At 37.6% G+C, this 72089-nt stretch overlaps 1 protein-coding gene across 2 annotated transcripts; it reads left to right on the forward strand.

Annotated features, from left to right (window-relative positions):
- Positions 1-5230: 5230 nt before the first annotated feature.
- On the forward strand, positions 5231-34324 carry rab28 (RAB28, member RAS oncogene family). 2 transcript variants are annotated; one of them, XM_056383610.1, is made up of 7 exons: positions 5231-5679; positions 11525-11621; positions 14717-14805; positions 16844-16973; positions 29275-29378; positions 29470-29547; positions 32754-34324. In XM_056383610.1, exons 1-7 carry the CDS (start codon positions 5605-5607, stop codon positions 32844-32846), a joined length of 666 nt encoding a protein of 221 aa, XP_056239585.1. In that variant the 5' UTR covers positions 5231-5604; the 3' UTR covers positions 32847-34324. The 2 variants fall into 2 exon arrangements, with proteins under 2 accessions (XP_056239585.1, XP_056239586.1); XM_056383611.1 differs by lacking the exon at positions 32754-34324 and adding an exon at positions 31821-31931.
- Positions 34325-72089: the final 37765 nt, after the last annotated feature.

Consider the following 72089-nt stretch of genomic DNA (forward strand, 5'->3'; position numbering starts at 1 on the left):
GCAGCCTGAGTGTTAAGTCGGGGTCATTAGGGAGCTGCCGCAAGTCAGCCATCCATCTCTGGCCTTATAGGCAAAAAACACCTACATCCCTCACAGACACTCACACAATCTGTGTGATACTGTACATCAGGGATAAAATGGTGTGTAGTTGAGTCTCTAACAGTTATTAGACTGACAGATCAGCGTGAAGATCAGGCCAATAAATCTCGATTTCGTGATTTATTAGTCACAGTTGCAGATGATTACAGATGATTACAGATGCTGACACGTGGACACTGAAAGATGAGTGACAGTGTCATTTATTGATTTATTTATTGGGACACAAATGGGAAAATCTGTGCATTCCGAGCTGACCGCTCTGCGTGTTGCCACTGTGCTTTTACGCACTGACGGTTTTACGCTGACGGTTTTGGTTGATCAGTGTCCCATCTTCTTTAACCCTATATGGTAAAAACAGTCACGGCGCCTGTATGTCCTAAAATCTGATCTCTTTGATGCAGGCATATTCGCCACCCGAGTCCATCTCCAGCGGCAATGATGCTCCTCATTGGCTGCTCTGGAGCTTAAAGGACAGAGAGGGATACTGAGGAGAGGACCGTCCCACATGGCTTCCTTTCATACCTGCATGTGAAGATATCTGATATAGAGGGACATATCGCGGCTGTGTTTCCTTTCAACCTGCGATCGTTGAAATGCAAACACCCCCATCGGTGTACATTAAGCCCCTTCCAGTGTCTCCCCATTATTTTTTCATAGTTTTACGTTTATTGCGTGGGAAACGTTGGGTACTTATGTTATTCCTTAATTAGGATTTTTAGGTTCTTCACAGGAAAAAATGAATGGGGAGACTTCCCCATCATAGTATGTATTTTTATTACCATATTAACCAAATTACGCACATACAAGTTTGCGCACGAGTGGGCTAACCAATTTTCTCATATCATTCAAAAAATGTGGAAATATTTTTTTCAGTCTCAGTTAGAAAGATGTAATTTGGGAGTTTTTAAGAAACCTGTTGTACGGGGAAAAGAGAACCTGGAATTTTAGGCTAATAATAATAATGACGATGATAGCCGGACTGACTTTACTCAACAAAAATCCAAACAAGCCATTTTAGTTCATATTATTTCTTTGCTATTTGTTTTTTGTTGTTGTAAATATTATGATTTTTTTTTTTTAGTAAAGGAGGTCTGGCCTAAACTGATCTTCACCGCCTCGCGAGTCAGGGACATTTCAGTCGTTTGCTCTTTACTTTTGTACCGAGCTGTAATTCTTTCATTTGCAGAGACTCTACAGCTGTTGCTTTAGACAAATTGTTTTAAATACATTTAATAGACATTATTTGAAACATTAACCAATAATGTGAAATGCGCTTCATTTGGCACGATTTAAATGAACTGAAGACTATTCAGAATTAAAGGTCTGAATATGAAGGAGCAGCCGAGCTCCTTTTTTTTTTATTATCACATAATAGTTTGGATTTGCGTCTTTTTTGTGGTAGAGAAACCACAAAAAGACGCAACTGCAGGAAAGTGAATGAAGTCATAAAATGCCCTTATGTCACAATACTGTAGGAGTTAACGGTTTACCACCAAATTACACTGCAAATAAAACATCCACTTAACAAATCGTGAAATCCCTTTCCCTCCAGGATACAGTTGGTTTTAACAGACTACAAATCAACTTCTGAATCAGGCTGTTCTTTGTTGTTGTTTTTTCTCTTATTGAGAAAATCTCCCCAGGAAACAAGTGTAACTGTAAACACATGCCACGATCACTCTTCAAGGGCTTTTTGTTTGTGATCCTCGAAAGAAAGTCATATTCTAATCGTCAGCAACAGACTCATTAACTTCAAGACCATTTTTTAAAGTATCCTAAACCAAGAAGAGAATATTTCAGATCCTATAACCTTACGTTTTATCAAGCTGGCTGTGTGTAATAATCCAACAAATCAAACAAGATAAATTATATACGTGTCTGTCCATAGGTCGGTTTATGTCTATTTTGTACATCTTACGCATATTTACATGTTGAATAATGCTGTATTTTTAGTTACCTTTTTATGTAATGCATGAATGTTCTTCATCTATATTTCAAGGACTAAAGCTCTGAAAACTGAAAAAGGCCTTACAGGTCAAATGAGTCTCAGATCAACTGAGTTTTTTAATGGCACTGTCTCAAACATAAATTATACTTGAAGCAATCACGGAAATCACAAATTATACATGGATTTTTTATTTTTTCAGGTGCATTTTTGTGGAGCGATTCAGAATACAGTTTTTCATCACTGGGTAAAATAGTCCAATTACACCCTCCATTCAGGCGATGAGGCTGCAGGATAAATTTACACTGACTTCACTGATCACAGCTTCAGAATAAAGCAGACAACCAACAGAGTCCTCGCCTCTCTCCTTCACCGTCCAGGTCGTCCCCACAACAACCTTTTAAAAACAATTAGGCTTCCGGTTGGGAAGCTGTCAATCACACCCTCATAAGCATTTTGCAGTAGCTATACGGACCTGACACTCGCTGCCACCTGCTTCAAAGTGGCCCAGGTGCAAATTCCTCTTCATCCCCCATGTTACAGCGACATCCTTCCCCTGCAGTGAAAAGCAAGTGTGAAAGACGAGCACCTTGATTCAACCTCTGGTTTGTAAAACACCACAGGTCATTTTGTGTGGAAATATGACAAAACATAGAACATGAAGACGTAAATTAGTGGCAAAGACCTAATACCAAACGTTATCCCATGACACAGTGAACTTGAAAACAGAAGAAAACTTTTTAGTATATTTTTTTGTGCACACAGCAAGTACATCTCAGTGGACATATTACATTGTGTTTATAAATTGCTCAACATCACACTTCAGTTACACCTCACACAGCTGAGAAAAAAAGTTGTGTATAGTGAGATATTTTTCTTGGAAATGCCTTTGTATCCAGTTCCACAGTTTGTAGCTTTAAATGGTAAATTATTGTAATGTGTCCTGTTTGACAGATTCATGTTTAATAAGACTGTAACCTATTGACACAAAGGTTTATACTTGTGATTACTTATTTTATTTTACTTAACTGAATACTTTCGACGTATACTTTGGTGCAATGTATGTTTAGTGTTATGAACTCCAAACTGAAAACCACCTAAAAACTTGCACAATAATTAAAAAAGTTCAGAATCAAGTTCATTTTGTCCCAGAGGTGCAACATTTTGCTTACGGGTAAATTACCCCCAACTTATTGGGGGAAATTTAAAAATACATTGGAGAGGAATGTCACAAAATAATAGTATCAAAATGTTCTATTTTGTCACTTTATCCAAGGCTGGAGTTAAATTAGCCAATAATAGTCATACTTCATTTGGTAAATACATCAGTGTGTCATCCAGAGCAATCAAATTACACAGCTGGTAAGGTATTTCTCTAAACTGTGGCAGACTGAGAGACTGTTGCTGTGAACTAAGTAGTGGAAAAAATTAAATAAGTCTATCTATGAACAGTATGCCTCGGGAATAGCGTTAACATTCGAATAGTTCTCTATAATGGTTTATAGTGGTTTAATGACAAAAAAAAAAAAACGTAAAGGTGGCTGTAAGTGTTTGTTGGCTATCTTCAGACTTTTACAACAGCTGAGATCTGTGTTTTCATTCAGGTGAACCAAAATCATAGTCATTATATTCTGCCTACTTAAAAATAGCCTTTATGTGTCCTATAGTGCCCGTGTTTATGCAGGTGCATGTATATGTGCATGTGTGTGAGTTGAAAGAAAGACGGCCCATAAGATGACAACATCAGGACAAGTGAAGCATATGCTGTTGGCAGTATTTTATAAATAGTTTTAATATAGGCTAGATATTGAACTGTCAAAATTAGTTTTCAAAAAATAACCAGTATTTGATATGCTTGATAGTAGACAAAAGTACAATAATAGCATATCATTTTATTAATATCATATTAAATACATTTATGTCTACTAATCTATTTATGGATACTCAGTCAAAGGTAATTCCAGACAATGCAGAGTGCACACACATATACTAAATGTATATTTAGGTTCAAATGAAAGGATGTGCTGTGTGTGTTTGTGTGTGTGTGTGTGTGTGTGTGAGAGTGTGAGAGAGAGAAAGAGAGAGAGAGAGAGATATCGAAAACAGACAGAGAGAGGGATAATAGTTTAATAAGTATAGAAATGTTCCCCATGTTCACTCCATATCATCTCTGTCTACATAATTTGATTAAATGCAAATTTGTTTGAAGTTTGCACCACTGAAGAACCAATATTAACTTTAACAGGTCCCCCATGGTTATCTTCTATCCTTGTCTTGAAGAGGGACTCTGTAACAATTTCTCTGTAATTAACACACAGAAAACCTTGGGCAAGGTAGTGTTATAAGATCATAGATCAATTTTGGTCAAAAACCTAAAAAACCTTGAGTTTTCTATCATATAAAACCAAGGAAATAGCAAATATTTACATTTTAGAAGATGGTGCTGGAGAACTTTTTGCATTTATGCTTTAAAAATTACTATGACTATTAATTATTAACGGTCTTTAATCATTAATTGCTGCAATTTTCTTTTGTTTCAGTTGACTAGGCTAATTGATTTATCAACTAATAATTTTTGCTATAGAGTATACTGGGTGCTTTCTGGGTATCTGGTGAAATAATCAAACTGTCATACATAGTGGTGGGACAATAGGGACCCAACAAAACATTTCTTGACCTGGGGCCTCTTAGGAGGTTCATCCAGCCATGCAATTAGCAAAATGTGTATTTAATAAGTATCAAAAGTAAAACAACTTCTTATGTAGAATAGCACCTCATGCAGAATATAATTTTATTGGGTTGTAGTTAATGCTACATTAACAAGCAAGCAGCATTCTGAAGTAGCTGGTTGATGTGGAGCTACTGTATTACTGCATCGCAATGCTTCATATTTTATAAGCTGATAATATGTTTTGTGTGCAAACTCTAAACCTGCAAAGTAACTATATCTGTTAAATAGTCAAAAGTACAATATTTCCCACTGGAACACAGTGGGACAGTAAGTATTAATTGTACCTGAAGTAAATAGTAACTTTAAACTGTATCCTTTCAAGTTTTGTTACCTTCTTCTGGGCCTATTTAAAATGTATTTCATTTTTCATTTTTATTTTGCTGTGGTTCTTATGCTTTTATGGACTCAAACTTTGACCTCCGTTACCTTGGCAACTACAGCGCGTCACACACGGGACGCAACCACACCAGTGATGACTGGGTTTCCGGTTCTGCTGTTCACGGGAAACAGCAGAACTGTTATCGTGGCGATAATGAAAACATTTGCAAACTGAAATGGTAAACCGTGACCTACGGCTCGTGTTTCGCTCGCTATTAACCCTCGTTTTAACCAAAAGAAATTGTTGTACGTCGCGCTAACAGCGTCTGAGTGGATCACGCCGAGTGGAGCAGCAGCTTGTGTTAGTAGAGTCAAAATGGCGTCCGTTTGCCCACCCAACGCCCGTTTAATCCATCTGTGATTATCCTGATAACTAGATTCAGCAACCGGTGACTAGTTTTCTGGTGTTTCGGTTTTACACACTGATACGGTCGGGGCACATTTTAGCATCATGTCGGACTCGGAGGAGGACAGCCAAGACAGGCAGCTTAAAATTGTAGTGATTGGAGACGGTGCGTGTGGGAAGGTGAGACTATCACATACACACAACTTACACAAACACAACGCAATTGAAGAAGATAGACCTTTTAATCTAAATTCTCCACGTAGATGAATTTAGTGTGTTATTGTCTGTTTTACTTAGTATCCTGCTCTGTATGGTGGTCGTCCTGACGCTTACGCCGTCGCCCCAGTCACCATGGCGACAGACGCTGATAAAGCTAAGTCGGCTATGTGCTAACAACACAGCAAGACTGGTGGAAGAAGTAGTCAGACCCTTCACTTCAGCAAATGTACCAGTACATCTGTGTTTAAATACGCCATTACAAGTAAAGGTCCTGCATTCAAAACCCCACTACTTAACTGTGTACATTTGACGTATAAAAAGTAAACGTACTCGTCCTGCAGTACACTGTGCTCTATGACTGATATATTTTTCGTATTATATGGGTCCATATTTTGTCGATTTTTGAGTGAAAAGAAGCAAGAACAGCCTCTGCAGCTAACAGCAAAAAAACGTGCCTGTCTTCCCATGTTACTGCTCTGTTGATTTTTTTTATTTCATGAACTTCAAAAAATATTAAACAGTAATTGTGGCACCCTACTGATTCTGCACTTAGTAACCTCCCACCCCACCCCAGTAGCTATCAAATGCTTTCTATTCATCATTTAGGATTTAAAGGTTCAAGCTTTTATTGTTGTCATTTGAACATATTTACACTAATTTGGCAGTTTATTAGGTACACCTAGCTATAACCAATGCAGCCTAATACTGCAGTCCTGCAATAAATCCACCCTCCGTAAGGTTATAATGTTCAGCTTGTGTTGAAACGTTAAATTGGTGTTGATTCAACTGTATGATAATTTTGGTGGCTATAGTTTGTGTTTTTGTTGACTTGCATTACGTTGTACAGACCAGTATTTCTATTATTTTCTCCACCCCGTTTAACTCAGTGATTGTAAGCTAAATAACAGAAACACCTCTCTGTGTAATGCAACACAGCACCACAACACCTCTTTTAAAAAGTTTCAATAAAAACAGAGCGTTATAACCCTCATGAAGGGAGGATTTATTAGACTGCATTAGTTTTAGGGAGGTGTGCCTAATTAACTGCCAACTTGACGGTCTGGCATACATACATATGCATAAATGAAATATTGTTTCTATCTAATTGCTGTTGAGGATCAAATCGTCCAAATGGTCACCCACTCTTCCTGCAGATCAATTCAAGTTCTGAGATATTTTTAGATTTCCTTGCACGCACAGCATGTTTAAGATCTACCTGCAGATTTCAGTCAAAGTTTTAGACGGGACTGTGAAAAGCTTCAGCTTGTGTTTCTTGAAGTAGTTAAAAGTGGATTTTGAAGTATGCTTTGGATCATTCTGATGTTGTAGTTGTTATTGTTCTTTTTTTGACTGACTGCATGACAATTGCATTTGATGAATTTGAATTTGCTGATATTTAGAGGAATCAATTCTTCTTCTTTATTTTTCAACTGAACACCTGCGCTTCACTCATTCTGCCTCAGCAATTTACTCCTGCCAAAAATTACTTATTGGAAACCTTATGTGGATTAGTATGACGGTTGTTAATGTCACGGGCGATAAGCAAGGAGAGGTTCTTTTTTTAAATGAATTACCTTATTGTAAAAAAAAGGAGTAATAATAGATCTTCGCTTTTGTCATAATGGTCATACTGATCATTACAGTCATTATAAGTGTGCTAGTTATACATTAAACTTTTCTTTGGTAAGGCTTCCTGTGGTGTTGACCTTACTGTAATTCAACACTCTTTAGGTTGTAACCTACAAAAAGGAAGACACCCAGGCTCAAGAAATGAGATTGTGAGGAAAAGTCCATATGATGGATGGAGGTTGACAAGATTTCACTTGGGAACTTGCAGCTCTCTTGACGTCAGTAGATGTTTACAATGGGAGACCTGTAAGATGAATGATGCTAAAAGACTGCATCAAAATTTGTATTGTATTTTGTAGGAAAAAGTTATAACCTTAAAAAAATGCATTTTCTCACTTTCAAGTCAGTCCTCTAAATCCAGTGGACTGTTTTACAAAGTTGATGGACATCCGTAGTTTTGATTCTTTCACAAAGATAGCATAATGGATTTAAATCTGGCACAAATCCGTTGTTCTAAACCTATTAAGTTTACCCAGCCGTTAATCCATGTTGCATGTGCTATTGAATGTAGTTGTAAGCTATGTGCCTGTGGTGCTGTGTTTTAAAGTAGCTAAACCCACAGGGTTTACATTGTGAAGAAATTATATGTTGTTATGTTTTTGCTTTTATCTGCCGGTCTAATTTTGGTTACTCATCAAAAGGTGCCTGTTTAAATTATTGGTTTTGGAGCCTATTTATGTGTACAGCTAATGCTTATTATACTGTTTTTCAATATTTTGCCCTATCCCAACCTCTATCAGCCATCTAAATTCAGGCTTCTGTGACAAAACTACACAGTCAATAAGTAACACATTTGAGGAAAACACATAACATCAACCTAAAATGTCCCTTTTAGAATAACTTGTTTAAATGAAAGACATTTTGATGTTTTGAATAGGAAGCATAGCTGAATGATGAATTTTACAGTCCTTAAATTGGTGTTACACTTCAGGACTGCTACTACTGCTCAATGAACTTGGGGTGAAACACTGCACTGTACAGTATTACACAGAGTATGCTAATTGATGAAGGAAGACAGTTTGCTCAGCCAGGCTCTTGCAGCTGGTGGCTTTGTTTTCTGTCAGTATCTTCTCCTGGCCAAGGATCCCTGTTTTGGCTCCAGAGTGAAGTGAAGCTACATTTAAGAAAATTGTGCCTGGACAACCCTTTTGAGAGATTTTGCTATTTTAAAGTATAGAGTAAAATAACACTGTGAAGAGAGTTATGTGCGAAGACATTGTTACTGTACTGACTTTGTACTGCGCTGAACTGTAAGTAAATATACATTTCCTTAGTGCATTGTGTGTGTCTTTGTAAAATCTACTCAATGCCCTAGGGTGGTTTCATGGACTGGTGTTAGTCACAGTTCCCTTTGAAAACCACTGGACTGAATCCTTCAGTATATTCATTAAAATAATTTAAAAGATGTAGATTAAAAAAGTCTAACTCACATCCACAACAGTGGAATTTTTTCCTAGTCACACCAAGCAATTATTTGCAGCAAAGCAAGGAGGTTGTCATGACAATTCAGCCACGTTTCTTCTTCACTGCATTTCAAATCCCCAAGTGAATGAGTTTGAATGTAAGGGAGAGACGTCAAGTGCTTTTCAGCTACACATCCCCTTTCGTAACTAATCTCTCCTTCCTCTGGGAGAAAGAAAATGAATGTAGCAGTAATGGTGAGACCCACTGAGAAAAATGAATGTTCTCATTCTGGAAAGTCGACATTTTCTTTTTGGGGCAGGGGGGTGTAGAGAACACACACAACTCAGTTCCCAGTAGATACGCTACATTAATAACCCTCCTCACACTGCTGCCAGGTGTCAGCTCGTCACTGTCTGAATGACTTACCTGCTTGTCTGTTTTGGGCAGAAAACAGGAGCCCTGCCCCCCATTTTGAGTAGGCACCACTGACTGACATCTTGAATGCCGTTTCCCCCCTTATTAATGTCAATTTGCTCAGCAAATTGCAATGGGATCAGTTTTTCTTGGACAGCATTTTCAGTGGTATTTTTGCTTGTGGTTGGTTGTCCATTCAGAAATATAGGGAGATGTGGGAAGGCTTGTCCACCTGAGCGAGATGTTTTTAAAATATGGAGGCTCACATTTAGCCAGGCTCTTAAGGCTCTGGGCCTAACTTACACACAGGTCTATTTTTCAAACTGAGTTATAAGTCACTCAGTTTCTGAGTATTTGCTGTTCTCTGACCCATAGCATAAAAAATAGCTTTAGGTACAGGTCCTATACATTAATGGATACTGTATCCCAGAAGTTTTCTTTACAGTCAAACTACTCAACAGAATAACAACAATATCTGTCTTGACTGTTTAGGGAGAGTAAAGAGCCGGTTTTGATACCATGCTGCAAAAATGCACTGCCTCTCTCATATGAGTTGCATCACATGGACATAGTCAGCTTGCCATATTTTTTCCCTCTCTCTCAGTTTCTTGTTTCAGTAGAACTTCCCCCATTTCCCGGCACTGGTATCATTGGTGACCCTGTGCTGTTCTCTGTTGGAGTGTCAGGATTACGCCAGCTTTTACATTCGCTGGTTAGTTCCAGTTGTACGGTGGAAAAAAAAGGTCTACGTTGAGGGAAGAGAGCCAAGCTACTGGAATGCCAAGACAAATGGCCGACTAGGCCAACACGAGCATGTGGAATAAATTTTTGCTGTCCGAGCTTGTTATTCCTGTGTTGTCAGTGATTGTTTGGGCTACTTAAATGGCCGATTTTCTCCTTGTTGCGTCAGTCACCTCTAGTAATTTTTCAGTCACTCCTGAGCCCGTGACATGCTCCACAGGCTGTGATTAAAAAAAGTCTGCAGGTTAGTGAACTTTTAAAAGAATTAGGTGAATAAAACTTTATTCTGCACCTCAAAGGACATGTTAATCAAGAAAGGTATTGGCAAAGGTCAGCATTATACATTCAATAGGCTTAATTAAAAGATTACATTTAAATATACAAGCTAGGATAAACATAGCAATTTTATATTAAAGGTAGCATGACAAATCAGTACCTTAAGAAAACCAAACAGACTTCTTTACTTGAACAAGATTTGTGTAAACCGTCGTAAGGGGTTTCTTAATTAAATTAAGTTGTGTCTTTCTTGGAGTAATATGAAAAATATCCTGTCTTATTTGAAAACATATTTGGCTAAACCTAAAGCTTCTGAGCACGAATGGAGGTAGATAAGGGCACAAGCTCAAGTGAAAGCTTAGTGTACTGAAAGAAAGAATTTAGTTTTAAATCCTCTAACCCTCAGTGATTGTCAAGTACCACATTAAAATGCATTTGCTGCCACATGAACACTTAGGGAATCCCATTGCTTCACTTCTGTGTTGTGTTTATGTAAGCACACTGCTCTAAAGATAGCTAATAGACATTCAGCACTTCATTTTTTTTCCTATCCTCATCCATCAAAATGAATTAAACTTGGCATGTCAAGCCTGTGCTATGAATTCCCATGGATTTCAGGAGAGCCCCTAACATGCTATTTTTTTTCCTCCTCAAACACAACAGTGACAGTGATGGAGGTTTTATAATTTGTGGCAATTATTAGGTCTGCAGTCTGGAGACATGACACATACTCCAACACCTGTTTTTGTAATTCACATTGATTTTCACTGTCACAACTGTGGCTGAGTAGTGAGACAGCAGAGGAGGCAGACAATTACCTCAACGTACCTTCAAGTCGATCACAAAGTTTTTGAAGGTGCTTAAAATGGATTTGTAATAATGAAATGAATGTCCTTCAGTCAGAGCAGACTTCAAGGTTACATCGCCTAAGAATTATGGCTGTTTTGTTTTTAGAAATATTAAAAATTGAAGTATTGTAAAAAGCTTAGTTTGGCACATGGTCAGTGTGAATGAAATCAAAGTTTTTCTACTTCTGCTCACCACTGAAATATCACTTTTTCAGGAAGTTCTATAATATACTTCATATTTTCTCTGGAAGTAGTTTTGCGGCATCTTGCATTTTGCTCTGGGCCATGCTATGATTTTCATTTGGTTTTTAAGTTCTATGATATTGTTTATACAATGCAATACTATGCAAAGAATCAAGGTTTCTCTTTTATCCTGAAAGCATTTTCTTTTCAAAACACTTTACTTTAAATGACATATTTTCAGTCCTGTTGATTGCTGCAGAGGTGTTCTGGCACTCATTCCCTGCGTCTCTCCCTTTGTCTCTCTGTTTCAGACATCACTCGCCACCAGGTTTGCACAGGAGGCCTTTGGGAAGCAGTACAAACAAACCATCGGCCTGGATTTCTTTCTGAAGAGAATAAGCCTTCCAGGTGAGACACCTTCATAATCTTTAGGGAGTGTCCGCTTTTTCAAAGACTCAGCACAGACACGCGCGTTGCACAAGCACGTAGCGGCAGACTGCAGACTTGTTAATTTAATAAAATACTGAGCATATGTATTTGGCAAGGTTTTATTCAGACAGACTGGCTTGACTGTTAGTGGTTGTTTGTAATACTGTAATATCAACCTTAACGTTTTGGATGTTTGTGTGTACTTAACATTATCGGTGTTAAGACCCAGAATATTCATTGAAAGTTTAACAAAGAGGCCAGTTGTTCCACCATCACTTTCTGTCATATTTTTATTTCTCATATTTTCTTGTCCCACCATTTCCAGGCAGGCAAGTTTATTCTTCAGGTTAAGTCAGGAGTTGAATGTGTCTTTTCTGGTAGCTCCTCATTGTAGAGTGTCTGCCACTTCTCAGGGTTATTCACTCTGAAAGCTCTTCTCTCCAGAGCAAACAGCACACTTTTTTTTGACTCCACAAGGCCAATGGACAGCTTATGTCCAAACGGGCGAGCCTTGCTCATAATTCTGTGGGCACAGTACAGAGTAAATACATTAACATTTTATATCCATATCGCTGATCCCCAAGTTCAACTGATCTTTGTCCTGTACCACATAAAACATTCATGTTCTTATTTGTTTATGTTGAACCCGCAGAAATAAAGCCACACTCTGTATCCCCTTTAGATCTGTAAAATAAATGTTTATTGACTAATGCTATATTTAGACTCCATTTTTACTTCCTACCATGTGAAATGGGAATTTTCAGTATTTTAAATGGCATTTCTCAAACTCTGCCAAGGCCTAAGCTCCAGAAATCTGCAAAGTGGCTCCATTCTTTCATTACTAATAAAACAACATTAAGCAAGGGCAAATTAAGTGCTAAAAGTAAAAGTTATGCTGATTTGTGAGTTGGCTGAAGGATTCTATTTTGATTTTGTGTCAGTTTCAGCTTATGAGACTTAGGAGAACTAAACCCCCAAAAATGTTGTGGTGGAGTCAGAATGAAAGAGCCAACTAAAAGCACAGGCTCGGCTCAACTCCTTAAAATGAACTTGAACAAATGCTGTTAATCGTTTGACTTCTTTTTCCAGTAAGTTTCTTTCCTGAAATAATCACTGATCTCTCAAGTGTAAAACTGTAAGCTTTGTTTAAATGTAGTGTACATACGTCTGCATCACTGGGGCAGCAACAACACAAGGTCCAACACCGTAGTTGTTAAATGGCCTATTTTCTGGGGAATTGGGTGTTGATGAGCTGATGAAGAGGAGGGTGGCTCTGCGAGCTGGGTGGTCCCAAACTTTGTTAGGACCCCCACCCTGCCTTGTATTGGAGAGGCTGTGTGGCTCTCCAGGTCTCTATGGGGCCATAAGGGTCTTTTGCAGCAGGGGGGAGAGTAGCCTATAGCCAGCATTGGCCCCTCTCTCCATGAAGGCCCAGCTTGTCAAAGTTAATGTACATTTTCCAACGCAGGGAGAGGTGAGGCGAGGCCGACTGGCACACAACAGTCTCCTCTGTGTGTGCTTTTTATAACAATACCTCTTCCAGATGTCACTGCCAAACCAATGAGGTACAGGCGGTGAAGGGAACTGACTAGAGGTGAAATTTACTTGATAAATTCTGTCAAACTCAAACTTTCGGAAGTTGCTCTGTCTGGGTCAACTTTCATATCACACTAAGAAGAAAAATATCTTCTCAACATGCTCCTTTTTCTGACCTTATTATCAGTATTAAAGGTCGTCTATCAGACTCACAAATGCGGTTTCTACTTCTTGCAAAGTGTAAGCAGAAAAATGTCAGTGCTGTTGAGTCAGCATGAATCTCTGTAACATAAATAAAGCAAGTGTCTGAGGATGGGTGGGGATGGCTCTTTTACTGTTATTCATTGCACTCCTCAGCGTAGCTTTACATTGACACTGTATAGTCTAGATGTAGTGACTGTGAACCTCAGCGTTTCCTTTCCTCGCTTTAAAAAGGGGACTTATGAAGGGGTTGAGTCGTCCAGCCATGTCCACAGTGTACGCTCTGCTCCCCATCGCCGCTCCAGCCTAGCGCAAGGCCCTCATCACACCAACATAAACTCTTCGCTGTCTGGTCCTCCCTCCTCCTCTTTTTTAGACTTTTTTTTTTTTTCAACCACCCCTTTCATTTTCCAGAGGAAGAAAATATTTATTTGGATTTGGGTTTTGTGCCCGTCTTTCTCTCTCCCCTTCTCATTCACTCCTTCGTCTTCTTTCCATAGGCATAAGGACAAGAGTCTTCTTTTCCTCTTATTTTGTGTTTAATTATTGCTATTTTCCTTAACAGCACATAATTCTCCTCACTTTCCTAACTTGGCAGGAAATGGCACAATGCAAACAGCTCTTCACAGGCTAATAAGAAGTCATTTTTTAACTGCCAGAGTATTGAGAATGTTTAAATTAGAGGGTAAGCGTACCTATTCATCCCCCTCAATCTCTGGGCTGGATATTCTTGGATGTGAGGTGTGGGTGACCTGCCAGGCAAGAGCGCATTGGATGAAAGATTAAACGCTGATTTATTGTTTCCATTATGTGTATCAACAACATGGACTTTTATTTTAGAAATCACTCACCAAAATACAGAGTCCAGCTACAGCTGACTAGTTGTTTCCTCAGGATTATGAGCTTTGTTAAAACAAACAAGTTAATGATTAAATAGGACAAAAGCATCTGAAATGGAAACCCACAAATTGCAACATTATCACTTTTTTGCTCATTTTAATTTTGTTTTAAATATAGATGATTAGCAGACAAAAGCATTCTTAAGAAAACAAAGTAGGAAAACCCTGAAACATCTATGCCCCCTTTATAGAGCTGATATGGACCTTTTTTTTTTATTATTGAAAATGTCAGTCCTTAATCTATTTATTTTTTGTACATGTATCTGGGGATGCCACTTGGAGGGGGTGGGGGGAGAGGTTGGGGGTTTACAACTTTTGTCATGGATGCTCAACCATTTATGTTGTTGTAAGTTTCATATGTAAAACTGATAAAGTTGTAAAAAAAATGTCAGTCCTTATTGATATTAAAGATATTTCTGTCTCTTTTCTCCCCTGTAGGCAATTTGAATGTGACCCTGCAGGTGTGGGACATTGGAGGCCAAACGTTAGGAGGGAAAATGCTGGATAAATATGTATATGGAGCTCATGTAAGTTAACACAAATCCACATTTAACTGTCTGCTGCTACTTTTTCCTGCCTAAAAAACATATGTGCATCTCCTTAAGTGTTTTATTAATCTAACATGAGACAAAAAGACAAACGTGTTTGACTCCATCAGCCTCAGGAAGGATAGGACATTTGTAAATGTACAAACCAAATGTTAGAGATGCTTGTCACTAAGTCTGACTCTGGTCAGACTTATTATTACAGCTCTGGCAGCTTCATTCAGAGCTTGCCACTCCTTACCTATGGAGCCAAATCATAATAAACTGTCATTTGGATTGACAGTGGGCGTAGCAGGTCAATGGAGCTTTAAAAATCAGTGCATTCTTTCTTTTTACAGACTTGTTACAGTGTGATGTTCAGACTGAACAAATGTTGATAATACTGCACACTGTAGGTCAACACTGTGAGCAATAGAAATATTCAAAAACGACACTCTTAAACATGCACACTGTTATTACTCCTAATTCGTAAATGTATCCAACTTTAATTCGACTTTAAAGAATTTGTAATATCCAATGTTTGATAGCTCTCAGCTCAAGTTACTAAATGATTATTTACTCTAACCTCTCATTAATTGCTTGTCCTTTGGGAAACGGAACAACTAAAATGACAGCTGAGCTTTGTGCAAACGCTATAATTTTTCCAGTGCATACTAGTTTCTGAATGTGCCAGCAACATCAGCGTCTGCAGGTAGTTATGTAACTATAGACAAGTGCTATCTGTCACCTCCAGAATGCCTCTTGTTTGAAGAGGCATTATTAAAGGCTGTGGTTTGTCTTATCCGTGATCCATACTGCATTCAGGGCAGGCGGGAGACTTATCACTCTATAGCAGCTATATGCAAATACACTTTTGTCATGTCTGTCTATAGTGGCTCGACAGACATTAGTTGGAGGTTCATTTCCATTTCATTAATATACTTGGCTTTATAAATAGTGAAAGTGAGGCTTTTTTGGCATTTTCTGTGCGCAGTGCTAAACTGTGCCCTGGTCGTGTGTATATTATCCATGTCTGAAGCACTTCCTCTACTGTCTCTCTCTCCTTCACAAACAAAATGTCGTACATCAATGCCACATTACGACACTTTGCTTAGGGAGTTTCTCGTCAGCGCTGTATGGAACTTTCACACCTATTGTTCACCACTGTGCGTCCTGTAATCAATCATGGCTGCTTCGGAGACACTTGCAGTAATTGTCAGAGGCGTAAGCTTTCGTCACCGACCTCGCGTGTTGTGACAGTGTGTGTCTGCCGAACAAAAAGCAACAGACACCCCTTCAGTCGTGTTGCATCATGCAGTAAAAGTAGAGACATTTACCTTGGCTAACACTCATTTCCAGCCCTTTAGAAATGGCAGGAGTTTGAAGTAGTGATAGCAGATAGTTGACCTATGAGATGATTTGTCTTGAATCATGCCAACAGTCCTTGTATCTGTGTTTACTCTTTGATTAATCTATGTGTTTATGTAAACACTTTCTTCTGGTCCGAGTGTTTGCTCAAACATGGTCTGGTTGTTGCATGACTGTTTCTGCAATGCATACAGAGTTGAGGATTACTTAGGGAGGAGGAAAATGTCTCTAGGCAGACAACGTTCATTCATTAGCCCGACAGTAGATAACCAAACCTGACCTTGATTCTGCACTGAATTTGGAGTTTGCTTACAAAACTGGAATTTGTTTATGTGCAAACCAGTTTTCATTTTAAAACAGATCCATATAAATTCACTCTCTAACTCAGATCTTAATAGTACTAAACCTAACTCAGATTATGTGTGAATAAGTGAGTGTCCCCTTCTATGTGAGTCTGTCCCCTACTCTAAAAAGAGGAGCAGTGCCACCTACTGTTCCCATGCTCACTCAATATTACTCATGTTAATATGAATGAATATGAGGGGAGTGAATATGAAATTAAGCTGTGTACCCAGATCCATAATTAACCAGTAGATGACTGTGGATGAGAGGTGCTCAAATGAGAGTGTGCTGACATTGTTCAACATTGTTCCTCTACTTTTTTCCAACGCAGGGTGTTCTCCTGGTGTACGACATTACCAACTACCAGAGCTTTGAGAATCTGGAGGATTGGTTCAGCATGGTGAAGAAAGCCAATGAAGAATCTGATAACCAGCCTGTTGTCTCCTTGGTTGGGAACAAAAGTGAGTATTACACATACATAAATACACAAACAAACATAAATTGTTGTCTTTCAGCAGGGAGGAAGGAGTACAGTACTTTGAAAAAAATGAAGGTGTAGTCTATCTAGTTTATAAAGCACTTTATTTTAATTTCTACTGAGTAGCAGCAAAAGAAGAGAGTTTTTCTCTATTCATTTCACCCTGACACATTTCTCATTTTGCGTGTCTGTGTTTGTGTGTGGAGGAGTGAGTGTTTGATGGTAGCAGACGTGTTTGTTAGACCACCAGATAACTGATCTGTGTGATAAGCCAGTTGATAAGAGAGTGAGGTTTCAGGGCGATGGGAGAGCTGATGTTTGTGAACTCTTGGGAGTGACGGACGATGATTTAAGATCCCCGGGCCAATGGACCTAGGGCACCGCTTATCTGTGCCCCCCTCCTTCCCAGTCAGTACCCGTCTGGCCCCCCCCCAGTCCGAGACTGCACTGCTGTCCAGAGTCGTTGGTTAAGGAGAGGAGCTCGACATTAACCAGACGGCTCTCCTCCTATCAGCCTGCACCCATCCACCCATCTCCAAAATAAAGAGTAATAATGATGACTCTTTTTAAACATCCCCTTGACAGATGTGGAGTCATGGCTGCCGCTGTGTTATTGTAAAGTGAGGCGTCAGAGTGTGTGTGTAATGGTGACTGTCCACCTTCCTGGGCGATGATGAACGGTCAACAGACTGGTGCCTGCACACAGGAAGCTCTCGCTAATGTTACTCAACAGGGACCATAGGTCACGATTTAATTCGCCTGTCTAGAGCAGATTCTCTTGTCTTCGCATCCGTTGCATCTCCTAATGCCCCGGCTTTAACGGTGGGCGCCTCTGTATTTAGGCTAGGTTTTGGGTGTGTGGGTGAGTGTGTGTACTGTAATATTTAAGTAGTGTACATCCCGCTGTCAGGCTCCTCACCCCCACACTCACACAGTCACTCTCCCCCTAATGGCTCTATTGCTGAGAATGGCCCATGTGTGTTTTTTCTGTTCCTATAGCCTGAAAAAAAGAAAACAGAATCCCACACAGATTGCCCCGCTAGGAGCAATCAATTACCTTGTGAGACTTTATGAATCCCAGGGCACTCCCATTTACTCCTTTTTTTCAGGGAGGTTGAAGAAAGTTAGTCTAGCTATCTAGTTAGAAATGTCCACACCTAAATTTTTATTTTGCTTTTTCTTCTCCAGTCCCTTAGTTTTTTTTTCTTTTTTGCTGAAGAGTTTCTATCCTTTTTAAGTATGATAACATTTTTCTTTTTTCTCCAAATTGAATACTTGGCACACATTAACACTAAGTTGAACATATGAATATACAGCATTCTTTTGGCAGCGAAGTTCTTTCCAATGGTTCCCATGATGTTGGACTAAGTGAGGCTGCATGTTTGTGACAACCGAAATAGAAGTACAGACATAACAAGGAACTTATAAAAACACTACAGATTTATGTTTCTGTGAGGGCTTGTCTTAGGGGAGATTGTGGTGTTTCACCACTCAAAATGTTTGGTGTTTCCACTTAGATAAACTCAAGGTGAGCACGGGCTGTACATGTCATGTGCATTTAGTTGCTGCTTACAGCAGACAGAGTTGTACATACTGCTGAAAGGTTTTTACCTGATAAATTATTATAAAATTTTCTTCATTTTCTTTTTAATATAGAGTCAACATGTAGATTACAATCAAATGTGACTATGTTATTCTTATTAGCAGTACATGTGCTACTGCATGCATTGACCTTATATTTCCTGAATTACCCAGTGCTTGCCTTCTAGATTAATTTGAACAGGGTTCTTTACACAGTATACTTGTAATTGCGCCTATGGACCAGTCTGGTTCATTAATGATGCTGTCCCCTCCTCTCCTTACTCTGCCCTGACTGCCCTCCTGTGCCATGTCACTGCTGGGGAACAACCTTTCCTTTCTTTGGCTTAGCATGGCCGGCTGGGGTTAAGTGTGCTTGTTAAGCAATAGTATGCTGCACCCCAATGCCCTCTACATGCTGCCCAGAGCCTTGTGTTAAATAATGGCACCACTTGTAACAATTCAGAGAGGAAGCCAATGAAATGTTTTATTGAGGGCACACATATGTGCACACAATTATTTATGCAACGGCATGCACACACAGACACTCACAACTGTGCACAGAAACATGCACTTAGGTAAAGTGACACACTTGTGGAGTTTCTGGGAACACATGGGTAATGGAAGAATGCTAAGCTCTTGGTCTGTTTAAACATACTATAACTGTTTATTATAGTGCAGCCCAGTGTAACACCGTATGGTACACAGGAACCTCTCAAGAGAGATGTTGGCTTGTTGCACAGTCATCTCCTCCACCCCTCACTAATAAGTGATGTGTGTTTTGATAAGCATCCAAACGATAAATTCTGTTGCTCTTTTCTTAACTACGGCTGCATGTGGCCTGTTAGTGACTGTTTGCCTTAGATCAGAGATGGTCTTAAGACACCAGTATAAAAAATATGGCATACTGTTTGCAGTCTTAATCCATATTTTGAATCTTTGTGTGTCATAACATACGCATATTATGATTGAATGGGACCATCACCATTTTAAAACGACTTGCATTACTGTTCGGAATTAGTGCACGTATTTCTTTGTAGACATTAAGCCTGTGTCGTTTATCAAACCAATTTGTTTTTATTAAGTGGGGATCGCAGGACCCTTGCTTGCTCCCCACCCATCACCCTTCCCATTTCTAGCGCTCTCTCCCTAAGGAACTCCAGAGCATCCATCATAGGCTTGTACAGCCCTTATTTGGGTGACTTAAATGGGTTCAGTTCTCTTAACCCCTCCTCATCACTCATGGCTTTTTAGAGGTTCTAACACCGTTCACTGCCGATCCACTCAGGCCTGCCATGGGAAACGTTTCCTTCTGCAAGGAGATAAGGTCCCCACATCAAGACATTTTGTACACTTAATTATGTCTTACCTGGCTTGCTCTTATGCTCTTCTTTGTCTCATTTCTTTCCTCTCCAAGTCCCTATCTTGCACCATCTCTCAAACATACTTGCACACTCATTTTCATCCCTGTGCAAACACTAACTCTTTCAATCACACACTTACACCTACTCTTAAGTCTTATCTCTCACATGTGTAGACTAACACTTCTGCTGTAGCTGCCTTTACTTACAGTAATGTCTTTTCATTGGCTCCGTGTCCCTGTTGTGTTAAACAACATGCGTGTGTTTGCTTTCTGCACGCTACAGCAGATCTCACCGCATACCGTTACCCGTCGCACTTCTCTCTCTCCCCAGTTTTCCATCCATCCATGTGAAAGCTAAAGCGAAACATGGATCTCCCCTAACTCTTGATTCTTGTGAAGCATGTCCTTACCACCAACATTGTTGGTCTTGAGTTGTTTGCCCTCTTGGCAAGGCTTCGGGTGCAGTTGAAGCCTTCCCCCCTCCCCAGCTCTCTCACCCCCGTCACCTCCCTGCCCCTGTAAAGCTGCCACAGTTCCTGTCTGTTCAGTGTAGGCCTGCACATTTCTTAATAGAGAGATGCTCAGAAGTCCAGGAGTGCAGAGGAGCTCAATGTGCTTCTGTTTTTGGTTTAGCTCAAAAATGTTTTTCCTGGCTCAACCCACTCCTACTTAGGTCCTCTTACAACAAACTAAAAGGTCCTAATTGCCCCCAAGGGAAAGGTTTAGCCACAATAGACATGTGGTGGGACAAAAGCCCAGTACTCTTACCCCAGCACCCTCACCCCTCCCCAGATAGAAGAGATGAACACGTCAGCAGTGTCTGTGTTGCACTGTGGGTAGCGCGACCACAGGTTCGACACTGTTAAACATTATATATACAATATATAGACCTAGTAAGACATGGTGTATGGTTGGGTAAAGTTCTGGAATGTTTACAGTTTACAGCAAATCCAGTGTTTCCTGTTTCTCTTCACATTTTATTTAAGGTAAAGGGTCAGCCTAGACGTGTGTATCAAATTGTCTCAGTAACCGCAGTGACTGTAGCCTGCTGTCTTTCTGTAAGTCTGGAAAAGATGGGAAATAGAGATTCAAGTTACAACAAGGATACAGAGGGATGAAAGAAGAATTACAGCTGTATTACACTGTGGCTGATAAGTGAGTGTAAAATCACAGCTGCAGATGCTGACACATGTGTCCAGCAGTGATTAAGAAATACTTTTAAGGGTTTATTTAAGCCTACTCAGGTGGCTGATAGGTGGTCTTTACCACACAGAGCAATTCAACGAGCGCCAAGCTGGTGCTCGTTGAATTGCTAATTGAACAAAATGCTAAGATTTAATTGTAACAACTGTTTGACCCAGCTCTGGTCCCTGCACTCATCTCTCTCGACTCTCATGCCTGTCGAAACATGGAAAGTCCTCATTCATTTTAGTCATCCATAAAGCAAATATTGTTGCACATGCAGTAGATGATCAGTCTTCGAATACCTTCTTGTGTGGTAAGTCATGGGCCATTTGAGTTGCACAGCACAGCTTAGCCACCTGACCTGAATGCAGCCTGGAACCCTCATCATGCTCAGGCTGTACTTTATTTCTCTGCTGCTCCACAACATTGATATGGAGGAATTCCTGGAAGGGGCCTTGCTGACACAGGGTTGGGTAAATAACCGATTGATCTGGATCCACAGGCATATATTATAAATGTATGTGAAATATCAACATAGTACCTCCTTTTTTTGCTAAATCCAATTTTTTGTGGTGTGAAATATTACGTCACTGTCTTTGCACCCTGCTCCTGCTTCAGGTTTTTAACTTGGTCGATGTTTGCTCAGGCAGTCATGAGCAGAACACTCTTTCCATGTTACAGTTCACTGCTCTGGCTGCTGTTGAATATGTAGGCCAGTTCAACCAATCATTGCTCATAGGAAGACTTTATAATTATAAGTAGACTCATCGTGATGCGATGCATACAATTAGGAATGCTCCCCTGTGCTTCGTATAATTATTATAGCTCATAGTTACGCTGCCGTCTCACAGAGGCATGTATTACTGCTCGCCCATAAAAGTCCACTTAGTTTAACAGCGACAGGAGAGCTTGGAGGACATGGCCAGTGAAACCCCGGGCAGCGTCTTGGGCGGTCGGCTCAGAACTGGGTCTTTTGTTCACTTTTCACGAGTCCTGGGAGCCCGTTAACCCAGCCTGCAAGGCCCTTGGCCCCATGTTTTACTGTAGCAGTGACAGCCCCGCACTCCAGCTCTCTCTCCCTGCCTGTAGAGCTACTGCTGGACACTGTCTGTTTTACATTCCTTGACCAGGGACGAGGACCACATTGTTTTACTAGCCGCTGTGGAGTATCTGATTATGTTTTAAAGTGTGAATGTGTGTGTGCGTATTTGCACGAGTGTGTGTCTGCACATCATTTCTTGAAGAACGATCAAATGACAAGATGAGCTGTGATCAATGGGCTGTCGACAGAACACTTCTGCCCTAGTGGAAAGCGAGTCCCCTGATGGTCCCAGCCCATTTCAGGCCACCGGGGCAGGGGCGCCGCAGCACAAAGAGTGCTCTGTCTCTGTCAGGATTCCCCCGAGGACTCCTGCACGGGCCCTGCTCACCTCGACAACACCCGGCTACTAACAGCACTTCATCTGTCTGTACGCACTCAGAAAATTCCTGATAATATTAATAGCTCTTCAAACTTTAATATCCTGATTATTATTTATAATTATTCCACCATAAGTTTAGGTTAAGTTATACAATGTCCAAAGTCATTAGTAGTAGTATACAATTGGCTACAGATTGCTGCAATATTGTGTAACTCCACTGATGCTGGAATTATGTTCTGTTAAAGCCAAAGGTAATATTAAAATAATTTTAAGTTTCAGGTACTTTTGCATTAAATATAGATGTTCCAGCCTTCAGAAAATAAACGTTGCCTACTGTAAACAATATCTACACTGTTAAGGGCTAATGAAATGTGCAAGAGTGCCGTTTGCATAGTTACTTGACTTCTGAATGACTGCATAGTGTCTAAAGAGTAAAGAAAACACAACTTTTTCTATGGCACTTCTGTATGATACTGTATTCCTGAAAAAAAAGAAATTAAATGGGAGTAGCCAGAACTTTTTTGAAGGGGGAAAGTAGTTATTGTTTTCATTTTCATTATGCTGCCCATATTCTAATACAGGTAGACACTTATCACGCCCTTCATATTTCTAAACCCTCAGTGTTTATGAGCTAACTCCAGGTCAAGTAAACCAGTTGGACTCAGGCATTTAAATGCTTCACATAAATTCCACTAGTCATTTTGTTTTATTAGCCACTTGTGCTGTGAAAGTTAAATCAATGTCTAATTCAATCAGACATCACACAGAATGATTCATTATACTTTTACTGACTTTTAATGTAGTAAAGGTTTCCCCATATCTTGCACCAGAAAAGTTAAGTGTAAATCAAATGTCACTCACAATTAATCTTACCTGTTCGCTTTAAGACATTTAGAGGAAATTATTCTGCTGCTTTTCCAGACACCTGCAGTTTAATATTAACTTACATAGTAAATTGTCTTTTGATGTGCTGTTTTTTGTAGGATTTATTTAAGTAGTCTAGGTTGGTGGTAGGATGTTACACAGTGTTTTTGACTGAATGTGACTAGGACTTAAAGTTACCCTGTGGAGTTTGTGACCACTGGTGGCACTGGCTACCATTGTTTTGATGTATGGGTCATTGTATTGTTTATATCTCGTTCTCTACCAGTACATGCATGAGGACGCATATTAATGCAACAAGCTCAGGGGAAATGTAAGGGTGGTGTTATTGTGTCTTAAGAGTTGGTGGCCATTATGGTTGGGTCCTAATAGCTGGTTCCATTTTGGTTCTGGTTCCCAGTTGGCAAAATACCCACATTCATTAAACTCCAGTGCTAACAAATCTCTTATTGAACCAATATTAGTTTAGATTCATCTTTACTGTCACTGCTCATTGTACAAGTTAATTACAAATTAATTATTATTTCATATCTGCTGCCCTTCATCTCATTTCCAGGTTAGAGCCACAGATTGTGAAAATTAATGATGCTAGCTTAATAAATGTTCATGTTGATTTCATTTATTTGCTACGGCTAAAAACTTGGTTTTATTTCCCGGTTATTACACAACAACAGGTGATCACAGATCTAAACTCAATCATTTGTAACCTTATCTACTTGCAAATGATGAAAACTAAACTTAATGAGATTTGATGAAGGATTTAGATTCAGTAGAATAATACTGAACCCCAACCTCAGGCCTTAAAGGTCGCAGTGAACTAAGAGATGTACAAAAGGGATAGAGAGCTGATATACAGTATGTCTTGTGATCTGAGATAATGATTGCAAGATGAACTCTGAAATGAGTTTGCAGAGACATGAAAGACATTTGCCCTGAATGGGTTTAATTTGGTAAAAAATCTCAATCCACTATGATAAACAGTCTAACATGTGGGGATGTTGAGGTGATGCATTCATGTGAAAAGTTGCTATGAGTAACAAGGATCCTTCCAGACATATGAGAACGTTTTCTACCTCGGAACTGGTGACACTGCTCGTGCGTTACTTGAATGTTGCAGAGTGTAGCAGCAAAGACCCACGAAGCCCTATTGAATGTCAGAGCTGCAGAATAGTACTGGGATGTTTTTAAACTCAGTGGTGCGTAGTGAACAATTTGCTCAGACAGTTGTAAGTCATTTCATGAGGAATTGTACTTGGTTTGATAATCCTTACCCTCACTATACAGTCTGAATTGGTTCATGGTCGTCATTGAGGGGAAACTAAGGCAAACCCTCTTAACAGGGTCTTAAAGGCATAGTGTGAGGTAATGTTGGAAGTGATAGGTTCTCCCCTGGGGTTGATTAGGCTCAACCCTGTAACTTTCACTTAATGGGATATGACCCCTCGGAGCCCCAAGTCTCTGACAACACACACACGCCCGACCATTACTACCACACACAGACACATACACACGCACTCAGTTCACACATTCCCCCCTCAGCCCTCAAACTCCCCACTGCACCAACTGCTGTTTAGTTTAAAGCAAGGCTGCCGGCAATTAACTGTGTTATGTCAAGCTTATTCTCTGGCTGTTGCTCGCTGGGTAAACTGTTACAATTGGTCCCCAGCAGCCGACTCGGCAGAACAGTAAGTATGTGTCTGTGTTATCACAGCATGGTTTTAAAAAGTCCACAGAGGATCACACAGTACAGTGTAGGATTTCTAGCTGGTTAGCCAATGTAGAGCCATTAGCCTATTGTTTTGCCTTGGCAACAAGTTGGTGAAGTCTAAAAAGAAAAATACATCCTTGAATTTGCACATTGTTGACGTACAAATTTCAGGGAAGAAGCTAGCTACGACTTCCAGAGTGCATTTTGTCAAGAAACATCCAATCACAGAGCTTAAAACTCTGTCATGTGACACGCTAAGGACAGGCAAGAGTTAAAGATTACAGTGTTGAGAAAACTGAAAACCTCCCACTTCACAACTCTATAAAACCAGTAGCGTATTGTGGCTAATGTTAGGAAACCTCAGGTAGATATTGCCCTATAAAGAACATTTTGCTGACTCTGTTACTTTTCTCTGCTTGTGCTACTGATATACTTAATTTTTATCAATACCATTGTCCTGTAATTGTCACCTGTGCCCAAGGTGGCAGTTGTTCAGCAAAAGTTATGAAACAGGTCTGTTACTTTACCTGACCTAAAACAAGCCTAAGTGGCAATTACTGGAGAAAAGTGTCATAAAGTCAGCAAATAATGTCAGTCACCAGGCAATACCTAGACAAAGTTTGGTCAAATTAGTTTACATTAGCCACCATAAGATTCTGGTTATACTAGACCAAGTAAGACAGTTGAACTGAAAAAGGGTGTGATTCCATTTTTAAAAGAATGTGTTATGTACATTTACATGCACATTATTATCCTGGTTTTGATCTTATTTGAGACATGATGTGTACATGTAATATGAAAAACCTTGGTTAAACAGCATCTAGGTTTTCTAATTATGTGTATGCAGGTGTGCATTGATTCCTCAGCGTCTCAGCCACTCATTTCTGTAGCAACAGGGACTGTTCAGAAACCTGGATCAGGTGTTTACATGCCACAGTGTCCTAGTTTCTATCAGAGTACTCCTGCTAACATATTAAGCTTTTGTCAAAACCAGGATAAAGCCTTATCCTGGTTTCTGAAACCAGGATATGATGTTGCACGTTACATGTGCAACAAAAAGTCCTACTTTAAGTCTCTTTGTCCAATAATAATAATGTTCATTTATTGTTAATGGTTTTTCAGCTATTTAATTTCAGTCGTTGGCAGCTGCTGTGTTATCTTCTTTTCAGTGAAAGTGGATAGCAAGGATTTTGGTTTGAAAGCATGCTGTAGGCAGATCAATCCAACCAAAATCCAACCTCCTTACTAATTTCAATTTTTTTAGTGACATTAAAACCTTTCCAAGTCTGTCTGGTTTCAGGATAATCAGGTCTGCCAGTGAGGGGATTCTTTCCATGAAGGATCTAAGCTGACATCCCCGCAGACACTAACTTGTGGAGAGGAACATCCATATTTTCTTCTCATTTGATTGTGTTCCCACTTATGTAATAGGTCACCACAATAACAAACGGGTTTTTTACGGTAAAAGCCTAATTTATCCGCCAGATATTAATCTCTAACTGTTGTCTTGCAATTCACTGCAATGACAGGCAGACCTTTTAAATAAACACTGATGGTGACCAGAGCGAGGGAGGGCCATCGCTCTTGACGAGTGATGATCCCCTCTGCTATCTCTATGCGCTTGGAGGCCCAAACAGTTTATTTCGTGTTTGCAGTCACTTCCTAGGGGTTGTTAAGCTGATGTACAGTTTGACAGAAACAGAGGGAAACCAGATCATCGGAGGAAGATTGTTTTGACCTGATAAGTAGAAATAGGTACATTAGGGTGAAAAATGGAGCAAAACACTGAAACTATGGGATTAGTCTTGTATTCAGTTTACACAGACAGATGCCACATGCTGCTAAATTCTTTTGTGAGAATGTGGGCCGAAATCTGCTCTTATTTTGTGATTAAAAGGGGCTACGTAATAAGTCATAAGTCAAGCGCCGTAACAAGAACATGCACAAAATCAAGGACTGTCATGTGTAGTAGTGCATTTTCTATTAGAATATATTTTGACAAAATACAAAGTCAAGGTTAGTCTCAATCATACCTCATGATCTTCATTAGCAGATAGATTTTGCCCAGTTTACACAAAGAAATGAAAAAAACTATTGGCATTTTATGGTTGAAGTACTCAGTACAATGGAAGTTTGAACATCTGTAGCTACATAACAACTGGCCAAAGTCCATCTACTGATCAAGAAAAGCTCTACAACAAATACTAAATTGACCTTTTCTTCAGAATAGATTGTCAACTGCTTTTTCCCAAGTCGAACTTTGTAACTTAGCTTGGTAGTAGAGCTGAAACTGAAAGTAATTTTCATTGTGGATTATTCTGCTGATTGTTTTCTTGGTCTATTGATAAATGTTTTAATGTGAAATGTAAAAAACAAACCCAAATATATTAAATTTAAAATAATGTGCGACAAAGACAAGCAGCAAATACTCACGTTGTTCCAGTTATTAGAAGATTAGAATATATACGTTTCTGCTCTATAACATAGAATTTGAAGGTGATTGACAGCTTTTTTTTTTTTTTTAATTCTCGGTGCCTAGCTTTGATTTTCTGCTTCACCTGATGCTTATACTGTACCCATGGGAACTATACCTTTTTTACTTACAGTAACGTGCCTTCCTCAGCTCCTGAGCCACTATGTTAATGTTGGCTAATCTGACTGTGACACATGATTGATAACCTTTCCCAAGTGTGCAGGATCCAAAGGATTAGTTGTGTTTATTTCTAGTAGCATGCTGGTTACCTCCGCTGTTAATGACTGGAATTAATAACGTGCTGACGCCTATGAGACAGCCGTGTTTATGTACAGGCAGAGACATGACAGCCTGTCCTGGACATTGAGTAGTTGTAAAAGTGTCTGCCCTTGCCCAGGACGGTTTTTGTTTATATGTCACTTACAGTGATGGTAATATGCATTTTATTTTAAAATGATTCTTTTAAAATTTTATTTTTTCAACCTCTGTGGATTGGCCTTTAACATTTTTGGGTCATATGACTTACTGAGATATTAATAATACTGGGTTAGTGCAGTGTTTACATTTCTTCCTCCTTATGTATCTGTCTCTCTCTTTCTCTGCTTCTGGCTTTATCCTCCCTCACACACACACACTCTCTCTCTCACAAACACACACACACACACACACACACACACACACACACACACACACACACACTAAGGGGCATGAGAACAGGGTAAATTCTTGACAACTTCAATGAAACCTCACACAAAGAGTAAAACTCGGGGGGACGAGAGAAATGCAACACCGTACAGTAGCCTGACCTCCTCCAGCTAACATAGTCATGTATGCACCAGATAGCGGGCGTGGCCGCCTTTCTGCACAAAGCCAGAAATAAAGAGTGAAGCTATTGCTTTCAGCAGCAAGACCCCCAGGTGACCTTCCTCATCGACCCCAGTGTGACCGCATAGTGAGGAAGGAGAGAAGCAAAGCGCCTGGTATCAGTGCACAGGAGTCGAATGCACAGAGACGCGATCACAATAGCTAAAAAGGAAGGCGCTGTCATTGTGTGCTCACAGTAAATCAGCATGAAGGTGACAGTCCCAGTTCTTGGGCCTGTGTGCCCACCTTAAAGGCCGGCACACTCATAAGTCAAACTGTTTTCTCCATCTACACTCTCACTGTGAGTGTAGCCTGAAGACTTTGGTCATCCACATATTGTTTCTTAAGTATTTCTCTGCAGCTGGGCTGGTTTGTCTGTTTCGGGTCAAACAGAGGCTCATGGCTTCGGGGTGCAACTGTACTAGGCTTACACTGAGGAATGTGTCACATCAAGCTTTAATACCAGCTGGGAAAGGAAGCTTGGGGCTACTGAATTGATCATGTCCACTCTCAAATCCCCTGAAATGACTCCCTCCATAAATTAAAAGATACAACAATCAGTGGACGCTGCAGCTGGGTTTGAAAGCAACATAACAAATGAATTATGCTTTGTTTTCACGTCTTTATTTGCACCATCCCTGTACACTAGGCAGACTCCTTCCATCTTAACTCAAGCGTAAACAGTTATCTTTTTTGTTTATGTTCTGATATATGACAGTTAACCCTGCGCGAGTGCTGTATAACCACCCTATAAATCTATCTATCTATCTTTTGCAAGTTTTTTCACGTCACACTGTGTTTCGTCCACAGTCGACCTGGAGCACATGAGGACAGTGAAGGCTGACAAACACCAGCGCTTCTGCCAAGAGAACAGCCTCGTCAGTCAGTTTGTATCGGCCAAGACAGGGGACTCGGTTAGTACCAGCTGATTCCATAAATCAATATAAAAGGTGTGAGTGACTTTCATAATACTTACGTTTTTTTTCTTGTTACCTCTTTTTCCAGGTATACCTTTGTTTCCAGAGGGTGGCTGCTGAAATTCTTGGCGTAAAGTTAAACAAAGCAGAAATAGAGCAGTCCCAGGTGAGCCACAATGGCGTCAAGGTCTTTCTCTCAAATTGCACCGAAATTTCTATGCAGCTCCTTCCTAAGCTACATTTTAAATGGCTTACTTTTGCCTCTAACTAGTATTTTGCTCTGCTCTGCACTTATCCAGCCACTGTGTTTAAATTTGGATCAATTGGTAAAAGAGTGAAAGTAGCTGGTGATGTGTTTGGGTTCATCTCTTATGTGAAATGTTATGCCTGAACTTAAGGGAGGTCACAGGGAGTGTGTTAGGTCAGTGGAGGTCACCACACACTGTAAAGGACCTTTTGCTGTATAAACATGAGTTTGTTACGTCTGCCTCCTATGATGGTCTACCTGCCAATGACACTGCCCATCTGTAAATACACCCACATTGACCACATTAACGCGTGAAGTCAGAGGTTAAAGGTAGGCAGTTGTAGGGGTGAGGAGGTTAGAATTGGCTGTCTGATTTATTTGGTTTATCTCCCACTGTTGTGGGCCAAAACAAAACAGGGTCTCAACTTGCCAGCCAGACCAAGGTGCCCAATGGTGGCAGCTGTAGAATTTACAAGGTCACCTCCCCCAGAAGCATTAATCCTGGGTCTGATATGACCGGTTGGAGCCACTCTGGCTGGGTAGTGGTTGATGAGCCTGGGGGCTACAGAGAGGTCAGGACCTCTAGACAAGGGAGAGCATGTAGGGGAAGGACTGGCCAAATTCTCAAGCCCCTCTCCACTCACTAACACTGCTGCTGACTAACTAAAAATGTCCATCGGCTAATGGAGCTGTCCATCTACTTTCTTCTTCCTCCCCTCCCTTGATAGCTCTGTCAATAAAGCAAAGTGCTTTAATCCGGGCTAATCAAGCAGGGTGAGTGGATGGATAAAGTTCTAGTGTAATCAGGAGGAAAAATTACTTTTTGTTCACAAGCCCATGTGTCTAGTGGACTCTTTCCTATGCTCATCACTATGTTTGTCAAGACTAGTTCTACAACAAAAAAGAAATCTCAAAAGAACGAGAATACCAGGGCATTCCTGAAACTTCTCGCTTTAAATCAGGAAAAGTATACAGTGGGGCCCAAAAGTCTGAGACCACTTTACCATTCACTTGAATTAGAAAACTTCCAAAATCTGCTGAATTCTATTTTTACCACATTTTCGAACACATTCAATAAACGATGCTGGTTTGATCTCCAGCTTCAACCAAGTATTATTTCCATTATTCATTAATCTGACAATTGAAAACACCATAAAAATTCTGAAAAAGCAAAATGTATATAATTTAATACTGTTGAAAATGAGAGGACTGACTTTCTGAGTTTGTCACTGATACAGAGATGATGCTTTGAGCACTTGATGGCTTTGGGTCTAGCTGTGGGGCCAGCGAAGCCTCATTATCAGTTGTCAGGTTCAGAGAGCTGAACATGAGGGTCACAACCCCTGACAGTATTATATCTGCCTGGCAGCTCTCTCCGTCATGGTCCTCTGTCTGCTAGATCAGATACAGAGGCTGTAGATCACTCACTGACTCTGACACCAGGCTTCGGCAGCTCGTTAATCAGACAGCCAACCAGGGCCTGGTATTCAGCCATGTGGTCTTCTGTGGATATTTAGCAAAGGGTCCAGCTGTCTGTTGCACCATTAAGATCAAATGTAGACTTATTTCAACAGAAACTTCAGAACGTTTTCCACAAAAGAGTTGTAGACATCACATATTGATCAGAAAAAGAGATCAGTGGTATGTTTCATATCCTTGTAAACTTATTATTTCTTAAATTTGGAGTGTGGTTTGGACAAAACCAGCAATTTCAAGATATGTGGGATCTAGGAAACTGCTCTGGGCATTTCTTTTTGCCATTTATTGACATTTCAAAACCAAATAATTAATCAATTAATTGAAAAGTAATCTCCAGACAATATATGACAGATTATAATGAAAATAATCAGTAATAGCAGCTTTTATTTGCATTATTTTCTTTCTTAAGTTTAAAGTGTGATTTTGTGTCATAGATTTTTAATTGGAAAATTCAAATGAATCAGATTCTAACAGATTCAAGATGTCACACTTCATATTTTTTGTCTGTTTCTTACATTTCTTGTTCATTTCTCCCACGCCATGACCCTCTCCTCATCCTTTCCTATTGATTCCCCTCACCCTTCCTGGCTTCGCTCTTCATTCTTCCCGCCCTCCCCCTCCTCCCCCATGCCTTGGTTCTTTTTCCATTTTCTTTTTTGTTTTGTCTCTCTGCCTCCGTCACGCCACCGCTCTGACATGTTGAACCTGCTCAGAGGATCGTGAAGGCTGAGCTGGTGGACTACCCACAGGATGAAGGCCCAATTAGACAAGAGAACAACCAGCAAAGCAAAATATGTTCTGTTCAATAGCTGGAAGTATGTCTGCACAGTTACACAGATATATTTCAGTGGATCTGTGATATATCTGGTAGAATGCAGAGACAGTAGCTTTGTAGTTAAAATAGTGAAATCATGGTAGTGAATTTATTTAATGCCTGTGGTTCAGATTAGAGCTCTAGAAAAAGTAGAGAAACCCATCAGACCAATAGAACAATATGTTGTGTTTTCATAGAGTTGTAATATTTTGCTAAACTGTTCTATGAATCCAAACTATGTGCACTTTGGTGAGTTGGTTGAGAGTTATGTAGTGAGAAAAACCTTCATGATGGAGACAGACACGCCTCCATCTGCCTCCTGACTGGTTCGGGTCAGGACTGCACAAACATTTTGACCTGTAAATCATAGTTGGATTTTGAATGTTAAAGAAACAGAAAATTTTGCAAAACATTCTTTATCACCAAGAGTTAGATGAGAAGATGGAAATCGCTCTCATAGTTGTCACTTAGATATAAAGCTATAGCCAGGAGATGGTTAGCTTAGCATAATGACTTACTGCAGTCTCAGTTGGTTGCCTAACATCACAGTGCTTCACCTGGCAAGAAATAGTATTAATTAAAAAGATATAACATGTTCATTAATTAGCTTTAGAGGTGCTGGTGAGTTTTTAGGGTGAGTCACCCACAGTTTTGTTTTTTAAGTCTTTCTGTGTTCAGCTCTCAGTTCTTTCATAGCTTCTACCTGCATCTTCTGTATTTTCAGCCTCATTTTCACTGTGATGATTTGACTCTTTGTTCATATTGTTGTGGAAGCTTTTTAATTCTGTGTGTGTGTGTGTGTGTGTGTGTGTTTGTTTTTGCATCTTTTCAGCGTGTGGTGAAGGCAGACATTGTGAACTACAGTCAGGACACCGTGGCCAGGACAGTCAACCCTCCTCGCAGCTCCATGTGTGTGGTGCAGTGACCCCCTCCCAAACCCACACCCACACCCACATCCACATCCACACACACACACACAAACACAAACACAAACACAAACACACACACACAAATGTAAAATCGTCTTCGGTCAGTATTCCTTTTACTACTATTTCAGGATTTTTAAGGTGACTGGATGAGATGTGTTCCGAGTGTGTTTTCCGTATTCCTGTGTTGTTCGGGTGAGATGAAGAACAGACTGTGCTGTTTTGCGGCCTTGCCCTCATGTTCAGATATTTAGCAGGAATGATTCCTAGAGTGGTTTACCAAAAAGGAAACGGGACCTCAGTTTTTTTCAAGTTTACACGCAGCTATCATTTTATTTCTATGACTCATTTTTAATATATAATAATAATAATAAGTATAAGGGGCATTTGTTTTAATGATTAGATATGCTGCAGTATATTTCTTAAGATAACACCATCAACACCTGTTGAATTGTCTCTGTCCCTACAACTGCAAAGTGGATTCATGATAAGAATGAATGGGACGCAGACAGGGAGGTGAAACCACATGGTCTCTGATGAATTTTTGAGAACTTGTTTTATGTCTTTGGTGCTCCTCAGTTAAACAGAATGGGAAATGGGCGTTAAAATGTTGTAGTGGACTGAAATTAATCTCTGTTTTCAATTTGCCAATTAGGGGCTTGCACTAGCAGTGCTGTGACGTGAACTGTGTACTGTTATTTTAAATAGAAATATTTCAGTTTCACAATCTTAAAATCAAGATTTACATTTTATATTGTTTATTCCTCAGATTATCTCCAAATCCTTTGCATCTCTGAAATAATTTCTCCATTCTCTAGATGTTTCTTGTAGAGTCTACATTGCATTTTGATAATTTAACGTTACATTTTCACACGATGTGACATGGCCGGGTTCATCCTGATAGAGGACAGTTCAGATGCTGTGTTGATCAAGTGTTGATGAAGCTAGATGATCATGACTCAGGAAGTACCTGAGTGTGAAGCTAAGCCCGAGCTGAGCTGAAATGTACAACATTTTATTAGGTCTCTACATAGCCTTATTCAACTGTCCGTTATAGAACAGAAGTTTGCATCGAAGAATGGCTATGATGCATAAAATGTTTCATAGGATCTTCATTTTATTAGCTTGTTTTACAGTTTGTGTACTGTTAGAGACGACTGAGATATTGTATGTTTAACCAGTTTTGTCAAAATAGTTTCCACAGTAGATGTTGGTATGATGGGATTTAATGTGGTGTCTACCTACCGATTTATCTGCCATATGTGTTTGTACAATAAAAGCAACCTCCGCTCCATTTCAAAGCTCCTTTCATAGATTAAAAATCATCACAACGCATCCTATAAATTCTGATGATGTAAACAAAATGTACTCTTTAAAAAAATGTATGAATGTACAGTTTAAAGTGAACGTTTAGTTGACGTTATACAGCAGCACAGTTTTGTGTTTCTAAATAAAAATGCTACATGGAAAAAAGTAATTATTTGTGCAGTGCATCTGTGAATACATGCTCTTTGTGTGATCTTTGTCGAGGAATTAATTTGTGTAAATTACAGCGTGTCAGCAGGTCTTGGAAAGTCTTTTCTTCAAAAAGGGTTCAGAAGGTATTAAAGAATCTTAAATTTAAAGAATCTTAAACTTACACAAGTCTTACATATATTCTTTAGCCAACTGCAGGCAGAAACATTATTTACAAAATATCAGGTGACTTTATAGACTTACAGAGCTTTGTGCTTTCATTGTTATGAATTCATCAAGCTACAAATTTACAAACTTAAACACAGTGGGTATTTTATACTTGAAAGATAGGTTTTCAGTAGATTATTCCTTTAACCGGGGACGTTTGAGTTCTGTAACACTTACAGTTATTACTGCTGGGTACAGGACTTGGGAAGCCCATTGTCTCAAAATGGGCAAGTTTCCATTTTTAGCAAAAACCAAAATAAATGAATCATTTTCAATTCTTTAATCGAATTCTTTAGTCTGCCACTTATAAGTCCTCAGGTTACATTCATGTAATTATTTATTAGTGCCACGGGTGCTCAGCTCCGAGGCACTCCTCTACAGCTAGAATAGCTGAGAGCAGTGCCGAGGCATCTATTAATCTTCTGTTTCGGGTTTATTATTCTTCCGCCAAATTTCGGCGCGTAACTCGTCCCGCAGCTTTGAGAAAACCCCGGTAATATATACATCAAAACGTGCGTCTTGATCCCGCAAGGGGTGCTATGACTTTTGGTGTTAAAATTCCAATTTTTCCCAAAGTTATTCCCAAAAAACTGGGAATAAATAATGCATTAGAAATGCATTGGAATTTTCTTTAGAAACCCACCTTTTTTCGACAAAATTGCACCTTTTTTCTGAGTCACCCAGCTCTCTCATACCTGCACGTAGAAATGTGATTCAAACTATAAAACGGAGGAAAACTTCTGCTCTCTCAAAAAGACAGGAACTGTTTTTACATAACATGTTAACTTTTCAAACTGTGAGCACTCAAAGGAGGAGTGCAAATCACTTTTTCTTCAAAGTTAGAGTGAAAGCGTCAGTTGGCTAGAGTGCGTGAAGCAGTAAAAAATAACCTTTATTTCTATTTTTAACTCGAGCTCGCGGCCAAACCGTAAAAAGGAGACAAATAATTCTTTCTGAAAATGTAGACATAGTTGTTGGGATTCATAAAATGCAACTTTGACAGGCAGGGTCTGCACAAAATTTAAACGGGTGTGCCGAGTCCGGCAGCAATACCTGTCTCACTCTCATTGACACCTAATGTAATCGTCTTTTTTTTTCAAAAGAATCTCACTCTGTCTTCGCACTGAGCTTCCTCACTCATTTTAAGGAATATCTGAATAAAATAGAGACTGTAGAAACTTCTGGCTTCAGTGTCTGGCACGGTCTTTTCGGTTTATGAAAAGAAGTAATGGTTTTCTCATAATTCGCAGTTGTTTGAAGCCATGTAGAAGCCAAATTCTGGGCAGATTTTCACATTGCCATGGCAACGGCAGCTCCTGACCTGTGTGCGTGCCTGCGTGCGCCTAGCAACCAGATAACCAACTCTCCAAGCTCTGCTAGCTTTACATTAGCCGCATGTTAGGTCTTAAATTACATTTAGTTAGGTCTTAAATATGTAAGTCCATTTACTGCTTCCTTCGTTGCTTTTTTTTTGTTTTGTTAAAAGAGTGAATGAAGTTGTGACGGTCTCCGCTGAGACGGAGGAGAGGAGAAGCTACTAGCCCTCTCTCGCTGTCACTTCTAGTCGCGTTGCTCTCCTCCCCAGTAATGTTAAATTTAGCACAGAAAAAAACATAATAGTGGTAATTTAAATAGCAGTTCATGGGATTTATTAACCCTCAGGGGTCCCTCTGTCCTTTTTTGGACATTTTCTTTAATTTTCTTTTTTGATTTGCTGATCATTTTGGCTGTGTTACAGCTGAAGGTATGGATGGAATAACGTCATAGTATAGTATAAAATTTCAAAAAACGTAGTCAGGCACAAAACGTCACAGTATAGTAAGCCAAAAAAATGCCAAAAAAAGTCATATTCTAGTAGAGCATAAAAATGTCAAAAAACGTCATAGTATAGTATGGCATAAAATTTCAAAAAACATCATAGTATAATAAGGCATAAAAATGTCAAAAAACGTCATAATATAGTCAGGCACAAAACGTCACAGTATAGTAAGGCAAAAAAATGCCAAAAAAAGTCATATTATAGTAGAGCATAAAAATGTCAAAAAACGTCATAGTATTGTATGGCATAAAATTTCAAAAAAACATCATAGTATAATACGGCATAAAAATGGCAAAAAACGTCATAGTATAGTATGGCATAAAATTTCAAAAAATGTCATAGTATACTAAGGCATAAAAATGACAAAAAAACGTCATAGTATAGTCAGGCACAAAACGTCACAGTATAGTAAGGCATAAAAATGCCAAAAAAAGTCATATTCTAGTAGAGCATAAAAATGGCAAAAAACGTCATAGTATAGTCAGGCACAAAACGTCACAGTATAGTAAAGCATAAAAATGCCAAAAAAATACATATTATAGTAGAGCATAAAAATGGCAAAAAACGTCATAGTATAGTCAGGCACAAAACGTCACAGTATAGTAAGGCATAAAAATGCCAAAAAAATACATATTATAGTAGAGCATAAAAATGTCAAAAAACGTCATAGTATTGTATGTCATAAAATTTCAAAAAAACATCATAGTATAATAAGGCATAAAAATGGCAAAAAACGTCATAGTATAGTATGGCATAAAATTTTAAAAAATGTCATAGTATACTAAGGCATAAAAATGACAAAAAAACGTCATAGTATAGTCAGGCACAAAACGTCACAGTATAGTAAGGCATAAAAATGCCAAAAAAATACATATTATAGTAGAGCATAAAAATGGCAAAAAACGTCATAGTATAGTATGGCATAAAATTTCAAAAAACGTCATAGTATAGTCAGGCACAAAACGTCACAGTATAGTAAGGCATAAAAATGCCAAAAAAATACATATTCTAGTAGTGCATAAAAATGTCAAAAAACGTCATAGTATAGTATGGCATAAAATTTCAAAAAACGTCATAGTATAATAAGGCATAAAAATGGCAAAAAACGTCATAGTATAGTCAGGCACAAAACGTCACAGTATAGTAAGGCAAAAAAATGCCAAAAAAAGTCATATTATAGTAGAGCATAAAAATGGAAAAAAACGTCATAGTATAGTATGGCATAAAATTTCAAAAAACGTCATAGTATATTAAGTCATAAAAATGGCAAAAAACATCATAGTATAGTATGGCATAAAACGTCACAAGGCATAAAAATGCCAAAAAACTTCATAGGACAGTAAAGCCCCAAAACAGGGATTGAACGCATGACCTTGTCAGTGTTAGGCAGTAGTCCTGACCATTGTACCACAATACTTCTACATCACAAGCTCATAGTATAGCAAGGTATTAAGGATATTTTAGTATACTAATCCATGAGATATCACAAAAGATTGTCCATTAGGCATAAAATGTCATGAAAAAATCAAAGTATAGTAATGCAAAAAAATGTCAAAAAACGTAATCATATAGCGTGACTTGAATATGTCAAAAAATGTCATTGTATAGTATGGCATAAAAATGTCACAAAAACATAATAGTATATAAAGGCATGAAAGGTCATAAAAACGTCACAGTATGGTAAGGCATTAAACGCCAAAAAACATCACAGTATCATAAGGTATAAAAATGGCAAAAAACATCATAGTATAGTAAGGCAAAAAATACATCAAAAAGGACCATAGGACAGTAAAGCCCCAAACCAGGGATTGAACCCATGACCTTGCCAGCGTGAGGCAGCAGTCCTGACCATTGTACAACAATACTTCTGCATCACATGCTCATGGTATAGCATGATATTAAGGATATTTTAGCATACTAATCCATGATATATCACAAAAGATTGTCCATTAGGCATAAAATGTCATGAAAACATAATTGTATAGTAAGACATATAAATATCAAAAATCATCATAGTATAGGATGGCGCAAAAATGTCACAGTATATAAAAGCCTGAAACCAGGGTTTGAACCCTTGCCCTTCTCAGTGTGAGGGAATAGTCCTAACCATTCTACCACCATGCTGCTGCATTATGAACACTTGTATAGAAAGGTATATAAAATATCAGTATACTACTCCGTGACATATCATAAAAAATCATAGTATTGTGAGGCATAAAATATTATAGTATAGTAAGGCATAAAAATGGAAAAACAATTCATCGTATACTGTGGTGTGAAAATATCAAAAAGCATCATAAGAGAGTAAAGCCCCAAACTAGGGTTTGAACCCATGACCTTCTCATTGTGAAGCAACAATCCTAACCATTGTACCACAATGCTGCTGCATCACAACTTAATGGTATAGCAAGATATTAAGAATATCTTAGCATACTGATCCATGATATATCATAAAAGGTTATTGTCCATTAGGCATAGAATGTCATGAAAACATCATTGTATAGTAAAGCATAAAAATGTCAAAAAACATCATAGTTTAGGATGGCGCAAAAATGTCACAGCATATAAAAGCCTAAAAACAGGGCTTGAACCCTTGCCCTTCTCAGTGTGAGGCTATAGTCCTAACCATCGTACCACCATGCTGCCGGATCACTAACTCATTGTATAGCAAGGTATGTAAAATATCAGTACACTACTCCGTGAAATATCATAAAACGTCATAGTATTGTAAGGCATAAAACGTCAAAGTATAGTAAGGCATATAAAAATGCCAAAAAAAGTCATATTCTAGTAGAGCATAAAAATGGCAAAAACGTCATAGTATAGTCAGGCACAAAACGTCACAGTATAGTAAGGCATAAAAATGCCAAAAAAATACATATCATAGTAGAGCATAAAAATGGCAAAAAACGTCATAGTATAGTATGGCATAAAATTTCAAAAAACGTCATAGTATAATAAGGCATAAAAATGGCAAAAAACGTCATAGTATAGTCAGGCACAAAACGTCACAGTATAGTAAGGCAAAAAAATGCCAAAAAAAGTAATATTATAGTAGAGCATAAAAATGTCAAAAAACGTCATAGTATTGTATGGCATAAAATTTCAAAAAAACATCATTGTATAGTAAGGCATAAAAATGTCAAAAAACATCATAGTTTAGGATGGCGCAAAAATGTCACAGCATATAAAAGCCTAAAAACAGGGTTTGAACCCTTGCCCTTCTCAGTGTGAGGCTATAGTCCTAACCATCGTACCACCATGCTGCTGGATCACTAACTCATTGTATAGCAAAGTATGTAAAATATCAGTACACTACTCCGTGAAATATCATAAAACGTCATAGTATTGTAAGGCATAAAACGTCAAAGTATAGTAAGGCATATAAAAATGCCAAAAAAAGTAATATTATAGTAGAGCATAAAAATGGCAAAAACGTCATAGTATAGTCAGGCACAAAACGTCACAGTATAGTAAGGCATATAAAAATGCCAAAAAAAGTAATATTATAGTAGAGCATAAAAATGGCAAAAAACGTCATAGTATTGTATGGCATAAAATTTCAAAAAATGTCATAGTATACTAAGGCATAAAAATGACAAAAAAACGTTATAGTATAGTCAGGCACAAAACGTCACAGTATAGTAAGGCATAAAAATGCCAAAAAAATACATGTTCTAGTAGAGCATAAAAATGTCAAAAAACGTCATAGTATAGTCAGGCACAAAACGTCACAGTATAGTAAGGCATAAAAATGCCAAAAAACTTCATTGTGTACTATTGCGTGAAAATGTCAAAAAACATCATAGTATAGTAAGGCAAAAAATATATCAAAAAGGACCATAGGACAGTAAAGCCCCAAACCAGGGATTGAACCCATGACCTTGCCAGTGTGAGGCAGCAGTCCTGACCATTGTACAACAATACTTCTGCATCACATGCTCATGGTATAGCATGATATTAAGGATATTTTAGCATACTAATCCATGATATATCACAAAAGATTGTCCATTAGTTATAAAATGTCATGAAAACATAATTGTATAGTAAGACATATAAATATCAAAAATCATCATAGTATAGGATGGCGCAAAAATGTCACAGTATATAAAAGCCTGAAACCAAGGTTTGAACCCTTGCCCTTCTCAGTGTGAGGGAATAGTCCTAACCATTCTACCACCATGCTGCTGCATTATGAACACTTGTATAGAAAGGTATATAAAATATCAGTATACTACTCCGTGACATATCATAAAAAATCATAGTATTGTGAGGCATAAAATATTATAGTATAGTAAGGCATAAAAATGGAAAAACAATTCATCGTATACTGTGGTGTGAAAATATCAAAAAGCATCATAAGAGAGTAAAGCCCCAAACTAGGGTTTGAACCCATGACCTTCTCATTGTGAAGCAACAATCCTAACCATTGTACCACAATGCTGCTGCATCACAACTTAATGGTATAGCAAGATATTAAGAATATCTTAGCATACTAATCCATGATATATCATAAAAGGTTATTGTCCATTAGGCATAGAATGTCATGAAAACATCATTGTATAGTAAGGCATAAAAATGTCAAAAAACATCATAGTTTAGGATGGCGCAAAAATGTCACAGCATATAAAAGCCTAAAAACAGGGCTTGAACCCTTGCCCTTCTCAGTGTGAGGCTATAGTGCTAACCATCGTACCACCATGCTGCCGGATCACTAACTCATTGTATAGCAAGGTATATAAAATATCAGTACACTACTCCGTGAAATATCATAAAACGTCATAGTATAGTCAGGCACAAAACGTCACAGTATAGTAAGGCATAAAAATGCCAAAAAAAGTAATATTATAGTACGGCATAAAAATGGCAAAAAACGTCATAGTATAGTATGGCATAAAATTTCAAAAAATGTCATAGTATACTAAGGCATAAAAATGCCAAAAAAACGTCATAGTATAGTCAGGCACAAAACGTCACAGTATAGTAAGGCATAAAAATGCCAAAAAAAGTCATATTCTAGTAGAGCATAAAAATGGCAAAAAACTTCATAGTATAGTCAGGCACAAAACGTCACAGTATAGTAAGGCATAAAAATGCCAAAAAAGTAATATTATAGTAGAGCATAAAAATGTCAAAAAACGTCATAGTATTGTATGGCATAAAATTTCAAAAAAACATCATAGTATAATAAGGCATAAAAATGCCAAAAAAATACATATTATAGTAGAGCATAAAAATGGCAAAAAACGTCATAGTATAGTATGGCATAAAATTTCAAAAAACGTCATAGTATAATAAGGCATAAAAATGGCAAAAAACGTCATAGTATAGTCAGGCACAAAACGTCACAGTATAGTAAGGCAAAAAAATGCCAAAAAAAGTCATATTATAGTAGAGCATAAAAATGTCAAAAAACGTCATAGTATAGTATGGCATAAAATTTCAAAAAACGTCATAGTATATTAAGTCATAAAAATGTCAAAAAACATCATAGTTTAGGATGGCGCAAAAATGTCACAGCATATAAAAGCCTAAATACAGGGTTTGAACCCTTGCCCTTCTCAGTGTGAGGCTATAGTCCTAACCATCGTACCACCATGCTGCTGGATCACTAACTCATTGTATAGCAAAGTATGTAAAATATCAGTACACTACTCCGTGAAATATCATAAAAAGTCATAGTATTGTAAGGCATAAAACGTCAAAGTATAGTAAGGCATATAAAAATGCCAAAAAAAGTAATATTATAGTAGAGCATAAAAATGGCAAAAAACGTCATAGTATAGTCAGGCACAAAACGTCACAGTATAGTAAGGCAAAAAAATGCCAAAAAAAGTAATATTATAGTAGAGCATAAAAATTTCAAAAAACGTCATAGTATTGTATGGCATAAAATTTCAAAAAATGTCATAGCATAGTCAGGCACAAAACGTCACAGTATAGTAAGGCATAAAAATACCAAAAAAATACATATTCTAGTAGAACATAAAAATGTCAAAAAACGTCATAGTATTGTATGGCATAAAATTTCAAAAAATGTCATAGTATACTAAGGCATAAAAATGACAAAAAAAACGTGTTAGTATAGTCAGGCACAAAACGTCACAGTATAGTAAGGCATAAAAATGGCAAAGAAAGTCATATTATAGTAGAGCATAAAAATGGCAAAAAACGTCATAGTATATTAAGTCATAAAAATGGCAAAAAACATCATAGTATAGTATGGCATAAAATGTCACAGTATAGTAAGGCATAAAAATGCCAAAAAACTTCATTGTGTACTATTGCGTGAAAATGTCAAAAAAAGTCATAGTATAATAAGGCAAAAAATATATCAAAAAGGACCATAGGACAGTAAAGCCCCAAACCAGGGATTGAACCCATGACCTTGCCAGTGTGAGGCAGCAGTCCTGACCATTGTACAACAATACTTCTGCATCACAAGCTCATGGTATAGCATGATATTAAGGATATTTTAGCATACTAATCCATGATATATCACAAAAGATTGTCCATTAGTTATAAAATGTCATGAAAACATAATTGTATAGTAAGACATATAAATATCAAAAATCATCATAGTATAGGATGGCGCAAAAATGTCACAGTATATAAAAGCCTGAAACCAGGGTTTGAACCTTTGCCCTTCTCAGTGTGAGGGAATAGTCCTAACCATTCTACCACCATGCTGCTGCATTATGAACACTTGTATAGAAAGGTATATAAAATATCAGTATACTACTCCGTGACATATCATAAAAAATCATAGTATTGTGAGGCATAAAATATTATAGTATAGTAAGGCATAAAAATGGAAAAACAATTCATTGTATACTGTGGTGTGAAAATATCAAAAAGCATCATAAAAGAGTAAAGCCCCAAACTAGGGTTTGAACCCATGACCTTCTCATTGTGAAGCAACAATCCTAACCATTGTACCACAATGCTGCTGCATCACAATTTAATGGTATAGCAAGATATTAAGAATATCTTAGCATACTAATCCATGATATATCATAAAAGGTTATTGTCCATTAGGCATAGAATGTCATGAAAACATCATTGTATAGTAAGGCATAAAAATGTCAAAAAACATCATAGTTTAGGATGGCGCAAAAATGTCACAGTATATAAAAGCCTAAAAACAGGGTTTGAACCCTTGCCCTTCTCAGTGTGAGGCTATAGTGCTAACCATCGTACCACCATGTTGCCGGATCACTAACTCATTGTATAGCAAGGTATGTAAAATATCAGTACACTACTCCGTGAAATATCATAAAATGTCATAGTATAGTCAGGCATAAAACGTCAAAGTATAGTAAGGCATATAAAAATGCCAAAAAAAGTCATATTCTAGTAGAGCATAAAAATGGCAAAAACGTCATAGTATAGTCAGGCACAAAACGTCACAGTATAGTAAGGCATAAAAATGCCAAAAAAAGTAATATTATAGTAGAGCATAAAAATGGCAAAAAACGTCATAGTATAGTCAGGCACAAAACGTCACAGTATAGTAAGGCATAAAAATGCCAAAAAAAGTAATATTATAGTAGAGCATAAAAATGTCAAAAAACGTCATAGTATAGTATGGCATAAAATTTCAAAAAACGTCATAGTATAATAAGGCATAAAAATGGCAAAAAACGTCATAGTATAGTCAGGCACAAAACGTCACAGTATAGTAAGCCAAAAAAATGCCAAAAAAAGTCATATTCTAGTAGAGCATAAAAATGTCAAAAAACGTCATAGTATAGTATGGCATAAAATTTCAAAAAACATCATAGTATAATAAGGCATAAAAATTTCAAAAAACGTCATAGTATAGTATGGCATAAAATTTCAAAAAATGTCATAGTATATTAAGTCATAAAAATGGCAAAAAACATCATAGTATAGTATGGCATAAAACGTCACAGTATAGTAAGGCAAAAAAATGCCAAAAAAAGTAATATTATAGTAGAGCATAAAAATGTCAAAAAACGTCATAGTATTGTATGGCATAAAATTTCAAAAAAACATCATAGTATAATAAGGCATAAAAATGGCAAAAAACGTCATAGTATAGTAAGGCATAAAATTTCAAAAAACGTCATAGTATAGTATGGCATAAAATTTCAAAAAATGTCATAGTATATTAAGTCATAAAAATGGCAAAAAACATCATAGTATAGTATGGCATAAAACGTCACAGTATAGTAAGGCAAAAAAATGCCAAAAAAAGTAATATTATAGTAGAGCATAAAAATTTCAAAAAATGTCATAGTATTGTATGGCATAAAATTTCAAAAAATGTCATAGTATACTAAGGCATAAAAATGACAAAAAAACGTTATAGTATAGTCAGGCACAAAACGTCACAGTATAGTAAGGCATAAAAATGCCAAAAAAATACATATTCTAGTAGAGCATAAAAATGGCAAAAAACGTCATAGTATTGTATGGCTTAAAATTTCAAAAAAACATCATAGTATAATAAGGCATAACAATGGCAAAAAACGTCATAGTATAGTAAGGCATAAAATTTCAAAAAACGTCATAGTATAGTATGGCATAAAATTTCAAAAAACGTCATAGTATAGTATGGCATAAAATTTCAAAAAAACATCATAGCATAATAAGGCATAAAAATGGCAAAAAACGTCATAGTATAGTAAGTCATAAAAATGGCAAAAAACATCATAGTATATAAGGCATAAAAATGGCAAAAAACGTCATAGTATAGTAAGGCATAAAAATGCCAAAAAAAGTCATATTCTAGTAGAGCATAAAAATGGCAAAAAACGTCATAGTATAGTCAGGCACAAAACGTCACAGTATAGTAAGGCATAAAAATGCCAAAAAAAGTAATATTATAGTAGAGCATAAAAATGGCAAAAAACGTCATAGTATAGTCAGGCACAAAACGTCACTGTATAGTAAGGCATAAAAATGCCAAAAAAAGTAATATTATAGTAGAGCATAAAAATGTCAAAAAACGTCATAGTATAGTATGGCATAAAATTTCAAAAAACGTCATAGTATAATAAGGCATAAAAATGGCAAAAAACGTCATAGTATAGTCAGGCACAAAACGTCACAGTATAGTAAGCCAAAAAAATGCCAAAAAAAGTCATATTCTAGTAGAGCATAAAAATGTCAAAAAACGTCATAGTATAGTATGGCATAAAATTTCAAAAAAACATCATAGTATAATAAGGCATAAAAATTTCAAAAAACGTCATAGTATAGTATGGCATAAAATTTCAAAAAATGTCATAGTATATTAAGTCATAAAAATGGCAAAAAACATCATAGTATAGTATGGCATAAAACGTCACAGTATAGTAAGGCAAAAAAATGCCAAAAAAAGTAATATTATAGTAGAGCATAAAAATGTCAAAAAACGTCATAGTATTGTATGGCATAAAATTTCAAAAAAACATCATAGTATAATAAGGCATAAAAATGGCAAAAAACGTCATAGTATAGTAAGGCATAAAATTTCAAAAAACGTCATAGTATAGTATGGCATAAAATTTCAAAAAATGTCATAGTATATTAAGTCATAAAAATGGCAAAAAACATCATAGTATAGTATGGCATAAAACGTCACAGTATAGTAAGGCATAAAAATGCCAAAAAAAGTAATATTATAGTAGAGCATAAAAATGTCAAAAAACATCATAGTATTGTATGGCATAAAATTTCAAAAAATGTCATAGTATACTAAGGCATAAAAATGACAAAAAAACGTTATAGTATAGTCAGGCACAAAACGTCACAGTATAGTAAGGCATAAAAATGCCAAAAAAATACATATTCTAGTAGAGCATAAAAATGGCAAAAAACGTCATAGTATTGTATGGCTTAAAATTTCAGAAAACGTCATAGTATAATAAGGCATAAAAATGGCAAAAAACGTCATAGTATAGTAAGGCATAAAATTTCAAAAAACGTCATAGTATAGTATGGCATAAAATTTCAAAAAACGTCATAGTATAGTATGGCATAAAATTTCAAAAAAACATCATAGCATAATAAGGCATAAAAATGGCAAAAAACGTCATAGTATAGTAAGTCATAAAAATGGCAAAAAACATCATAGTATACTATGGCATAAAACGTCACAGTATAGTAAGGCATAAAAATGCCAAAAAACTTCATTGTGTACTATTGCGTGAAAATGTCAAAAAACGTCATAGTATAGTAAGGCATAAAAATGCCAAAAAAATACATATTATAGTAGAGCATAAAAATGGCAAAAAACGTCATAGTATAGTCAGGCACAAAACGTCACAGTATAGTAAGGCATAAAAATGCCAAAAAAAGTCATATTCTAGTAGAGCATAAAAATGGCAAAAAACTTCATAGTATAGTCAGGCACAAAACGTCACAGTATAGTAAGGCATAAAAATGCCAAAAAAAGTAATATTATAGTAGAGCATAAAAATGTCAAAAAACGTCATAGTATTGTATGGCATAAAATTTCAAAAAAACATCATAGTATAATAAGGCATAAAAATGGCAAAAAACGTCATAGTATAGTATGGCATAAAATTTCAAAAAACGTCATACTATACTAAGGCATAAAAATGACAAAAAAACGTCATAGTATAGTCAGGCACAAAACGTCACAGTATAGTAAGGCATAAAAATGCCAAAAAAATACATATTATAGTAGAGCATAAAAATGGCAAAAAACGTCATAGTATAGTATGGCATAAAATTTCAAAAAACGTCATAGTATAATAAGGCATAAAAATGGCAAAAAACGTCATAGTATAGTATGGCATAAAATTTCAAAAAACGTCATAGTATAGTCAGGCACAAAACGTCACAGTATAGTAAGGCATAAAAATGCCAAAAAAATACATATTCTAGTAGAGCATAAAAATGTCAAAAAACGTCATAGTATAGTATGGCATAAAATTTCAAAAAACGTCATAGTATAATAAGTCATAAAAATGTCAAAAAACATCATAGTTTAGGATGGCGCAAAAATGTCACAGCATATAAAAGCCTAAATACAGGGTTTGAACCCTTGCCCTTCTCAGTGTGAGGCTATAGTCCTAACCATCGTACCACCATGCTGCTGGATCACTAACTCATTGTATAGCAAAGTATGTAAAATATCAGTACACTACTCCGTGAAATATCATAAAAAGTCATAGTATTGTAAGGCATAAAACGTCAAAGTATAGTAAGGCATATAAAAATGCCAAAAAAAGTAATATTATAGTAGAGCATAAAAATGGCAAAAAACGTCATAGTATAGTCAGGCACAAAACGTCACAGTATAGTAAGGCAAAAAAATGCCAAAAAAAGTAATATTATAGTAGAGCATAAAAATTTCAAAAAACGTCATAGTATTGTATGGCATAAAATTTCAAAAAACGTCATAGTATAGTCAGGCACAAAACGTCACAGTATAGTGAGGCAAAAAAATGCCAAAAAAAGTAATATTATAGTAGAGCATAAAAATGTCAAAAAACGTCATAGTATTGTATGGCATAAAATTTCAAAAAATGTCATAGTATACTAAGGCATAAAAATGACAAAAAAAAGGTCATAGTATAGTCAGGCACAAAACGTCACAGTATAGTAAGGCATAAAAATGGCAAAGAAAGTCATATTATAGTAGAGCATAAAAATGGCAAAAAACGTCATAGTATATTAAGTCATAAAAATGGCAAAAAACATCATAGTATAGTATGGCATAAAAATGTCACAGTATAGTAAGGCATAAAAATGCCAAAAAACTTCATTGTGTACTATTGCGTGAAAATGTCAAAAAACGTCATAGTATAATAAGGCAAAAAATATATCAAAAAGGACCATAGGACAGTAAAGCCCCAAACCAGGGATTGAACCCATGACCTTGCCAGTGTGAGGCAGCAGTCCTGACCATTGTACAACAATACTTCTGCATCACAAGCTCATGGTATAGCATGATATTAAGGATATTTTAGCATACTAATCCATGATATATCACAAAAGATTGTCCATTAGTTATAAAATGTCATGAAAACATAATTGTATAGTAAGACATATAAATATCAAAAATCATCATAGTATAGGATGGCGCAAAAATGTCACAGTATATAAAAGCCTGAAACCAGGGTTTGAACCCTTGCCCTTCTCAGTGTGAGGGAATAGTCCTAACCATTCTACCACCATGCTGCTGCATTATGAACACTTGTATAGAAAGGTATATAAAATATCAGTATACTACTCCGTGACATATCATAAAAAATCATAGTATTGTGAGGCATAAAATATTATAGTATAGTAAGGCATAAAAATGGAAAAACAATTCATTGTATACTGTGGTGTGAAAATATCAAAAAGCATCATAAGAGAGTAAAGCCCCAAACTAGGGTTTGAACCCATGACCTTCTCATTGTGAAGCAACAATCCTAACCATTGTACCACAATGCTGCTGCATCACAACTTAATGGTATAGCAAGATATTAAGAATATCTTAGCATACTAATCCATGATATATCATAAAAGGTTATTGTCCATTAGGCATAGAATGTCATGAAAACATCATTGTATAGTAAGGCATAAAAATGTCAAAAAACATCATAGTTTAGGATGGCGCAAAAATGTCACAGTATATAAAAGCCTAAAAACAGGGCTTGAACCCTTGCCCTTCTCAGTGTGAGGCTATAGTGCTAACCATCGTACCACCATGCTGCCGGATCACTAACTCATTGTATAGCAAGGTATATAAAATATCAGTACACTACTCCGTGAAATATCATAAAACGTCATAGTATAGTCAGGCACAAAACGTCACAGTATAGTAAGGTATAAAAATGCCAAAAAAAGTAATATTATAGTACGGCATAAAAATGGCAAAAAACGTCATAGTATAGTATGGCATAAAATTTCAAAAAATGTCATAGTATACTAAGGCATAAAAATGCCAAAAAAACGTCATAGTATAGTCAGGCACAAAACGTCACAGTATAGTAAGGCATAAAAATGCCAAAAAAAGTCATATTCTAGTAGAGCATAAAAATGGCAAAAAACTTCATAGTATAGTCAGGCACAAAACGTCACAGTATAGTAAGGCATAAAAATGCCAAAAAAGTAATATTATAGTAGAGCATAAAAATGTCAAAAAACGTCATAGTATTGTATGGCATAAAATTTCAAAAAAACATCATAGTATAATAAGGCATAAAAATGCCAAAAAAATACATATTATAGTAGAGCATAAAAATGGCAAAAAACGTCATAGTATAGTATGGCATAAAATTTCAAAAAACGTCATAGTATAGTCAGGCACAAAACGTCACAGTATAGTAAGGCATAAAAATGCCAAAAAAATACATATTCTAGTAGAGCATAAAAATGTCAAAAAACGTCATAGTATAGTATGGCATAAAATTTCAAAAAACGTCATAGTATAATAAGGCATAAAAATGGCAAAAAACGTCATAGTATAGTCAGGCACAAAACGTCACAGTATAGTAAGGCAAAAAAATGCCAAAAAAAGTCATATTATAGTAGAGCATAAAAATGTCAAAAACGTCATAGTATAGTATGGCATAAAATTTCAAAAAACGTCATAGTATATTAAGTCATAAAAATGTCAAAAAACATCATAGTTTAGGATGGCGCAAAAATGTCACAGCATATAAAAGCCTAAATACAGGGTTTGAACCCTTGCCCTTCTCAGTGTGAGGCTATAGTCCTAACCATCGTACCACCATGCTGCTGGATCACTAACTCATTGTATAGCAAAGTATGTAAAATATCAGTACACTACTCCGTGAAATATCATAAAAAGTCATAGTATTGTAAGGCATAAAACGTCATAGTATAGTAAGGCATAAAAATGCAAAAAAATACATATTATAGTAGAGCATAAAAATGGCAAAAAACGTCATAGTATAGTCAGGCACAAAACGTCACAGTATAGTAAGGCATAAAAATGCCAAAAAAAGTCATATTCTAGTAGAGCATAAAAATGGCAAAAAACTTCATAGTATAGTCAGGCACAAAACGTCACAGTATAGTAAGGCATAAAAATGCCAAAAAAGTAATATTATAGTAGAGCATAAAAATGTCAAAAAACGTCATAGTATTGTATGGCATAAAATTTCAAAAAAACATCATAGTATAATAAGGCATAAAAATGGCAAAAAACGTCATAGTATAATAAGGCATAAAAATGGCAAAAAACGTCACAGTATAGTAAGGCAAAAAAATGCCAAAAAAAGTCATATTATAGTAGAGCATAAAAATGTCAAAAAACGTCATAGTATAGTATGGCATAAAATTCAAAAAACGTCATAGTATATTAAGTCATAAAAATGTCAAAAAACATCATAGTTTAGGATGGCGCAAAAATGTCACAGCATATAAAAGCCTAAATACAGGGTTTGAACCCTTGCCCTTCTCAGTGTGAGGCTATAGTCCTAACCATCGTACCACCATGCTGCTGGATCACTAACTCATTGTATAGCAAAGTATGTAAAATATCAGTACACTACTCCGTGAAATATCATAAAAAGTCATAGTATTGTAAGGCATAAAACGTCATAGTATAGTAAGGCATAAAAATGCAAAAAAAATACATATTATAGTAGAGCATAAAAATGGCAAAAAACGTCATAGTATAGTCAGGCACAAAACGTCACAGTATAGTAAGGCATAAAAATGCCAAAAAAAGTCATATTCTAGTAGAGCATAAAAATGGCAAAAAACTTCATAGTATAGTCAGGCACAAAACGTCACAGTATAGTAAGGCATAAAAATGCCAAAAAAGTAATATTATAGTAGAGCATAAAAATGTCAAAAAACGTCATAGTATTGTATGGCATAAAATTTCAAAAAAACATCATAGTATAATAAGGCATAAAAATGGCAAAAAACGTCATAGTATAGTATGGCATAAAATTTCAAAAAACGTCATAGTATACTAAGGCATAAAAATGACAAAAAAACGTCATAGTATAGTCAGGCACAAAACGTCACAGTATAGTAAGGCATAAAAATGCCAAAAAAATACATATTATAGTAGAGCATAAAAATGGCAAAAAACGTCATAGTATAGTATGGCATAAAATTTCAAAAAACGTCATAGTATAATAAGGCATAAAAATGGCAAAAAACGTCATAGTATAGTATGGCATAAAATTCAAAAAACGTCATAGTATAGTCAGGCACAAAACGTCACAGTATAGTAAGGCATAAAAATGCCAAAAAAATACATATTCTAGTAGAGCATAAAAATGTCAAAAAACGTCATAGTATAGTATGGCATAAAATTTCAAAAAACGTCATAGTATAATAAGTCATAAAAATGTCAAAAAACATCATAGTTTAGGATGGCGCAAAAATGTCACAGCATATAAAAGCCTAAATACAGGGTTTGAACCCTTGCCCTTCTCAGTGTGAGGCTATAGTCCTAACCATCGTACCACCATGCTGCTGGATCACTAACTCATTGTATAGCAAAGTATGTAAAATATCAGTACACTACTCCGTGAAATATCATAAAAAGTCATAGTATTGTAAGGCATAAAACATCAAAGTATAGTAAGGCATATAAAAATGCCAAAAAAAGTAATATTATAGTAGAGCATAAAAATGGCAAAAAACGTCATAGTATAGTCAGGCACAAAACGTCACAGTATAGTAAGGCAAAAAAATGCCAAAAAAAGTAATATTATAGTAGAGCATAAAAATTTCAAAAAACGTCATAGTATTGTATGGCATAAAATTTCAAAAAATGTCATAGCATAGTCAGGCACAAAACGTCACAGTCTAGTAAGGCATAAAAATGCCAAAAAAATACATATTCTAGTAGAGCATAAAATTTCAAAAAACGTCATAGTATAGTCAGGCACAAAACGTCACAGTATAGTGAGGCAAAAAAATGCCAAAAAAAGTAATATTATAGTAGAGCATAAAAATGTCAAAAAACGTCATAGTATTGTATGGCATAAAATTTCAAAAAATGTCATAGTATACTAAGGCATAAAAATGACAAAAAAAAGGTCATAGTATAGTCAGGCACAAAACGTCACAGTATAGTAAGGCATAAAAATGGCAAAGAAAGTCATATTATAGTAGAGCATAAAAATGGCAAAAAACGTCATAGTATATTAAGTCATAAAAATGGCAAAAAACATCATAGTATAGTATGGCATAAAATGTCACAGTATAGTAAGGCATAAAAATGCCAAAAAACTTCATTGTGTACTATTGCGTGAAAATGTCAAAAAACGTCATAGTATAATAAGGCAAAAAATATATCAAAAAGGACCATAGGACAGTAAAGCCCCAAACCAGGGATTGAACCCATGACCTTGCCAGTGTGAGGCAGCAGTCCTGACCATTGTACAACAATACTTCTGCATCACAAGCTCATGGTATAGCATGATATTAAGGATATTTTAGCATACTAATCCATGATATATCACAAAAGATTGTCCATTAGTTATAAAATGTCATGAAAACATAATTGTATAGTAAGACATATAAATATCAAAAATCATCATAGTATAGGATGGCGCAAAAATGTCACAGTATATAAAAGCCTGAAACCAGGGTTTGAACCTTTGCCCTTCTCAGTGTGAGGGAATAGTCCTAACCATTCTACCACCATGCTGCTGCATTATGAACACTTGTATAGAAAGGTATATAAAATATCAGTATACTACTCCGTGACATATCATAAAAAATCATAGTATTGTGAGGCATAAAATATTATAGTATAGTAAGGCATAAAAATGGAAAAACAATTCATCGTATACTGTGGTGTGAAAATATCAAAAAGCATCATAAGAGAGTAAAGCCCCAAACTAGGGTTTGAACCCATGACCTTCTCATTGTGAAGCAACAATCCTAACCATTGTACCACAATGCTGCTGCATCACAATTTAATGGTATAGCAAGATATTAAGAATATCTTAGCATACTAATCCATGATATATCATAAAAGGTTATTGTCCATTAGGCATAGAATGTCATGAAAACATCATTGTATAGTAAGGCATAAAAATGTCAAAAAACATCATAGTTTAGGATGGCGCAAAAATGTCACAGTATATAAAAGCCTAAAAACAGGGTTTGAACCCTTGCCCTTCTCAGTGTGAGGCTATAGTCCTAACCATCGTACCACCATGCTGCTGGATCACTAACTCATTGTATAGCAAAGTATGTAAAATATCAGTACACTACTCCGTGAAATATCATAAAACGTCATAGTATTGTAAGGCATAAAACGTCAAAGTATAGTAAGGCATATAAAAATGCATAAAAATGCCATAAAGCATCATAGGACAGTAAAGCCCCAAAACAGGGATTGAACGCATGATCTTGTCAGTGTTAGGCAGTAGTCCTGACCATTGTACCACAATACTTCTACATCACAAGCTCATAGTATAGCAAGGTATTAAGGATATTTTAGTATACTAATCCATGAGATATCACAAAAGATTGTCCATTAGGCATAAAATGTCATGAAAAAATCAAAGTATAGTAATGCAAAAAAATGTCAAAAAACGTAATCATATAGCGTGACTTGAATATGTCAAAAAATGTCATTGTATAGTATGGCATAAAATGTCACAAAAACATAACAGTATATAAAGGCATGAAAGGTCATAAAACGTCACAGTATGGTAAGGCATTAAACGCCAAAAAACATCACAGTATCATAAGGTATAAAAATGGCAAAAAACATCATAGTATAGTAAGGCAAAAAATATATCAAAAAGGACCATAGGACAGTAAAGCCCCAAACCAGGGATTGAACCCATGACCTTGCCAGTGTGAGGCAGCAGTCCTGACCATTGTACAACAATACTTCTGCATCACATGCTCATGGTATAGCATGATATTAAGGATATTTTAGCATACTAATCCATGATATATCACAAAAGATTGTCCATTAGGCATAAAATGTCAAAAAACATCATAGTTTAGGATGGCGCAAAAATGTCACAGTATATAAAAGCCTAAAAACAGGGTTTGAACCCTTGCCCTTCTCAGTGTGAGGCTATAGTCCTAACCATCGTACCACCATGCTGCTGGATCACTAACTCATTGTATAGCAAGGTATATAAAATATCAGTATACTACTCCGTGAAATATCATAAAACGTCATAGTATTGTAAGGCATAAAACGTCAAAGTATAGTAAGGCATATAAAAATGCCAAAAAACTTAATCGCATACTGTAGCGTGAAACTATCAAAAAACATCACAGGATTATAAAGTCTGAAACCAGGGTTTGAACCCTTGACCTTCTCAGTGTGAGGGAATAGTCCTAACCATCGCACCACAATGCTGCTGCATTGCAAAGTCATTGTATAGCAAGATATATGAAATATCAGTATACTACTCCTTGAAATATCATAGAACATCATAGTATAGTAAGGCATAAAAATGCCAAAAAAACGTCATTGTATAGTATTGCGTGAAAATTCCCAAAAAACTCATAGTATAGTAAGGCATAAAAATGCCAAAAAACTTCATCGTATAGTCTGGCATGAAAATGTAAAGAAACGTCATATCATACTAAGATATAAAAATGTCAAATAACATCATAGTATGGTCAGGTATAAAATATTACAGTTTTTCTCAGTCGTTTTGGTACATTTCTCGAATCATCCTCGACATTTGCAAAACAGTAAGTGAATTTCTCAAAACAATTCGTACAAATAGCAAAACACCATGGATTACCTGCAAAAGCCAGTCTCTTGCTCAAAATCCTTAGTTCATCTCTCAAAAGTAAATATCTGTGTCAATGAACATGTCACTGCCATCAGATGACAAGTCCTTGTGTTATTGTGTACGGATAAGACAGTCAAATTGCTTAGTCGTGTTGTCAATATAACAGTGTACTCTGGAGGGATGTTCTGATGTAAACTATGGCTAAAGTTTTGATGACACTTATTGTAAATTGTAAGTTACACCTTAGTGTATTGATTGCAAGAGACTGGACAAGATTCACATTTACGCTCTTACTGTTTGTACTGTAATTTGTTGACAGACCATGTCATTGTGATACAGAAAGGCCTCTTCTGCCTCTTCCTCTGTTTTGCCTCCCAACTCCTCCGCCACGCAGCCTCACTCCTCTTCCTCTTCTTCTTCTCTCTGGCTGTTGACCCCGTCCAATTCCTCGTCCTTCCAGTGTCAGACATTGTAACATTGTGTTGTGCTCCGGCTATATATATATATATATATATATATACTTGCCAGTTGGTTCATGAGATGCACCTTTGAGAATTTCAGAAAACTGGTTGATCATTTGTTGATCAAATGCTTCACACATTTCCCTTCGTTAGAGAAAGTCAAGATTCACCTGGGAGCAATTTACCAATTCAGGACAGATTTAGAAAAAAAAGTCTAATAGAAATGTATAGACATATGTTTGACATATTATGACAACTTGTTCAACCATTTTGCATGCCATGCCCCCCCACTCAAATGTTGTGGGGGGTGAGACTATTCACAGAGACCTATTATAATACATTTTGATCAACATGACATAAGCAATTGATAATGTAGGAAACAGCAGAGAATTGAACATAATCATTTGCATGATGAACCAAAGCATTTGCAACTTGTTCAAAGAAATGAAAAACTGCTTTTTTGATTTGCACAAGTGACACATTGATGTGAAGATTGAACAAGTAGTTTTGAGAATTTCAATTCTGATCTGAGAAATGTACCAAAGCGACAGAGAAAAACTGTAAGAAATAAAATGTCATAGTATATTAAAGGGGACATATTATGCTCCTTTTCAACAAGTTTGAATAAGTCTCAGAGGTCCCAAAAGCATGTCTTTGAAGCTTCTTGCTAAAAAATCCACTCCGATCCTATATTTCAGCATGCCTGTAAACCCCTCTTTTTGAGCCCTGTTCAGAACAGGCTGTTTTTGTGTCTGTAGCTTTAAATGCAAATGAGCTGTGCCTGACCACGCCCCTCTCCGGAAGGGGATGCCGTTTGGGCTTCTGGCACCATGCTCTAATGTTTACGGTGACCGTGACCGGCGACCTGCCGTCGGTAACGATTTGGTTCAACCACACGACTTTTATGCAGAGTCTGACCCAGAGGGAGAGGCTGCTGAAGAAGTTCAAACTCTACAACTGCAGCAGGACGTTTCTGAATGGTTGGTAACCAATTTTGTGTATTTTGACATTACATTTTTAGTTTGTTGATGAGTGCTGGCACACAGTTACTAACATGTAGCTAGGTAGCTAATGCTAACTGTTACTGTCCCGTCATTACTGGGAGCTCTTTTGGTAAATAAGAACTATTGTGAATTGTGTAATGTAGTTATCTGTCATGCCTCCTTAGATATACTTTTACAGTCTGAAAATGTTTGTTGTATGTGGACTGCTACAGGTGTTCAATGTCAGTACTAGTCAGATATTTTAATAGGCGCTGACAAAGTAAATCATTTTCTCCATGTTTTGAGCAGAGATGCTCATCATGACATCTTCCTTTATGTAGAAAATTTATTTTGTGCATTACAATGAAAGCTGTAAATCAGCATAAACATGTCTGACAGCAACAGTAATCTTTAGTCAAAGACTAAACTGTGCAGTTTTCTACACTACACTGTTGTCAAGCTCCATATTATATGCAATAAGTGACATGTTATAAATTACCTATGTTATATGCGCTTGATATGTAACCAAGCTTACTTCTTACCCACCTTAGCTCCACTGTCTGTCAGTGTTTGAATTTCACAAGCTTTATATTTTGGTGAATGTTACCATTTTTCGCTATATTTTGGATAGGTGCACCTGTGGAAACTGTGCAACCATGCCCACAGAAGCTGAGAATATCTGCTGCTAGGAGATATCACAGGTAGCATTCCCACTGGACAAACTAATCAGTAATTTGTTTTGATTACATTACATTAATAATAAACCATAGCATTTACCATTTGCAATTCACTGTAGGTTACCAGACGGCTATGAGAGATCGAGGAAGATTTACCATATATGGTAGACCGTCCTGGGTTGGAGCCGCTCTGCCTCAATGTGTACTCCCTCCAGAATACCTGCAACATGTACCGCACTGACTATGGTCCTTTACGGTTGAGAGGAATACACCAGTATGTTTTGCTTCTTTGTAAAAACATAGTTTCAAACTAAATAAAAGATGTTAGGCAGTCTTGTTTTACTTCAGTGCACATAATTTTACAATGGTAACAACACACCACAAATAGAGTAACAAACCCTCAAATAAATTAGTTTAGCTGCTCTTTGATTTGTAAAGTTCTTCTATCAGCAGATAGTGTGCATATAATATATGAATTCAGAGGAGTCATTTCTTTAGTAACGATCAAGCATTTATTTACATCAAATAAGCCACATATAATCAGTGATAATAAAAAACTGTAGGATTCACTGGATCCATAAAAAAAATTGTGAGACACATCATAGATATATGTTTGCAAGACTAAATGCCCTGTCCAGTTGTTTTAGTCAGTACAGGTATCTAGCCTATAGGAGCTTTGTGAGCTGGTGCTGGGGCTTCCTTGGTTGCAGAATCTGGGTCGTCATGCCAGCCTGCGTGGTCCAACCGGGACACATATCTGGATATGACCTCCTCCTTCTCAGGCCGCTCGAACTCGAACTGTGTAAAAAAAAAATCATAGTATAGTATGGCATAAAATTTCAAAAAAGGTCATAGTATAATAAGGCATAGAAATGTCAAAAAATGTCATAGTATACAATGGCATGAAATTTCAAAAAACGTCATCATACTGTATTGTGTGAAAATGTAAAAAAAACCTCATAGTATAGTATTGCATAAAATTTCTTAAAAAACATAATAGTGGCAATTTAAATAGCGGTTCATGGGATTTATTAACCCTCAGGGGTCCCTCTGTCTTCACTTTTCTTTTTTGATTTGCTGATCATTTTGGCTGTGTTACAGCTGAAGGTATGGATTTCTGCAAGAAAGTGTCTTTTTTGACATATTTTTAAAATCTAATGTCAGTTACTGTTACAGGTGTATTATACACTGGTAACACATTTTGTACCCTCTGGGGTTCCTCGCGTCCAAAAAAGGACACACAAAGAAAATGCTATAAAATCATCATATATCAATATTTTTTTCTGTTTTTTTTTGCATACATCTCTTAAACCACTTCAGTTCTGCTCAAACCTACCAAATGATTATTAGTTTTCAGGATTTTAACCCTTTAAATGCCCGTTTGAAGACATGTTGCCTCTTGTTTTATAAAAAAAAAACAACACAGAATATGAGATATTTCCCACATAATACATGATGGAGGGATGTGACATTGTTTTATATCAGAGTCTTTTATATCAAGACATTTCTCAAAACCAGAATATGATCAGGGTGACTTTTGAACACTGGAAATAAATCATGTACTCATCCCGGCAGTAGCCCCCGTGGCACTCAAAATTTCCCTGGAATTTTCTAGTTTATTATTATTTCCATCATACTTTTACACTTTGGCTTGTAGTAACCTTCACATCTTTCCCACAGACCAAAGTGAGAACTTAAGATGTCACCTTGGTCTCTAGGAATTAGAATTTAATTTGGCAAGCCATGCATATATCCTGAATTCGCAAATGATGTTAGTTTTAGTAGTATACTTTTACCTCAATATGAGCTCTATGAATGTGCGCAGAGTTTCTCATTACTCAGCCTTTGTTAGCTTATTGCCACATTTGGGCCTTGGTGTCACTGTAATTTTTCACTTGATGATGATAATGTAAACCAACAGGAACAGGCCCCGGAGGTGCTCATACGAGCAGCAGATGATGGGAACCGGACTATAGCTGATGAGGGCATTACAGATTAAGCATCCATGTGTTGAAATTTAAGCATAAGACTGAAACTTGACCACCCCAGAGATCCCCCTCCATACAGACTAACCTGAGTCTCTGGTAGCTAATGAGCCACCTGGTCTTTGTTCAGTAAATCTTCACTGAAACAGCCCCTAAATCCACTCTGGACAGATGATACAAACGGCTTTATAAATGGTTGTAAGCTGTATTAATTAATCACCTAAGTAGTCCAGCCCTTTGTTGCTGTCACACAACTGTAAGAGGGTTCTGGTTTTGGGTTTAGCTTTTTTTTTTTTCTTTTTTTTTTTGCTGAGTCAACGTAACTGAAACCGCTAGTATATTTAGAAGGATTAAGTGCATTCAAAAGCACAAACAAAACAAAGACTATATCTTTACTGGAACATTTTCATTTTATCTCCATCCAGGTGTTGTTAAATGTCACTGTCTGTCTGCTGCAGAGCTGCTACAAGCAACGCTGAGACTTAATGGTGAGTGAGGCAGCCCAGCTGGGGTCATTCCAGCACACGTGCATGGTTTCGCTTGAGTGGACGTCTTAGGAATTGTCTCTGCTGAATCTTTGTCAAGAGCTGTCACCAACGCTGACAGGCGAGTCTTGCCCTTGGCTTTGCTGCTGTTTAGACAGCCCGTTTCCAGCTTAGACGCTCACAACAGCAGCGTTCCCCCCAAAGACGGAAGGAAAGAATATCACGGCACAGATAATGCCTGAGAAGGGTGAGGCTTTTGACAGATTAGTAAAAGTCAAGGGCGATTTCCATCAGAATGAATTTGTCTGCCTGTTTCTTTGGTTGCTCCATGTGAGTCATTGTGTGTGTTAGTTGGTTTTGGTGTTTGCTCACTCTCCATTTGGGTACACATATCAGGAGTAAACAGACAAACTGTACGACGTATTTGTTGATATTCAGTTAACCACTGTGACACATTAAATTTGCTCACTACTTTGTAGTCTCAGAATAAGTTTTGCTCCATCATAAAACTAAAACACTTCTTGCCTCTGAAGGTCTTTGCCTGAGCTGAGAGCTCAGAGAAAAGTACTCACTTGAATTCAGTGGGCACAAGTCCTGCTTTTTTGTATTTCTCTTTCCTCTTCCTCCCTGTCTGTGTTTCTCATTGCTGAAACTCTGTGATGACAGTCTCGAAAAGCCACACATGACAAGCTGGTAAGAGGGCCATAGTTGTGGGCTGTACTTTTTTTTTTGTGTGTGTGGGCAGAACGGAGCCAACACCCTCGTGATTACCCACTCACCCTCTTCCGTTTTCCACCTGTGCAGAGTGCCAGACCCACAGCGTTGAGGGAGTAGGCAGGACTGAGTCAACCCCTCTGATGAGCTCCAGTCCCCCCGGTCCCCACACTGGCTCCTATTCTCTGTCAGAGTGCACTGGGCCAGCCAGCAGCAAGAGGAGTGACAGGCAAAGCAAGGCAGGGCCTGCACTGGGCCAGAGCTGGCATCCAGTTATTCAGACCCCTGAGGTGAGCCAACAGTGCTTAGTTCCCAGGGTACTTCAGACGTTTGCTCTCCTCTGTTGTCTGTGGGTGTCCCTAAGTATGAGTGTGTTGGTAGATTGTGATCTGAGAAGTCTGCATGTCTCGTTTACAGACTGCAGCTTGTGTAGACAGACGGGACTGTCCTGGTAGGTGCCGTGTGTCTGCTCCGGCTGAGAGGCACATGATTTATTTTAGGGGCAAGGATGTGGGCATTCAGAGGGGTCATATTTATAGTCTGTTGGTCTGGTTGAGAAGATCTGCCAGTAAAAGCACAGATTCTGAAAAAGAGGCATGGGGACAGAAAACTTAAAGTCTCCCTCTTTAGAGGCCATGGATGACTGCTATTTCCAGTGGGCTGTAATGAATAGCACTTTAAACTGAATAGCTCTTGTATCAGATTTTAGATGCAGAGGGGAGGGGAGCAATAACAAAGCAAGAGCCTCTTTACAGAGTATGTGATGTTCTTTCAACATAAAAACACACAACAGGTGGTGTTAAAGCTTTTGATTAAGCATTGCAACCCTCCTTTAAAACATGTCCTGCAATGACAAACTGCTGCTTGTTATCCCTAGTTAAAGGAATAGTCCACTGAAAATCTGTCTTTTGAGTATCAGATACACACCGCCTCTAATGTGGCTCTGATAAATTTGTACTTTTCTGGAAAAAACACATATGGAAACTTCTTTGCTAATAAATCGCTTATTGTTCTACATCTGCTGAAGCTCCGGAGCAATGAGGAGGCAAACGTGTCACATGGAAGTAATGGGTTTTGTCCACGTCGTGGAAAAAGAGCTGAGATGAATAGTTGATGAGTTACAGTAGTTGATCAACAAAAAAAGTTATTCAGCACCTATTTTGATAACTGATTGATTGTATTAATTGAAAAATTGAGGTCATTTTTCAAATAAAGATGTAAAACACTGTGTGTGTACAGCTTCTCACGTGATGATTTTCTGCTTTTCTATGATCTTCTTTTATAATAAACTAAATATCTTTGGGTTTTAATCTGATGTTTGGACAAAGAAAGACAACTGAAAACATCAACTGGTAATGGGCATTTTCTGACATTTCATCGACCAAATGGTTAATTGAGGTACTGTGCAGAAATAATCATGAACTGCAGCCCTAATTAAACGGAAACTCTGACAACGTTGTAGCTCACCCATTTGTGGAGGATGGCAGTATTAGTCTGCTTGGATTCACAGCATTAGAACTGATTCCAGCCAACTGTATGACACACAGCAAAAAGAACAGTGTAAGACCTTTTCAATAAGAACTCAGTTCAATAGAAAATTGTCAGATCACTCCTGCAGCTTCTCTTCCAGTGATCATCACTTTCAATATGTTCCAAACGTTGTCAATTCATCAGTAAATTGCTAAACATGCTACTTCTGATTGAGCTTTGCAACAGCTACAAACATGCTGAATTAGATGCAACTGTAGATGTTTCTATGGATATTATCACACACTGGAAGAAAATCTAAACAACTGCAAGTAAGTCTCCATTATTTAATAATTTTGTGTTTTGAGTGACTTATGATTAGAGAGGAGATCCTCTGTGAAATTTCTCCTTGTGTAGGAATCAAGAGCTGTGTATCTATGTTTAACACTAGTGCTGACACATTACCTGAGTTTAGATATAGATACTAGGATTGCCGCAGTAATCTGTGTTACCAGTGTTAAACTGTGTTCAGGCACACATTGATTACATTACTTGCCCATCGGCCGCATCGTCTTTTCTTGAGAGGAGAGTTGATCAGACAATGTTGGAGGATTTGGTGTCAAAGCAAAAAGCAAAAGCACCACAACTCTACAATATTTCGGATTTAAAGCCAATGCCAAAAGGGAACCTGATAACATTGATGAGGCAATCAGCACACCGTGTCTGATGAAGGTGGCAGCATCTGGAGGTAACACTTCTAATCTACAGATACTAAGTGGACACGTCTTATAAAATGACTGGTGTAATCAGTAACGCTGTTGTCATGCGTTTAGGACCTGGTGGGAACATTTCCACACCCTGGCATCCCTCATAGAGACCAAAGCAGCACTTCTGTTGATAATCTTACTCTGACAAATATAAACACGTTTTCCAGCAAAACTTGTTTTTCATTCAACAAAAGAAAGTTTTCCTAAATGAAAGGGAATAAAAATGACAGAATTGTGATTAATCAAAGAATGAGTGAACATAGTTCCCTGTTGTGGTCACATTTCTGTCAATACATAAAAAGTATTGGGGGTTGATACCCGGCCCAGTCTTACTGAGATACTGTGGCACTGGCAGACGTGCCACATGTGTGCACATTATAACGAAAGGTCACAGGCCGTCTCTTTCCTGAGGAGCAGATGATAAATGAACTTGGCCTTTTCAGAGCTGATAATTGAGAACTCTCCTGACTTGCAGACATGAATAGATCATGTGCTTGATAACGGATCTGCTCCGTTGGAAGGAAACAACAATATCATCATGTAAAAATGACTAATGATCCAACTCCTACCCTTTTTTCAGCACCTGAATCCAGCCTGTGCCTGTCCTTGGTGGTTACTGGGTGGGACCACAGTTTGGTGTCACTACTTACCGCATCTGTTGGAAGATTAAAATACATAAAAGAATTAATAAGCACAGTGAAAATATAAAGAGGGAGGCAGATTACAAGGTCATTACTCAACTCTGCTTCACTGTGTCTCTTTTGCTTTGTGAATCCTCCCTCATTGTTCCCCAAAATACTTTGGATACAAAACCTGATACGAGAGCCATTGAGTTTTTTAAGTGCTATTCATTACAGCCCACTGAAAAGCATTTATCCAAAGATGACACTTTTGAGGCTTTTCAAAGGACTACTTAGGAGATGCTGCAGCACTTTGAGACACGGAGAAGTGTGAATGTAGATGTAGACGTTCCACTGTGGCATTTTTTGAGGTGGGAAAGTATGGCTCTGGGATTAAGTATGTGCCTCTGTGGAGAAAAAATGGTCATAGCCAAAATGAATTGAGCATTATTGCTAATTACAGAGGGCATATCCCTTCTGGATTTGTGGAAGTATGCTAATTCCATGTTGATCTGTACCTCAGATTATGTCCCATTTAACATGCGACAGAGTGGAACTTTCACTCCATGTTTGGCTGGAAAATTCATTCAGTGTGGAGCCTCAAAAACGAGTCTCTTCTTCAGGCCTCAGTGGCCATCGAGGAGAAACAATCACGTGTGAAGATGGTATGTTACACAGTACAAGTCCATCTTTATTGACATCCATGAGTGACTGCTTCAGGTGTTCGTTTCTCTACAGGGACGATCGCTCAATCTGGGAAAATCTGTTGAAATGTGTTGAGCTACATGTGGTCTGTCTATCCTGTCTCTTTCCAAAGAACAAAAAGCTCAGGTGTCTGGAAAAAAGCATGGTTCATGATGTGTACAGAGGGTACACATCATCAGTGAACCGCCACAATGTCAACTTTTGAGGAATGAAGAAAAAAGTCTTTTATTTTTAGTTTGATGGCGGTGCATTTCTCATGATGTCCAATGGGATTTGAGAGAAACCCATATGGTCAGACAAGAAGAACAATAAATACAACGCTACATTCATCTAAAGTGAACATGAAAATCAACAAGACTTGAGGGTGATGAGATTTTTGCGCAATATTTGATAAATGAAGCAAATATTTTAGTAGTTAGTTTAGTTATTTTATCCAAACGATTAAAGCCATTTTGAGATTAAGATATTTTTGTCCATTGAGATGGTCGCTGTGTCATATCAGGCTATTGGCTGAGAGACATGGTGGACTAACATCGGACCCTGACCAATCGTAGCTTACAGACTTTCACAAGTTACATGACGCATCCAGGGGATCGACTTCACTGCGCCACAGCACCAAGCAGGTGTGTATGTAGTCACAGTTTTATGAATTTAAGAAGAACTGGAACCATTCATTGCCACTCGGCGGTGAAGGTATGCCCTGGCTTTTTCCTTCCAGACATGAAATTTAAGTAAAACATTCTCTTTTGTTTTGTGAATGGAAAGAACACCGTCTCAACCCAGATGTCAAATCAGTGAAAGTAGAAAAATAAATTGTTTTTTTTTTCTGGGGGGATGTTGTGAGGCGTCCCAGATGCTGCGTTGGTTGTCCTCCATTGTTGCACCCAATCATTTTTTGTCATCATGCTCTGTTGGGCAATAATCACGCTGATATCTTGTAGTCTGATCTCAGAATAACAGGACGTTCAGACTGAAAACCCTGCATTGTAAAAAAGTGTTGGTGGGGCGTGTTGCTTCAGGTACCAGTGACACAATGAAGCATAATCTCCAAAGTCCAGTTTGAAGGTGTATCAGATGCCAGAACAGTAGGGATGGGAAAATGTATGGAAATTTGATATATCGTGATACAAAAACGGCTCAAAATATATCACTTGGTCTTGCCATATGTGTTGTGTTGTCTCATTACACCAGCAACAGAACAGTCAATGTCAGTCCGTAGACAACCACACCTTTTCCTCACCTGTTGCAGTGCAGAGGGCACAGGTCTCCTGGGACCTTCACTCTTTATAGATGACAGCATTGCTAGTAATAAAGATATAGGAAATGCTCCACCCACATTGAGGTCAAGGGTGTGGCAGTATGTCAACATCTAAACAACCTACATGAGCACCCATCTCCACTGCTACCATGAACACATGACAGAGCAAAAAGACACAGCAAAAAAAAAACTGCCACGGGACCAAACAACGCTGATGAAATAATTTTCTAACCCTCGACCATAAACCAATGCGCAAGCTAAAGAAAATAAATAAAGTAATTGACAACTTCCTTGCAACTGACCTAAAGCCATTTGCTTTTGCAGGGGTTTTAGGAAGTTGTTCGCAGGGCTGGAGCTCCATCGATGAAACTCTTTTCTGGTCTTGTGATATTAAGGAAAGCTTGTAAGTGGCTAAGCACCTTTGGCTAACAACAGATAGGCGGACCTCCTGTGCTCAGTCAGAATAACGCTGCACATTATAAGGGGGAACTGGGACACGGCTGGCTACGTCTTTCAAACTCGCCCTCTGTTTGAATTGCGTGCGGAAGGTAACGTTGCAGAAGTCCTTAAACTGGCAGTAGTCGACAGACCATATCCCAACATCGCTGTGGTGACAGACAGTGTAAGAATTACAGACATTGGTTGCAGCTGCAGTTATATTTGAGTTCAATGATTTGTTTCTCATTTTAGGTTTGTATTTTAATTACAGATTATATTTCTCTCTAGCCTAATTCATTTTGAAAATGTAGTTTATTTCACTGTGATTTTTTTATTTTTAATATTAGACGTCATATTTTTGAGAAAATTTATTTCTGCTGCACATACGATTGTTTTTTAAATATTAAATCAAACTAGTGTCAGAACAGGGAAAAAGATCAATGAAGCACAAAGTCCTATGTTGTTCTACATGAATTTTCAATTGTGTTGAGATTGAGTCGAATCATGAACCACATATTGTGAATTGAATCATAAGGAGAAAAAAAAAAACACTGTCCCATCCCTACAGAACACTGCAGGGTGATTTATAATACTCATATAATACAGAATCTTACAACTCGGGATTTGACCTTTCATCACATCATTCCCAAGGTAAACACATTACAAAGTAATCCATCAGTGTATTTGATTGGCTAATGTAGCACCTCGCTAGTCCAGGACGACACGTTTCTCACGTCGGCACCCCAGCTACCTGAACTGAGAGGGCTGCGTTTTTTCACACAGGCCTAATGTCAGTTTGAACTGCATCTCTTCAGCTGGTAGGAATTCCATATCTTGCTGAAGGGCACCTCAGCAGGGTGGATTTTGGCTGTCAAAGAGAATTGAGCCCAGGCCCTCTGGCTGAAGCACCGTGACACCAATCACAACACCACCCTGCTGGTCCAGCCAACAACAATATATAGTCAAATGTGGGACTGGCACGATAGAGAGCAGCACCTAAATGTTTAAATCAAGGGATTTTTCTAAAAATGTTTGAAAGAAATGTAATGAGACAGTGCTTGGGTCATTCCTTGGTGGTAACAGACAACGTTCTCCCACTGTATTGCCAGCAACAAAAATTGTATGTTGGAAAAAGTAGCTACCTCATATTGAGAAGCACGAAAGCGTTGATATAATGTGAGGTGACGTTAGAATTCCTTTCTCTGTCCAACACAATGTGGGCAGTGTGGAAAACCTGGATGGTGTGACTTTTTTCAGAGTATCCATCACAGCGTCAGAAACCCTGCAGATCTCACTTATAGTACACACAGCACCGTTAATCAAAACCAGCCTGTTCTGGGGGCTCGAAGGTCATCAGCCAAGGAGGAGAAATTATTGATGGAAATAAAGGTGCTGGACTGCCCCAAAGGTTCAACCCCTAAACATGCTAGATGTGGCGTTTCTAGACAGGCTGCATTATGAACAAGGCAGACTTGTTCACATCTGATTTAAGGGCTGCTTTTGTCATGACTTACGCCAAAGAAGGGCTCATGCTTTTATTGGCTGTTTAGTCTATTTCCATTTCTTGACCTGCATTGAAAGTCCACTAAAAGTTAATAAGTCTTTAATGTTTTCTTACTTTGAAAATTGCCTATGGACAGAGTGGAGCCTGTGATTTACGGACTTCAGCCGCTTGAGCTGCACATCAAGAGCATTTTTTTCTGTCGCGTATTACAACATATGAAATCACTTACAATTAGCCACTAATTCACAGTGATCTGTCAAACCATTTTAATCGAGACATGGACTCATTACAGCCTGCGATGACATTGCGTGTGCGTGAGGTATGGCGTGCTGCCATAATTTGGAAAGAGAAGTGCTGCAGAGAAAAGTGTCACAAAAGAAGAAAAGGACCCATGAGGTCAGGTTCCCGTGTGCAGGCTGTTGTGTGAAGTGTCTGGTGATTGCCAGGCTGTTCTGAGGACGCTGCTGGACAGGGAGGTGAGAGGCAGGTTAATTACTATACTGAGAGGGAAGGGTGAGATGCCTTACAGAGTCCTTTGTGGACCGTGGTCTTGGGTTTCCAGCACAGAGAGGTTTCAGCAAAAGATGCTGGTGAAGATGGCAAAGGATGACGCCGTATGAGCCAAGACGTCACATCGATCACTGATGACAGCAGCTGCGAGTCCTGTGTGAAAAACATGACGTCACGTTCTCAGTCATACTGTTACAACATGCATGTGCAAACCAGGAATAGTTCACCGCAGGGAGCCCGGTAATCAGTCTGAAGTTTCATCTGCGTCATTTACGTCCGATAAGGAAGCTGCAGTAGTGATTGCTTTGAGCAGTTTCGTCCTGACTTGTCGCCATTTTTGTGCTAATTTTTCATTCAACATTTTTCTTGTTCGTGCACAAGAAAATGTCAGCCTTCAAAGTTGTGATTGGCTCGGTTTTTTTTCCCAAAACATCCATCAGTGAGCAACTATTTCAGTCTCTTAAGAAAATTTTGAGATGTGATTTAGAGGTCTGGCGGTCAGGCTGCGACACACAGTGAAGGACCGCTGACTCGTGTCCACATGGTCTGTGTTACAGTTGTGGAACACGTGGTCGACTATACTCTACATGGCCCGTCTTTGAATGTGAATCATATATCCGCATAAATTTAATGATCTTAATTCATTATTTACAGGAACAGACAAAACGTTGTGTGTACGTTACAAACTGTAGTTGCCTGAAATGTCTGGAACACAACCAGGTTGTTAAATAGTAATTTTATTTATGTGGTTAGAGACTAGAATATTGTTTGGACCCAAGTAGACGTAACTAATTACACCCGGCTGAGTGGGCTGTGTGGACAGTACTGTGACTGTAAAGGCAAAATGGGAAACATAAACAACGCCAAGATTGAATATTAAGATCAAAATCAGTAGTTTATCAGACAAAAACGATTTTAATCATAATCATTGTTGAAATTAAAATGCTGTTTTTCTTTTCTTTTTTGCCTCAGTTGGGCACTTAACTCAACAATGACTTATCACTTTTTAAGTTAATATAAATTGGAGTAAACTGTTGCTACAGTCCAACTGTCCAATATTCATTAATGTCTACACTAACTCTTGAGGGAAGCATCTGTCTCTTTAGGATTAAATGCTCCACTATGTTCACCAGCTAGTTGCTAACTGTGTCTCTCTGCTGAATCAGTGCAGAGCTACAACAACAGAGTCAAAACAGAATCAAAACAGTAAAGGTGTAGCCTAAAAACACAAACCAATGAGCTGAAACTCACTTTACAGCCCTGCAGAGCTGATGGGAGCCTGGGTGATAATTCTCTGTGGGTTTCTCACTACGAGCGACTCCTTTCACATGTAAGTAGTCCAGCGATGCACTGCCAATATAAAAATATTGGTTATACTAGCTTTAGTAGCTTTAATGTATCCTTTCAAGAATAGATTATAGTCAATATTCCATTAATATAATGACACTACACAGCAGTAGGTGATTAAAAATAAGCTCCACCACATGGGCTCACACTTTATAGGAACTGCTGTATTTCTAAAAAGAGACTTTACATGGATTTGTCTACTCTAAGTATAGAGCACCTGCCCATTCGGCACTAAAGACCCATGGCAGCACTCCTTCCTTTCCAATTTCTCAGTTTTTGCACCACTTGCACAAATTGTCATTTTCCTCACCAGCTCTGTGTCTCACTCACTCGTGCGCACACACGGAAATATCATTAATACAATCCAAATGGTTTCTTTTGGATATTTACTTTATTCCTTATTTTTTGCCCTCGGCTTCATGAATCCCTTCATTATTTTTCCAGTGGAAGGCCAAAGGGAGGAAACACTTGATTTACAGTCCCAGAAAGCCGCTCCAGCCTGTCTCTGCAGGTAGATTAACAAAAGCATAAATGCTGATATTTACTTTTTACTATTGGAGTTCCATTAAAGGTTTGCATGTCTTGAGACCACTATGTTATGTTTCGGTTTATTTTCTTGCCCCTGAACACAGTGCAGTGTTTTTTGGAGTTCATTAAGTAAATGAACAGGTGTTTCCCCCCTTAAGTCTTCATACACAGCTAATGAGCCAACTTAAGTGTGTTTAAATTATTAGGCAATTAGGGACGGGAAATGTAGAAAACGCTGAACACAGGAAGACATTAGGTGTGTGTCCACGCACTGCTAACTCGTACAATGTGGAGTTTTCATGTGTGATTCAGAGGAAAATCAGCAAGCTCTTTTTGTGTGTTTTCAATGCTAAATGTATCATTAGTGATTATACACTTATGAAAAATGGCAAAGTTGGAAATGATGTTTGTTCTGCTCAAAACAAACCGCAGCCTCATTCATGTTAATTAACCCTTTTATCAATGTAGAGCTAATGAATAAAAATAAGCTGGTGGGTGCTCTCTGTGAGAGCTTTGGTCATTTGTGAGGCAAAATAAATACATTTGTGGGGAACTTAATTTTAGTTTTGTCTTGAGGTAAAATACAACTATTTGTGAGTTGAGTTTGGAGTCACAGAGGATTATTGTTGCAATGATTTAAAACTTTTTATAGATGGGCTGTTTTTCAGTATCATATAAATAAGAAATTATGAGAAAAATAATTATATGAATAAATGCAGGAGAATTATGTGATATAAGCATGAAACTGTGAAACCACCAAAACATTTTTAGTCAGAGCTAAAGCCACCACCCTCAGCTGAGGGTGGTGGCTTTAGCTCCTTGGTCCAGACTCAAAAACTATCGGATGAATCCATGTGACACTTTCTACAGACATTCATGGTCCCCAGAGTGCGTATCCTTTTGTCCTTAGTGATCCTCAGACATTTCACTTAGCGCCACCTGCAGCTTGCTGCTCGTAGCTTTGAATGAAATGTCTAAACAACTGTTGCCATTGAATTCAAGCTCCTCAAGGAACAAGCAAGTCAGACCATCAGGATGAAGCCCTGACTTTTCATCTAGTGCATCATCAGCTCAAAGTTTTATGACTAAATACCTTCAAAACTAATGACATCTGTGTTTTCGTTTAACATCAATTAGCAAATGGATGCACATGAACAGGGTAAGCATCACACCTGCATCCCTACACAGATGTAGCAACCATGAATTGGTCTTTACTGTTGTTTCATCTCTTCAAAGTCTGTCTTAATTCAGAATTCGTTTTTACCCCTAAGATTTAATTTTAGTGCGAAGTCTTTGTCTGTCCAACAAGGCAGACGGAGCAGAGCCAGAGATGTGGCTGTTGCTTCAGTCTGAGTAGGCGTACAGCGAGACACATAACTGGCTCTGCCCTGGTTTTGATGATGGACACATTGTGACTTTATGACTTTTAAAAATAGAAACTGCTGTAATGAAACTGAAACAGGATAAAATAACATTTCATGTATTATTCAAACTGTATTGAATTATTATTATTATTATTAGTATATTATATACTGTGTTTTCTCAGTATTTATCCATATGATCATTTATTTGATATTGAATACTTTCTGTTTCCATGTGTTTCTACTCAGTGAGTTTGTTTCATTGTGATCTTTGGGCAAAATAAGGTTTAACCACACAATTAATACCTGAAAGCTGATGAAACCTTATGTAAGCTAAAATTGTGCTGTAAAAATGTTCCACTTAGTTCAGCGTGTAACACGAGACGTTTTTCCGAGAAGCACTTCATTAAGCTGATTTAGTTCAAAGAAACACAATGAAAACATTTGACGCGCACACTGACAGAGACGCGCTGGTCGGCACTTCATCAGCTTGCTGTGTCTCAATAATTTACCACAGTCACAGTTGCCGAATGAAAAAGAGAAACTATGTAGCGCTCTGGGAGGAAAAACCTGATCTGTCTCCTAACAAGGGGGAAGTGTGAATATGACAAAGCCTTCCCATCTGAAACCCAACCCAACAAACAGCCATCTGTCATCATTATAAGTGGCGCCTGATGTGCTGCACTTAAGAGGCACCTTGAATCTTTTATGCTCCACCGCCAATTAAGCTGGGCCAATTATCATGTGAATTATTGAGTCAAATTTGGAAACCCAATCACTTATTCATAAACTGACCAATAGCTGTGTTTCATAGTCAAAGGTGGCTCTGATGAAGAAGCTGCACAGCACCATCCAAAGTGTCTTCTCTGTGTTACTAATTCATATATTTTGATGAGCTAATCTTGTCTCAGTGTCAGCTCACTGCCAACGTCTTCCCCCTTTAGCGACGCCAGCTCTTTGGTTATTCATATTCCTGGCCTCAGACAATGGGAACCTCTTCAAACTCCATAACAGATAATCCTCTCACTGCAAAAGTCACCTGTCTCAGGTGTATCGAGGGAGAATGTCAGCTGAAACATTATCGCCATGATGGACCCTGCGAAAAATATTTTCGTCCTTTTTGTTCCTTTGACAGGACTTAACACCACTTACAGCCGTTCTGACAGCTACAGGAGTTATATTTTCCACCATTATGTTTAGGGGTGTGGAAATTAAATCATGCGACAGGGGATTTGATGACACGTAATGTGCAT

The sequence above is a fragment of the Seriola aureovittata genome, chromosome 8 (genome assembly GCF_021018895.1).
Source record: "Seriola aureovittata isolate HTS-2021-v1 ecotype China chromosome 8, ASM2101889v1, whole genome shotgun sequence".
NCBI classification, from domain to species: Eukaryota; Metazoa; Chordata; class Actinopteri; order Carangiformes; family Carangidae; genus Seriola; species Seriola aureovittata.

Bases quoted from the DNA above. Each gene is read 5' to 3' on its own strand.
- rab28 (XM_056383611.1), top strand. From the start codon at position 5,605: ATGTCGGACTCGGAGGAGGACAGCCAAGACAGGCAGCTTAAAATTGTA. The intron at 5,680-11,524 runs GTGAGACTATCA...TCTCTGTTTCAG, and splicing joins GAGACGGTGCGTGTGGGAAG to ACATCACTCGCCACCAGGTT. The intron at 14,806-16,843 runs GTAAGTTAACAC...TTTCCAACGCAG, and splicing joins AATATGTATATGGAGCTCAT to GGTGTTCTCCTGGTGTACGA.